We start from the raw sequence: 72,089 nt of genomic DNA on the forward strand, positions 1-72,089 counted from the left end.
GTCAACGCGGTTTTCTCTAAGGCGGAATAAGCTAGAGCCGATTTTTCAACGCTATCTTGTTCACACAATGCCTACAAGTCTAAATATGCATTTTCAGCCTTTCAGCTCTTTTCGTTAAGGAGTTATTGCAAGGCATTTGGAAAAAATGTCAACGCGGTTTTCTCTAAGGCGGAATAAGCTAGAGCCGATTTTTCAACGCTATCTTGTTCACACAATGCCTACAAGTCTAAATATACATTTTCAGCCTTCCAGCTCTTTTCGTTAAGGAGTTATTGCAAGGCATTTGGAAAAAATGTCAACGCGGTTTTCTCTAAGGCGGAATAAGCTAGAGCCGATTTTTCAACGCTATCTTGTTCACACAATGCCTACAAGTCTAAATATGCATTTTCAGCCTTCTAGCTCTTTTCGTTAAGGAGATATTGCAAGGCATTTGGAAAAAATGTCAACGCGGTTTTCTCTAAGGCGGAATAAGCTAGAGCCGATTTTTCAACGCTATCTTGTTCACACAATGCCTACAAGTCTAAATATGCATTTTCAGCCTTCTAGCTCTTTTCGTTAAGGAGATATTGCAAGGCATTTGGAAAAAATGTCAACGCGGTTTTCTCTAAGGCGGAATAAGCTGGAGCAGATTTTTCAACGCTATCTTGTTCACACAATGCCTACAAGTCTAAATATGCATTTTCAGCCTTCCAGCTCTTTTCGTTAAGGAGTTATTGCAAGGCATTTGGAAAAAATGTCAACGCGGTTTTCTCTAAGGCGGAATAAGCTAGAGCCGATTTTTCAACGCTATCTTGTTCACACAATGCCTACAAGTCTAAATATGCATTTTCAGCCTTCTAGCTCTTTTCGTTAAGGAGTTATTGCAAGGCATTTGGAAAAAATGTCAACGCGGTTTTCTCTAAGGCGGAATAAGCTAGAGCCGATTTTTCAACGCTATCTTGTTCACACAATGCCTACAAGTCTAAATATGCATTTTCAGCCTTCTAGCTCTTTTCGTTAAGGAGATATTGCAAGGCATTTGGAAAAAATGTCAACGCGGTTTTCTCTAAGGCGGAATAAGCTAGAGCCGATTTTTCAACGCTATCTTGTTCACACAATGCCTACAAGTCTAAATATGCATTTTCAGCCTTCCAGCTCTTTTCGTTAAGGAGTTATTGCAAGGCATTTGGAAAAAATGTCAACGCGGTTTTCTCTAAGGCGGAATAAGCTAGAGCCGATTTTTCAACGCTATCTTGTTCACACAATGCCTACAAGTCTAAATATGCATTTTCAGCCTTCTAGCTCTTTTCGTTAAGGAGATATTGCAAGGCATTTGGAAAAAATGTCAACGCGGTTTTCTCTAAGGCGAAATAAGCTGGAGCAGATTTTTCAACGCTATCTTGTTCACACAATGTCTACAAGTCTAAATATGCATTTTCAGCCTTCCAGCTCTTTTCGTTAAGGAGTTATTGCAAGGCATTTGGAAAAAATGTCAACGCGGTTTTCTCTAAGGCGGAATAAGCTAGAGCCGATTTTTTAACGCTATCTTGTTCACACAATGCATACAAGTCTAAATATGCATTTTCAGCCTTCTATCTCTTTTCGTTAAGGAGATATTGCAAGGCATTTGGAAAAAATGTCAACGCGGTTTTCTCTAAGGCGGAATAAGCTGGAGCAGATTTTTCAACGCTATCTTGTTCACACAATGCCTACAAGTCTAAATATGCATTTTCAGCCTTCCAGCTCTTTTCGTTAAGGAGTTATTGCAAGGCATTTGGAAAAAATGTCAACGCGGTTTTCTCTAAGGCGGAATAAGCTAGAGCCGATTTTTCAACGCTATCTTGTTCACACAATGCCTACAAGTCTAAATATGCATTTTCAGCCTTCCAGCTCTTTTCGTTAAGGAGTTATTGCAAGGCATTTGGAAAAAATGTCAACGCGGTTTTCTCTAAGGCGGAATAAGCTAGAGACGATTTTTCAACGCTATCTTGTTCACACAATGCCTACAAGTCTAAATATGCATTTTCAGCCTTCTAGCTCTTTTCGTTAAGGAGATATTGCAAGGCATTTGGAAAAAATGTCAACGCGGTTTTCTCTAAGGCGGAATAAGCTGGAGCAGATTTTTCAACGCTATCTTGTTCACACAATGCCTACAAGTCTAAATATGCATTTTCAGCCTTCCAGCTCTTTTCATTAAGGAGTTATTGCAAGGCATTTGGAAAAAATGTCAACGCGGTTTTCTCTAAGGCGGAATAAGCTAGAGCCGATTTTTCAACGCTATCTTGTTCACACAATGCCTACAAGTCTAAATATGCATTTTCAGCCTTCTAGCTCTTTTCGTTAAGGAGATATTGCAAGGCATTTGGAAAAAATGTCAACGCGGTTTTCTCTAAGGCGGAATAAGCTGGAGCAGATTTTTCAACGCTATCTTGTTCACACAATGCCTACAAGTCTAAATATGCATTTTCAGCCTTCTAGCTCTTTTCGTTAAGGAGATATTGCAAGGCATTTGGAAAAAATGTCAACGCGGTTTTCTCTAAGGCGGAATAAGCTGGAGCAGATTTTTCAACGCTATCTTGTTCACACAATGCCTACAAGTCTAAATATGCATTTTCAGCCTTCCAGCTCTTTTCGTTAAGGAGTTATTGCAAGGCATTTGGAAAAAATGTCAACGCGGTTTTCTCTAAGGCGGAATAAGCTAGAGCCGATTTTTCAACGCTATCTTGTTCACACAATGCCTACAAGTCTAAATATGCATTTTCAGCCTTCTAGCTCTTTTCGTTAAGGAGATATTGCAAGGCATTTGGAAAAAATGTCAACGCGGTTTTCTCTAAGGCGGAATAAGCTAGAGCCGATTTTTCAACGCTATCTTGTTCACACAATGCCTACAAGTCTAAATATGCATTTTCAGCCTTTCAGCTCTTTTCGTTAAGGAGTTATTGCAAGGCATTTGGAAAAAATGTCAACGCGGTTTTCTCTAAGGCGGAATAAGCTAGAGCCGATTTTTCAACGCTATCTTGTTCACACAATGCCTACAAGTCTAAATATGCATTTTCAGCCTTCCAGCTCTTTTCGTTAAGGAGTTATTGCAAGGCATTTGGAAAAAATGTCAACGCGGTTTTCTCTAAGGCGGAAAAAGCTAGAGACGATTTTTCAACGCTATCTTGTTCACACAATGCCTACAAGTCTAAATATGCATTTTCAGCCTTCTAGCTCTTTTCGTTAAGGAGATATTGCAAGGCATTTGGAAAAAATGTCAACGCGGTTTTCTCTAAGGCGGAATAAGCTGGAGCAGATTTTTCAACGCTATCTTGTTCACACAATGCCTACAAGTCTAAATATGCATTTTCAGCCTTCCAGCTCTTTTCGTTAAGGAGTTATTGCAAGGCATTTGGAAAAAATGTCAACGCGGTTTTCTCTAAGGCGGAATAAGCTAGAGCCGATTTTTCAACGCAAATCTTGTTCACACAATGCCTACAAGTCTAAATATGCATTTTCAGCCTTCTAGCTCTTTTCGTTAAGGAGATATTGCAAGGCATTTGGAAAAAATGTCAACGCGGTTTTCTCTAAGGCGGAATAAGCTGGAGCAGATCTTTCAACGCTATCTTGTTCACACAATGCCTACAAGTCTAAATATGCATTTTCAGCCTTCTAGCTCTTTTCGTTAAGGAGATATTGCAAGGCATTTGGAAAAAATGTCAACGCGGTTTTCTCTAAGGCGGAATAAGCTGGAGCAGATTTTTCAACGCTATCTTGTTCACACAATGCCTACAAGTCTAAATATGCATTTTCAGCCTTCCAGCTCTTTTCGTTAAGGAGTTATTGCAAGGCATTTGGAAAAAATGTCAACGCGGTTTTCTCTAAGGCGGAATAAGCTAGAGCCGATTTTTCAACGCTATCTTGTTCACACAATGCCTACAAGTCTAAATATGCATTTTCAGCCTTCTAGCTCTTTTCGTTAAGGAGATATTGCAAGGCATTTGGAAAAAATGTCAACGCGGTTTTCTCTAAGGCGGAATAAGCTAGAGCCGATTTTTCAACGCTATCTTGTTCACACAATGCCTACAAGTCTAAATATGCATTTTCAGCCTTTCAGCTCTTTTCGTTAAGGAGTTATTGCAAGGCATTTGGAAAAAATGTCAACGCGGTTTTCTCTAAGGCGGAATAAGCTAGAGCCGATTTTTCAACGCTATCTTGTTCACACAATGCCTACAAGTCTAAATATACATTTTCAGCCTTCCAGCTCTTTTCGTTAAGGAGTTATTGCAAGGCATTTGGAAAAAAATGTCAACGCGGTTTTCTCTAAGGCGGAATAAGCTAGAGCCGATTTTTCAACGCTATCTTGTTCACACAATGCCTACAAGTCTAAATATGCATTTTCAGCCTTCTAGCTCTTTTCGTTAAGGAGATATTGCAAGGCATTTGGAAAAAATGTCAACGCGGTTTTCTCTAAGGCGGAATAAGCTAGAGCCGATTTTTCAACGCTATCTTGTTCACACAATGCCTACAAGTCTAAATATGCATTTTCAGCCTTCCAGCTCTTTTCGTTAAGGAGTTATTGCAAGGCATTTGGAAAAAATGTCAACGCGGTTTTCTCTAAGGCGGAATAAGCTAGAGCCGATTTTTCAACGCTATCTTGTTCACACAATGCCTACAAGTCTAAATATGCATTTTCAGCCTTCCAGCTCTTTTCGTTAAGGAGTTATTGCAAGGCATTTGGAAAAAATGTCAACGCGGTTTTCTCTAAGGCGGAATAAGCTAGAGACGATTTTTCAACGCTATCTTGTTCACACAATGCCTACAAGTCTACATATGCATTTTCAGCCTTCTAGCTCTTTTCGTTAAGGAGATATTGCAAGGCATTTGGAAAAAATGTCAACGCGGTTTTCTCTAAGGCGGAATAAGCTGGAGCAGATTTTTCAACGCTATCTTGTTCACACAATGCCTACAAGTCTAAATATGCATTTTCAGCCTTCCAGCTCTTTTCGTTAAGGAGTTATTGCAAGGCATTTGGAAAAAATGTCAACGCGGTTTTCTCTAAGGCGGAATAAGCTAGAGCCGATTTTTCAACGCTATCTTGTTCACACAATGCCTACAAGTCTAAATATGCATTTTCAGCCTTCTAGCTCTTTTCGTTAAGGAGTTATTGCAAGGCATTTGGAAAAAATGTCAACGCGGTTTTCTCTAAGGCGGAATAAGCTAGAGCCGATTTTTCAACGCTATCTTGTTCACACAATGCCTACAAGTCTAAATATGCATTTTCAGCCTTCTAGCTCTTTTCGTTAAGGAGATATTGCAAGGCATTTGGAAAAAATGTCAACGCGGTTTTCTCTAAGGCGGAATAAGCTAGAGCCGATTTTTCAACGCTATCTTGTTCACACAATGCCTACAAGTCTAAATATGCATTTTCAGCCTTCCAGCTCTTTTCGTTAAGGAGTTATTGCAAGGCATTTGGAAAAAATGTCAACGCGGTTTTCTCTAAGGCGGAATAAGCTAGAGCCGATTTTTCAACGCTATCTTGTTCACACAATGCCTACAAGTCTAAATATGCATTTTCAGCCTTCCAGCTCTTTTCGTTAAGGAGTTATTGCAAGGCATTTGGAAAAAATGTCAACGCGGTTTTCTCTAAGGCGGAATAAGCTAGAGACGATTTTTCAACGCTATCTTGTTCACACAATGCCTACAAGTCTACATATGCATTTTCAGCCTTCTAGCTCTTTTCGTTAAGGAGATATTGCAAGGCATTTGGAAAAAATGTCAACGCGGTTTTCTCTAAGGCGGAATAAGCTGGAGCAGATTTTTCAACGCTATCTTGTTCACACAATGCCTACAAGTCTAAATATGCATTTTCAGCCTTCCAGCTCTTTTCGTTAAGGAGTTATTGCAAGGCATTTGGAAAAAATGTCAACGCGGTTTTCTCTAAGGCGGAATAAGCTAGAGCCGATTTTTCAACGCTATCTTGTTCACACAATGCCTACAAGTCTAAATATGCATTTTCAGCCTTCTAGCTCTTTTCGTTAAGGAGATATTGCAAGGCATTTGGAAAAAATGTCAACGCGGTTTTCTCTAAGGCGGAATAAGCTGGAGCAGATTTTTCAACGCTATCTTGTTCACACAATGCCTACAAGTCTAAATATGCATTTTCAGCCTTCTAGCTCTTTTCGTTAAGGAGATATTGCAAGGCATTTGGAAAAAATGTCAACGCGGTTTTCTCTAAGGCGGAATAAGCTGGAGCAGATTTTTCAACGCTATCTTGTTCACACTATGCCTACAAGTCTAAATATGCATTTTCAGCCTTCCAGCTCTTTTCGTTAAGGAGTTATTGCAAGGCATTTGGAAAAAATGTCAACGCGGTTTTCTCTAAGGCGGAATAAGCTAGAGCCGATTTTTCAACGCTATCTTGTTCACACAATGCCTACAAGTCTAAATATGCATTTTCAGCCTTCTAGCTCTTTTCGTTAAGGAGATATTGCAAGGCATTTGGAAAAAATGTCAACGCGGTTTTCTCTAAGGCGGAATAAGCTAGAGCCGATTTTTCAACGCTATCTTGTTCACACAATGCCTACAAGTCTAAATATGCATTTTCAGCCTTTCAGCTCTTTTCGTTAAGGAGATATTGCAAGGCATTTGGAAAAAATGTCAACGCGGTTTTCTCTAAGGCGGAATAAGCTAGAGCCGATTTTTCAACGCTATCTTGTTCACACAATGCCTACAAGTCTAAATATGCATTTTCAGCCTTCTAGCTCTTTTCGTTAAGGAGATATTGCAAGGCATTTGGAAAAAATGTCAACGCGGTTTTCTCTAAGGCGGAATAAGCTGGAGCAGATTTTTCAACGCTATCTTGTTCACACAATGCCTACAAGTCTAAATATGCATTTTCAGCCTTCCAGCTCTTTTCGTTAAGGAGTTATTGCAAGGCATTTGGAAAAAATGTCAACGCGGTTTTCTCTAAGGCGGAATAAGCTAGAGCCGATTTTTCAACGCTATCTTGTTCACACAATGCCTACAAGTCTAAATATGCATTTTCAGCCTTCTAGCTCTTTTCGTTAAGGAGATATTGCAAGGCATTTGGAAAAAATGTCAACGCGGTTTTCTCTAAGGCGGAATAAGCTGGAGCAGATTTTTCAACGCTATCTTGTTCACACTATGCCTACAAGTCTAAATATGCATTTTCAGCCTTCCAGTTTTTTTCGTTAAGGAGTTATTGCAAGGCATTTGGAAAAAATGTCAACGCGGTTTTCTCTAAGGCGGAATAAGCTAGAGCCGATTTTTCAACGCTATCTTGTTCACACAATGCCTACAAGTCTAAATATGCATTTTCAGCCTTCTAGCTATTTTCGTTAAGGAGATATTGCAAGGCATTTGGAAAAAATGTCAACGCGGTTTTCTCTAAGGCGGAATAAGCTAGAGCCGATTTTTCAACGCTATCTTGTTCACACAATGCCTACAAGTCTAAATATGCATTTTCAGCCTTTCAGCTCTTTTCGTTAAGGAGATATTGCAAGGCATTTGGAAAAAATGTCAACGCGGTTTTCTCTAAGGCGGAATAAGCTAGAGCCGATTTTTCAACGCTATCTTGTTCACACAATGCCTACAAGTCTAAATATGCATTTTCAGCCTTCTAGCTCTTTTCGTTAAGGAGATATTGCAAGGCATTTGGAAAAAATGTCAACGCGGTTTTCTCTAAGGCGGAATAAGCTGGAGCAGATTTTTCAACGCTATCTTGTTCACACAATGCCTACAAGTCTAAATATGCATTTTCAGCCTTCCAGCTCTTTTCGTTAAGGAGTTATTGCAAGGCATTTGGAAAAAATGTCAACGCGGTTTTCTCTAAGGCGGAATAAGCTAGAGCCGATTTTTCAACGCTATCTTGTTCACACAATGCCTACAAGTCTAAATATGCATTTTCAGCCTTCTAGCTCTTTTCGTTAAGGAGATATTGCAAGGCATTTGGAAAAAATGTCAACGCGGTTTTCTCTAAGGCGGAATAAGCTGGAGCAGATTTTTCAACGCTATCTTGTTCACACAATGCCTACAAGTCTAAATATGCATTTTCAGCCTTCTAGCTCTTTTCGTTAAGGAGATATTGCAAGGCATTTGGAAAAAATGTCAACGCGGTTTTCTCTAAGGCGGAATAAGCTGGAGCAGATTTTTCAACGCTATCTTGTTCACACTATGCCTACAAGTCTAAATATGCATTTTCAGCCTTCCAGCTCTTTTCGTTAAGGAGTTATTGCAAGGCATTTGGAAAAAATGTCAACGCGGTTTTCTCTAAGGCGGAATAAGCTAGAGCCGATTTTTCAACGCTATCTTGTTCACACAATGCCTACAAGTCTAAATATGCATTTTCAGCCTTCTAGCTCTTTTCGTTAAGGAGATATTGCAAGGCATTTGGAAAAAATGTCAACGCGGTTTTCTCTAAGGCGGAATAAGCTAGAGACGATTTTTCAACGCTATCTTGTTCACACAATGCCTACAAGTCTAAATATGCATTTTCAGCCTTTCAGCTCTTTTCGTTAAGGAGATATTGCAAGGCATTTGGAAAAAATGTCAACGCGGTTTTCTCTAAGGCGGAATAAGCTAGAGCCGATTTTTCAACGCTATCTTGTTCACACAATGCCTACAAGTCTAAATATGCATTTTCAGCCTTCTAGCTCTTTTCGTTAAGGAGATATTGCAAGGCATTTGGAAAAAATGTCAACGCGGTTTTCTCTAAGGCGGAATAAGCTGGAGCAGATTTTTCAACGCTATCTTGTTCACACAATGCCTACAAGTCTAAATATGCATTTTCAGCCTTCCAGCTCTTTTCGTTAAGGAGTTATTGCAAGGCATTTGGAAAAAATGTCAACGCGGTTTTCTCTAAGGCGGAATAAGCTAGAGCCGATTTTTCAACGCTATCTTGTTCACACAATGCCTACAAGTCTAAATATGCATTTTCAGCCTTCTAGCTCTTTTCGTTAAGGAGATATTGCAAGGCATTTGGAAAAAATGTCAACGCGGTTTTCTCTAAGGCGGAATAAGCTGGAGCAGATTTTTCAACGCTATCTTGTTCACACTATGCCTACAAGTCTAAATATGCATTTTCAGCCTTCCAGTTTTTTTCGTTAAGGAGTTATTGCAAGGCATTTGGAAAAAATGTCAACGCGGTTTTCTCTAAGGCGGAATAAGCTAGAGCCGATTTTTCAACGCTATCTTGTTCACACAATGCCTACAAGTCTAAATATGCATTTTCAGCCTTCTAGCTCTTTTCGTTAAGGAGATATTGCAAGGCATTTGGAAAAAATGTCAACGCGGTTTTCTCTAAGGCGGAATAAGCTGGAGCAGATTTTTCAACGCTATCTTGTTCACACTATGCCTACAAGTCTAAATATGCATTTTCAGCCTTCCAGCTCTTTTCGTTAAGGAGTTATTGCAAGGCATTTGGAAAAAATGTCAACGCGGTTTTCTCTAAGGCGGAATAAGCTAGAGCCGATTTTTCAACGCTATCTTGTTCACACAATGCCTACAAGTCTAAATATGCATTTTCAGCCTTCTAGCTCTTTTCGTTAAGGAGATATTGCAAGGCATTTGGAAAAAATGTCAACGCGGTTTTCTCTAAGGCGGAATAAGCTAGAGCCGATTTTTCAACGCTATCTTGTTCACACAATGCCTACAAGTCTAAATATGCATTTTCAGCCTTTCAGCTCTTTTCGTTAAGGAGTTATTGCAAGGCATTTGGAAAAAATGTCAACGCGGTTTTCTCTAAGGCGGAATAAGCTAGAGCCGATTTTTCAACGCTATCTTTTTCACACAATGCCTACAAGTCTAAATATACATTTTCAGCCTTCCAGCTCTTTTCGTTAAGGAGTTATTGCAAGGCATTTGGAAAAAATGTCAACGCGGTTTTCTCTAAGGCGGAATAAGCTGGAGCAGATTTTTCAACGCTATCTTGTTCACACAATGCCTACAAGTCTAAATATGCATTTTCAGCCTTCTAGCTCTTTTCGTTAAGGAGATATTGCAAGGCATTTGGAAAAAATGTCAACGCGGTTTTCTCTAAGGCGGAATAAGCTGGAGCAGATTTTTCAACGCTATCTTGTTCACACTATGCCTACAAGTCTAAATATGCATTTTCAGCCTTCCAGCTCTTTTCGTTAAGGAGTTATTGCAAGGCATTTGGAAAAAATGTCAACGCGGTTTTCTCTAAGGCGGAATAAGCTAGAGCCGATTTTTCAACGCTATCTTGTTCACACAATGCCTACAAGTCTAAATATGCATTTTCAGCCTTCTAGCTCTTTTCGTTAAGGAGATATTGCAAGGCATTTGGAAAAAATGTCAACGCGGTTTTCTCTAAGGCGGAATAAGCTAGAGCCGATTTTTCAACGCTATCTTGTTCACACAATGCCTACAAGTCTAAATATGCATTTTCAGCCTTCTAGCTCTTTTCGTTAAGGAGATATTGCAAGGCATTTGGAAAAAATGTCAACGCGGTTTTCTCTAAGGCGGAATAAGCTGGAGCAGATTTTTCAACGCTATCTTGTTCACACAATGCCTACAAGTCTAAATATGCATTTTCAGCCTTCTAGCTCTTTTCGTTAAGGAGATATTGCAAGGCATTTGGAAAAAATGTCAACGCGGTTTTCTCTAAGGCGGAATAAGCTAGAGCCGATTTTTCAACGCTATCTTGTTCACACAATGCCTACAAGTCTAAATATGCATTTTCAGCCTTTCAGCTCTTTTCGTTAAGGAGTTATTGCAAGGCATTTGGAAAAAATGTCAACGCGGTTTTCTCTAAGGCGGAATAAGCTAGAGCCGATTTTTCAACGCTATCTTGTTCACACAATGCCTACAAGTCTAAATATACATTTTCAGCCTTCCAGCTCTTTTCGTTAAGGAGTTATTGCAAGGCATTTGGAAAAAATGTCAACGCGGTTTTCTCTAAGGCGGAATAAGCTAGAGCCGATTTTTCAACGCTATCTTGTTCACACAATGCCTACAAGTCTAAATATGCATTTTCAGCCTTCTAGCTCTTTTCGTTAAGGAGATATTGCAAGGCATTTGGAAAAAATGTCAACGCGGTTTTCTCTAAGGCGGAATAAGCTAGAGCCGATTTTTCAACGCTATCTTGTTCACACAATGCCTACAAGTCTAAATATGCATTTTCAGCCTTCTAGCTCTTTTCGTTAAGGAGATATTGCAAGGCATTTGGAAAAAATGTCAACGCGGTTTTCTCTAAGGCGGAATAAGCTGGAGCAGATTTTTCAACGCTATCTTGTTCACACAATGCCTACAAGTCTAAATATGCATTTTCAGCCTTCCAGCTCTTTTCGTTAAGGAGTTATTGCAAGGCATTTGGAAAAAATGTCAACGCGGTTTTCTCTAAGGCGGAATAAGCTAGAGCCGATTTTTCAACGCTATCTTGTTCACACAATGCCTACAAGTCTAAATATGCATTTTCAGCCTTCTAGCTCTTTTCGTTAAGGAGATATTGCAAGGCATTTGGAAAAAATGTCAACGCGGTTTTCTCTAAGGCGGAATAAGCTGGAGCAGATTTTTCAACGCTATCTTGTTCACACTATGCCTACAAGTCTAAATATGCATTTTCAGCCTTCCAGTTTTTTTCGTTAAGGAGTTATTGCAAGGCATTTGGAAAAAATGTCAACGCGGTTTTCTCTAAGGCGGAATAAGCTAGAGCCGATTTTTCAACGCTATCTTGTTCACACAATGCCTACAAGTCTAAATATGCATTTTCAGCCTTCTAGCTCTTTTCGTTAAGGAGATATTGCAAGGCATTTGGAAAAAATGTCAACGCGGTTTTCTCTAAGGCGGAATAAGCTGGAGCAGATTTTTCAACGCTATCTTGTTCACACTATGCCTACAAGTCTAAATATGCATTTTCAGCCTTCCAGCTCTTTTCGTTAAGGAGTTATTGCAAGGCATTTGGAAAAAATGTCAACGCGGTTTTCTCTAAGGCGGAATAAGCTAGAGCCGATTTTTCAACGCTATCTTGTTCACACAATGCCTACAAGTCTAAATATGCATTTTCAGCCTTCTAGCTCTTTTCGTTAAGGAGATATTGCAAGGCATTTGGAAAAAATGTCAACGCGGTTTTCTCTAAGGCGGAATAAGCTAGAGCCGATTTTTCAACGCTATCTTGTTCACACAATGCCTACAAGTCTAAATATGCATTTTCAGCCTTTCAGCTCTTTTCGTTAAGGAGTTATTGCAAGGCATTTGGAAAAAATGTCAACGCGGTTTTCTCTAAGGCGGAATAAGCTAGAGCCGATTTTTCAACGCTATCTTTTTCACACAATGCCTACAAGTCTAAATATACATTTTCAGCCTTCCAGCTCTTTTCGTTAAGGAGTTATTGCAAGGCATTTGGAAAAAATGTCAACGCGGTTTTCTCTAAGGCGGAATAAGCTGGAGCAGATTTTTCAACGCTATCTTGTTCACACAATGCCTACAAGTCTAAATATGCATTTTCAGCCTTCTAGCTCTTTTCGTTAAGGAGATATTGCAAGGCATTTGGAAAAAATGTCAACGCGGTTTTCTCTAAGGCGGAATAAGCTGGAGCAGATTTTTCAACGCTATCTTGTTCACACTATGCCTACAAGTCTAAATATGCATTTTCAGCCTTCCAGCTCTTTTCGTTAAGGAGTTATTGCAAGGCATTTGGAAAAAATGTCAACGCGGTTTTCTCTAAGGCGGAATAAGCTAGAGCCGATTTTTCAACGCTATCTTGTTCACACAATGCCTACAAGTCTAAATATGCATTTTCAGCCTTCTAGCTCTTTTCGTTAAGGAGATATTGCAAGGCATTTGGAAAAAATGTCAACGCGGTTTTCTCTAAGGCGGAATAAGCTAGAGCCGATTTTTCAACGCTATCTTGTTCACACAATGCCTACAAGTCTAAATATGCATTTTCAGCCTTCTAGCTCTTTTCGTTAAGGAGATATTGCAAGGCATTTGGAAAAAATGTCAACGCGGTTTTCTCTAAGGCGGAATAAGCTGGAGCAGATTTTTCAACGCTATCTTGTTCACACAATGCCTACAAGTCTAAATATGCATTTTCAGCCTTCTAGCTCTTTTCGTTAAGGAGATATTGCAAGGCATTTGGAAAAAATGTCAACGCGGTTTTCTCTAAGGCGGAATAAGCTAGAGCCGATTTTTCAACGCTATCTTGTTCACACAATGCCTACAAGTCTAAATATGCATTTTCAGCCTTTCAGCTCTTTTCGTTAAGGAGTTATTGCAAGGCATTTGGAAAAAATGTCAACGCGGTTTTCTCTAAGGCGGAATAAGCTAGAGCCGATTTTTCAACGCTATCTTGTTCACACAATGCCTACAAGTCTAAATATACATTTTCAGCCTTCCAGCTCTTTTCGTTAAGGAGTTATTGCAAGGCATTTGGAAAAAATGTCAACGCGGTTTTCTCTAAGGCGGAATAAGCTAGAGCCGATTTTTCAACGCTATCTTGTTCACACAATGCCTACAAGTCTAAATATGCATTTTCAGCCTTCTAGCTCTTTTCGTTAAGGAGATATTGCAAGGCATTTGGAAAAAATGTCAACGCGGTTTTCTCTAAGGCGGAATAAGCTAGAGCCGATTTTTCAACGCTATCTTGTTCACACAATGCCTACAAGTCTAAATATGCATTTTCAGCCTTCTAGCTCTTTTCGTTAAGGAGATATTGCAAGGCATTTGGAAAAAATGTCAACGCGGTTTTCTCTAAGGCGGAATAAGCTGGAGCAGATTTTTCAACGCTATCTTGTTCACACAATGCCTACAAGTCTAAATATGCATTTTCAGCCTTCCAGCTCTTTTCGTTAAGGAGTTATTGCAAGGCATTTGGAAAAAATGTCAACGCGGTTTTCTCTAAGGCGGAATAAGCTAGAGCCGATTTTTCAACGCTATCTTGTTCACACAATGCCTACAAGTCTAAATATGCATTTTCAGCCTTCTAGCTCTTTTCGTTAAGGAGATATTGCAAGGCATTTGGAAAAAATGTCAACGCGGTTTTCTCTAAGGCGGAATAAGCTGGAGCAGATTTTTCAACGCTATCTTGTTCACACTATGCCTACAAGTCTAAATATGCATTTTCAGCCTTCCAGTTTTTTTCGTTAAGGAGTTATTGCAAGGCATTTGGAAAAAATGTCAACGCGGTTTTCTCTAAGGCGGAATAAGCTAGAGCCGATTTTTCAACGCTATCTTGTTCACACAATGCCTACAAGTCTAAATATGCATTTTCAGCCTTCTAGCTCTTTTCGTTAAGGAGATATTGCAAGGCATTTGGAAAAAATGTCAACGCGGTTTTCTCTAAGGCGGAATAAGCTAGAGCCGATTTTTCAACGCTATCTTGTTCACACAATGCCTACAAGTCTAAATATGCATTTTCAGCCTTTCAGCTCTTTTCGTTAAGGAGATATTGCAAGGCATTTGGAAAAAATGTCAACGCGGTTTTCTCTAAGGCGGAATAAGCTAGAGCCGATTTTTCAACGCTATCTTGTTCACACAATGCCTACAAGTCTAAATATGCATTTTCAGCCTTCTAGCTCTTTTCGTTAAGGAGATATTGCAAGGCATTTGGAAAAAATGTCAACGCGGTTTTCTCTAAGGCGGAATAAGCTGGAGCAGATTTTTCAACGCTATCTTGTTCACACAATGCCTACAAGTCTAAATATGCATTTTCAGCCTTCCAGCTCTTTTCGTTAAGGAGTTATTGCAAGGCATTTGGAAAAAATGTCAACGCGGTTTTCTCTAAGGCGGAATAAGCTAGAGCCGATTTTTCAACGCTATCTTGTTCACACAATGCCTACAAGTCTAAATATGCATTTTCAGCCTTCTAGCTCTTTTCGTTAAGGAGATATTGCAAGGCATTTGGAAAAAATGTCAACGCGGTTTTCTCTAAGGCGGAATAAGCTGGAGCAGATTTTTCAACGCTATCTTGTTCACACAATGCCTACAAGTCTAAATATGCATTTTCAGCCTTCTAGCTCTTTTCGTTAAGGAGATATTGCAAGGCATTTGGAAAAAATGTCAACGCGGTTTTCTCTAAGGCGGAATAAGCTGGAGCAGATTTTTCAACGCTATCTTGTTCACACAATGCCTACAAGTCTAAATATGCATTTTCAGCCTTCCAGCTCTTTTCGTTAAGGAGTTATTGCAAGGCATTTGGAAAAAATGTCAACGCGGTTTTCTCTAAGGCGGAATAAGCTAGAGCCGATTTTTCAACGCTATCTTGTTCACACAATGCCTACAAGTCTAAATATGCATTTTCAGCCTTCTAGCTCTTTTCGTTAAGGAGATATTGCAAGGCATTTGGAAAAAATGTCAACGCGGTTTTCTCTAAGGCGGAATAAGCTAGAGCCGATTTTTCAACGCTATCTTGTTCACACAATGCCTACAAGTCTAAATATGCATTTTCAGCCTTTCAGCTCTTTTCGTTAAGGAGTTTTTGCAAGGCATTTGGAAAAAATGTCAACGCGGTTTTCTCTAAGGCGGAATAAGCTGGAGCAGATTTTTCAACGCTATCTTGTTCACACAATGCCTACAAGTCTAAATATGCATTTTCAGCCTTCTAGCTCTTTTCGTTAAGGAGATATTGCAAGGCATTTGGAAAAAATGTCAACGCGGTTTTCTCTAAGGCGGAATAAGCTGGAGCAGATTTTTCAACGCTATCTTGTTCACACTATGCCTACAAGTCTAAATATGCATTTTCAGCCTTCCAGCTCTTTTCGTTAAGGAGTTATTGCAAGGCATTTGGAAAAAATGTCAACGCGGTTTTCTCTAAGGCGGAATAAGCTAGAGCCGATTTTTCAACGCTATCTTGTTCACACAATGCCTACAAGTCTAAATATGCATTTTCAGCCTTCTAGCTCTTTTCGTTAAGGAGATATTGCAAGGCATTTGGAAAAAATGTCAACGCGGTTTTCTCTAAGGCGGAATAAGCTAGAGCCGATTTTTCAACGCTATCTTGTTCACACAATGCCTACAAGTCTAAATATGCATTTTCAGCCTTTCAGCTCTTTTCGTTAAGGAGTTATTGCAAGGCATTTGGAAAAAATGTCAACGCGGTTTTCTCTAAGGCGGAATAAGCTAGAGCCGATTTTTCAACGCTATCTTTTTCACACAATGCCTACAAGTCTAAATATACATTTTCAGCCTTCCAGCTCTTTTCGTTAAGGAGTTATTGCAAGGCATTTGGAAAAAATGTCAACGCGGTTTTCTCTAAGGCGGAATAAGCTGGAGCAGATTTTTCAACGCTATCTTGTTCACACAATGCCTACAAGTCTAAATATGCATTTTCAGCCTTCTAGCTCTTTTCGTTAAGGAGATATTGCAAGGCATTTGGAAAAAATGTCAACGCGGTTTTCTCTAAGGCGGAATAAGCTGGAGCAGATTTTTCAACGCTATCTTGTTCACACTATGCCTACAAGTCTAAATATGCATTTTCAGCCTTCCAGCTCTTTTCGTTAAGGAGTTATTGCAAGGCATTTGGAAAAAATGTCAACGCGGTTTTCTCTAAGGCGGAATAAGCTAGAGCCGATTTTTCAACGCTATCTTGTTCACACAATGCCTACAAGTCTAAATATGCATTTTCAGCCTTCTAGCTCTTTTCGTTAAGGAGATATTGCAAGGCATTTGGAAAAAATGTCAACGCGGTTTTCTCTAAGGCGGAATAAGCTAGAGCCGATTTTTCAACGCTATCTTGTTCACACAATGCCTACAAGTCTAAATATGCATTTTCAGCCTTCTAGCTCTTTTCGTTAAGGAGATATTGCAAGGCATTTGGAAAAAATGTCAACGCGGTTTTCTCTAAGGCGGAATAAGCTGGAGCAGATTTTTCAACGCTATCTTGTTCACACAATGCCTACAAGTCTAAATATGCATTTTCAGCCTTCTAGCTCTTTTCGTTAAGGAGATATTGCAAGGCATTTGGAAAAAATGTCAACGCGGTTTTCTCTAAGGCGGAATAAGCTAGAGCCGATTTTTCAACGCTATCTTGTTCACACAATGCCTACAAGTCTAAATATGCATTTTCAGCCTTTCAGCTCTTTTCGTTAAGGAGTTATTGCAAGGCATTTGGAAAAAATGTCAACGCGGTTTTCTCTAAGGCGGAATAAGCTAGAGCCGATTTTTCAACGCTATCTTGTTCACACAATGCCTACAAGTCTAAATATACATTTTCAGCCTTCCAGCTCTTTTCGTTAAGGAGTTATTGCAAGGCATTTGGAAAAAATGTCAACGCGGTTTTCTCTAAGGCGGAATAAGCTAGAGCCGATTTTTCAACGCTATCTTGTTCACACAATGCCTACAAGTCTAAATATGCATTTTCAGCCTTCTAGCTCTTTTCGTTAAGGAGATATTGCAAGGCATTTGGAAAAAATGTCAACGCGGTTTTCTCTAAGGCGGAATAAGCTAGAGCCGATTTTTCAACGCTATCTTGTTCACACAATGCCTACAAGTCTAAATATGCATTTTCAGCCTTCTAGCTCTTTTCGTTAAGGAGATATTGCAAGGCATTTGGAAAAAATGTCAACGCGGTTTTCTCTAAGGCGGAATAAGCTGGAGCAGATTTTTCAACGCTATCTTGTTCACACAATGCCTACAAGTCTAAATATGCATTTTCAGCCTTCCAGCTCTTTTCGTTAAGGAGTTATTGCAAGGCATTTGGAAAAAATGTCAACGCGGTTTTCTCTAAGGCGGAATAAGCTAGAGCCGATTTTTCAACGCTATCTTGTTCACACAATGCCTACAAGTCTAAATATGCATTTTCAGCCTTCTAGCTCTTTTCGTTAAGGAGATATTGCAAGGCATTTGGAAAAAATGTCAACGCGGTTTTCTCTAAGGCGGAATAAGCTAGAGCCGATTTTTCAACGCTATCTTGTTCACACAATGCCTACAAGTCTAAATATGCATTTTCAGCCTTTCAGCTCTTTTCGTTAAGGAGTTATTGCAAGGCATTTGGAAAAAATGTCAACGCGGTTTTCTCTAAGGCGGAATAAGCTAGAGTCGATTTTTCAACGCTATCTTGTTCACACAATGCCTACAAGTCTAAATATACATTTTCAGCCTTCCAGCTCTTTTCGTTAAGGAGTTATTGCAAGGCATTTGGAAAAAATGTCAACGCGGTTTTCTCTAAGGCGGAATAAGCTAGAGCCGATTTTTCAACGCTATCTTGTTCACACAATGCCTACAAGTCTAAATATGCATTTTCAGCCTTCTAGCTCTTTTCGTTAAGGAGATATTGCAAGGCATTTGGAAAAAATGTCAACGCGGTTTTCTCTAAGGCGGAATAAGCTAGAGCCGATTTTTCAACGCTATCTTGTTCACACAATGCCTACAAGTCTAAATATGCATTTTCAGCCTTCCAGCTCTTTTCGTTAAGGAGTTATTGCAAGGCATTTGGAAAAAATGTCAACGCGGTTTTCTCTAAGGCGGAATAAGCTAGAGCCGATTTTTCAACGCTATCTTGTTCACACAATGCCTACAAGTCTAAATATGCATTTTCAGCCTTCTAGCTCTTTTCGTTAAGGAGATATTGCAAGGCATTTGGAAAAAATGTCAACGCGGTTTTCTCTAAGGCGGAATAAGCTGGAGCAGATTTTTCAACGCTATCTTGTTCACACAATGCCTACAAGTCTAAATATGCATTTTCAGCCTTCCAGCTCTTTTCGTTAAGGAGTTATTGCAAGGCATTTGGAAAAAATGTCAACGCGGTTTTCTCTAAGGCGGAATAAGCTAGAGCCGATTTTTTAACGCTATCTTGTTCACACAATGCATAAAAGTCTAAATATGCATTTTCAGCCTTCTAGCTCTTTTCGTTAAGGAGATATTGCAAGGCATTTGGAAAAAATGTCAACGCGGTTTTCTCTAAGGCGGAATAAGCTGGAGCAGATTTTTCAACGCTATCTTGTTCACACAATGCCTACAAGTCTAAATATGCATTTTCAGCCTTCCAGCTCTTTTCGTTAAGGAGTTATTGCAAGGCATTTGGAAAAAATGTCAACGCGGTTTTCTCTAAGGCGGAATAAGCTAGAGCCGATTTTTCAACGCTATCTTGTTCACACAATGCCTACAAGTCTAAATATGCATTTTCAGCCTTCCAGCTCTTTTCGTTAAGGAGTTATTGCAAGGCATTTGGAAAAAATGTCAACGCGGTTTTCTCTAAGGCGGAATAAGCTAGAGACGATTTTTCAACGCTATCTTGTTCACACAATGCCTACAAGTCTAAATATGCATTTTCAGCCTTCTAGCTCTTTTCGTTAAGGAGATATTGCAAGGCATTTGGAAAAAATGTCAACGCGGTTTTCTCTAAGGCGGAATAAGCTAGAGCCGATTTTTCAACGCTATCTTGTTCACACAATGCCTACAAGTCTAAATATGCATTTTCAGCCTTCCAGCTCTTTTCGTTAAGGAGTTATTGCAAGGCATTTGGAAAAAATGTCAACGCGGTTTTCTCTAAGGCGGAATAAGCTAGAGCCGATTTTTCAACGCTATCTTGTTCACACAATGCCTACAAGTCTAAATATGCATTTTCAGCCTTCTAGCTCTTTTCGTTAAGGAGATATTGCAAGGCATTTGGAAAAAATGTCAACGCGGTTTTCTCTAAGGCGGAATAAGCTGGAGCAGATTTTTCAACGCTATCTTGTTCACACAATGCCTACAAGTCTAAATATGCATTTTCAGCCTTCCAGCTCTTTTCGTTAAGGAGTTATTGCAAGGCATTTGGAAAAAATGTCAACGCGGTTTTCTCTAAGGCGGAATAAGCTAGAGCCGATTTTTTAACGCTATCTTGTTCACACAATGCATACAAGTCTAAATATGCATTTTCAGCCTTCTAGCTCTTTTCGTTAAGGAGATATTGCAAGGCATTTGGAAAAAATGTCAACGCGGTTTTCTCTAAGGCGGAATAAGCTGGAGCAGATTTTTCAACGCTATCTTGTTCACACAATGCCTACAAGTCTAAATATGCATTTTCAGCCTTCCAGCTCTTTTCGTTAAGGAGTTATTGCAAGGCATTTGGAAAAAATGTCAACGCGGTTTTCTCTAAGGCGGAATAAGCTAGAGCCGATTTTTCAACGCTATCTTGTTCACACAATGCCTACAAGTCTAAATATGCATTTTCAGCCTTCCAGCTCTTTTCGTTAAGGAGTTATTGCAAGGCATTTGGAAAAAATGTCAACGCGGTTTTCTCTAAGGCGGAATAAGCTAGAGACGATTTTTCAACGCTATCTTGTTCACACAATGCCTACAAGTCTAAATATGCATTTTCAGCCTTCCAGCTCTTTTCATTAAGGAGTTATTGCAAGGCATTTGGAAAAAATGTCAACGCGGTTTTCTCTAAGGCGGAATAAGCTAGAGCCGATTTTTCAACGCTATCTTGTTCACACAATGCCTACAAGTCTAAATATGCATTTTCAGCCTTCTAGCTCTTTTCGTTAAGGAGATATTGCAAGGCATTTGGAAAAAATGTCAACGCGGTTTTCTCTAAGGCGGAATAAGCTGGAGCAGATTTTTCAACGCTATCTTGTTCACACAATGCCTACAAGTCTAAATATGCATTTTCAGCCTTCTAGCTCTTTTCGTTAAGGAGATATTGCAAGGCATTTGGAAAAAATGTCAACGCGGTTTTCTCTAAGGCGGAATAAGCTGGAGCAGATTTTTCAACGCTATCTTGTTCACACAATGCCTACAAGTCTAAATATGCATTTTCAGCCTTCCAGCTCTTTTCGTTAAGGAGTTATTGCAAGGCATTTGGAAAAAATGTCAACGCGGTTTTCTCTAAGGCGGAATAAGCTAGAGCCGATTTTTCAACGCTATCTTGTTCACACAATGCCTACAAGTCTAAATATGCATTTTCAGCCTTCCAGCTCTTTTCGTTAAGGAGTTATTGCAAGGCATTTGGAAAAAATGTCAACGCGGTTTTCTCTAAGGCGGAATAAGCTAGAGACGATTTTTCAACGCTATCTTGTTCACACAATGCCTACAAGTCTAAATATGCATTTTCAGCCTTCCAGCTCTTTTCATTAAGGAGTTATTGCAAGGCATTTGGAAAAAATGTCAACGCGGTTTTCTCTAAGGCGGAATAAGCTAGAGCCGATTTTTCAACGCTATCTTGTTCACACAATGCCTACAAGTCTAAATATGCATTTTCAGCCTTCTAGCTCTTTTCGTTAAGGAGATATTGCAAGGCATTTGGAAAAAATGTCAACGCGGTTTTCTCTAAGGCGGAATAAGCTGGAGCAGATTTTTCAACGCTATCTTGTTCACACAATGCCTACAAGTCTAAATATGCATTTTCAGCCTTCTAGCTCTTTTCGTTAAGGAGATATTGCAAGGCATTTGGAAAAAATGTCAACGCGGTTTTCTCTAAGGCGGAATAAGCTGGAGCAGATTTTTCAACGCTATCTTGTTCACACAATGCCTACAAGTCTAAATATGCATTTTCAGCCTTCCAGCTCTTTTCGTTAAGGAGTTATTGCAAGGCATTTGGAAAAAATGTCAACGCGGTTTTCTCTAAGGCGGAATAAGCTAGAGCCGATTTTTCAACGCTATCTTGTTCACACAATGCATACAAGTCTAAATATGCATTTTCAGCCTTCTAGCTCTTTTCGTTAAGGAGATATTGCAAGGCATTTGGAAAAAATGTCAACGCGGTTTTCTCTAAGGCGGAATAAGCTAGAGCCGATTTTTCAACGCTATCTTGTTCACACAATGCCTACAAGTCTAAATATGCATTTTCAGCCTTTCAGCTCTTTTCGTTAAGGAGTTATTGCAAGGCATTTGGAAAAAATGTCAACGCGGTTTTCTCTAAGGCGGAATAAGCTAGAGCCGATTTTTCAACGCTATCTTGTTCACACAATGCCTACAATTCTAAATATGCATTTTCAGCCTTCCAGCTCTTTTCGTTAAGGAGTTATTGCAAGGCATTTGGAAAAAATGTCAACGCGGTTTTCTCTAAGGCGGAATAAGCTAGAGACGATTTTTCAACGCTATCTTGTTCACACAATGCCTACAAGTCTAAATATGCATTTTCAGCCTTCTAGCTCTTTTCGTTAAGGAGATATTGCAAGGCATTTGGAAAAAAATGTCAACGCGGTTTTCTCTAAGGCGGAATAAGCTGGAGCAGATTTTTCAACGCTATCTTGTTCACACAATGCCTACAAGTCTAAATATGCATTTTCAGCCTTCCAGCTTATTTCGTTAAGGAGTTATTGCAAGGCATTTGGAAAAAATGTCAACGCGGTTTTCTCTAAGGCGGAATAAGCTAGAGCCGATTTTTCAACGCTATCTTGTTCACACAATGCCTACAAGTCTAAATATGCATTTTCAGCCTTCTAGCTCTTTTCGTTAAGGAGATATTGCAAGGCATTTGGAAAAAATGTCAACGCGGTTTTCTCTAAGGCGGAATAAGCTAGAGCCGATTTTTCAACGCTATCTTGTTCACACAATGCCTACAAGTCTAAATATGCATTTTCAGCCTTTCAGCTCTTTTCGTTAAGGAGTTATTGCAAGGCATTTGGAAAAAATGTCAACGCGGTTTTCTCTAAGGCGGAATAAGCTAGAGCCGATTTTTCAACGCTATCTTGTTCACACAATGCCTACAAGTCTAAATATACATTTTCAGCCTTCCAGCTCTTTTCGTTAAGGAGTTATTGCAAGGCATTTGGAAAAAATGTCAACGCGGTTTTCTCTAAGGCGGAATAAGCTAGAGCCGATTTTTCAACGCTATCTTGTTCACACAATGCCTACAACTCTAAATATGCATTTTCAGCCTTCTAGCTCTTTTCGTTAAGGAGATATTGCAAGGCATTTGGAAAAAATGTCAACGCGGTTTTCTCTAAGGCGGAATAAGCTGGAGCAGATTTTTCAACGCTATCTTGTTCACACAATGCCTACAAGTCTAAATATGCATTTTCAGCCTTCTAGCTCTTTTCGTTAAGGAGATATTGCAAGGCATTTGGAAAAAATGTCAACGCGGTTTTCTCTAAGGCGGAATAAGCTGGAGCAGATTTTTCAACGCTATCTTGTTCACACAATGCCTACAAGTCTAAATATGCATTTTCAGCCTTCCAGCTCTTTTCGTTAAGGAGTTATTGCAAGGCATTTGGAAAAAATGTCAACGCGGTTTTCTCTAAGGCGGAATAAGCTAGAGCCGATTTTTCAACGCTATCTTGTTCACACAATGCCTACAAGTCTAAATATGCATTTTCAGCCTTCTAGCTCTTTTCGTTAAGGAGATATTGCAAGGCATTTGGAAAAAATGTCAACGCGGTTTTCTCTAAGGCGGAATAAGCTAGAGCCGATTTTTCAACGCTATCTTGTTCACACAATGCCTACAAGTCTAAATATGCATTTTCAGCCTTTCAGCTCTTTTCGTTAAGGAGTTATTGCAAGGCATTTGGAAAAAATGTCAACGCGGTTTTCTCTAAGGCGGAATAAGCTAGAGCCGATTTTTCAACGCTATCTTGTTCACACAATGCCTACAAGTCTAAATATACATTTTCAGCCTTCCAGCTCTTTTCGTTAAGGAGTTATTGCAAGGCATTTGGAAAAAATGTCAACGCGGTTTTCTCTAAGGCGGAATAAGCTAGAGCCGATTTTTCAACGCTATCTTGTTCACACAATGCCTACAAGTCTAAATATGCATTTTCAGCCTTCTAGCTCTTTTCGTTAAGGAGATATTGCAAGGCATTTGGAAAAAATGTCAACGCGGTTTTCTCTAAGGCGGAATAAGCTAGAGCCGATTTTTCAACGCTATCTTGTTCACACAATGCCTACAAGTCTAAATATGCATTTTCAGCCTTCTAGCTCTTTTCGTTAAGGAGATATTGCAAGGCATTTGGAAAAAATGTCAACGCGGTTTTCTCTAAGGCGGAATAAGCTAGAGCCGATTTTTCAACGCTATCTTGTTCACACAATGCCTACAAGTCTAAATATGCATTTTCAGCCTTTCAGCTCTTTTCGTTAAGGAGTTATTGCAAGGCATTTGGAAAAAATGTCAACGCGGTTTTCTCTAAGGCGGAATAAGCTAGAGCCGATTTTTCAACGCTATCTTGTTCACACAATGCCTACAAGTCTAAATATACATTTTCAGCCTTCCAGCTCTTTTCGTTAAGGAGTTATTGCAAGGCATTTGGAAAAAATGTCAACGCGGTTTTCTCTAAGGCGGAATAAGCTAGAGCCGATTTTTCAACGCTATCTTGTTCACACAATGCCTACAAGTCTAAATATGCATTTTCAGCCTTCTAGCTCTTTTCGTTAAGGAGATATTGCAAGGCATTTGGAAAAAATGTCAACGCGGTTTTCTCTAAGGCGGAATAAGCTAGAGCCGATTTTTCAACGCTATCTTGTTCACACAATGCCTACAAGTCTAAATATGCATTTTCAGCCTTCCAGCTCTTTTCGTTAAGGAGATATTGCAAGGCATTTGGAAAAAATGTCAACGCGGTTTTCTCTAAGGCGGAATAAGCTAGAGCCGATTTTTCAACGCTATCTTGTTCACACAATGCCTACAAGTCTAAATATGCATTTTCAGCCTTCTAGCTCTTTTCGTTAAGGAGATATTGCAAGGCATTTGGAAAAAATGTCAACGCGGTTTTCTCTAAGGCGGAATAAGCTGGAGCAGATTTTTCAACGCTATCTTGTTCACACAATGCCTACAAGTCTAAATATGCATTTTCAGCCTTCCAGCTCTTTTCGTTAAGGAGTTATTGCAAGGCATTTGGAAAAAATGTCAACGCGGTTTTCTCTAAGGCGGAATAAGCTAGAGCCGATTTTTCAACGCTATCTTGTTCACACAATGCATACAAGTCTAAATATGCATTTTCAGCCTTCTAGCTCTTTTCGTTAAGGAGATATTGCAAGGCATTTGGAAAAAATGTCAACGCGGTTTTCTCTAAGGCGGAATAAGCTGGAGCAGATTTTTCAACGCTATCTTGTTCACACAATGCCTACAAGTCTAAATATGCATTTTCAGCCTTCCAGCTCTTTTCGTTAAGGAGTTATTGCAAGGCATTTGGAAAAAATGTCAACGCGGTTTTCTCTAAGGCGGAATAAGCTAGAGACGATTTTTCAACGCTATCTTGTTCACACAATGCCTACAAGTCTAAATATGCATTTTCAGCCTTCCAGCTCTTTTCGTTAAGGAGTTATTGCAAGGCATTTGGAAAAAATGTCAACGCGGTTTTCTCTAAGGCGGAATAAGCTAGAGACGATTTTTCAACGCTATCTTGTTCACACAATGCCTACAAGTCTAAATATGCATTTTCAGCCTTCTAGCTCTTTTCGTTAAGGAGATATTGCAAGGCATTTGGAAAAAATGTCAACGCGGTTTTCTCTAAGGCGGAATAAGCTGGAGCAGATTTTTCAACGCTATCTTGTTCACACAATGCCTACAAGTCTAAATATGCATTTTCAGCCTTCCAGCTCTTTTCGTTAAGGAGTTATTGCAAGGCATTTGGAAAAAATGTCAACGCGGTTTTCTCTAAGGCGGAATAAGCTAGAGCCGATTTTTCAACGCTATCTTGTTCACACAATGCCTACAAGTCTAAATATGCATTTTCAGCCTTCTAGCTCTTTTCGTTAAGGAGATATTGCAAGGCATTTGGAAAAAATGTCAACGCGGTTTTCTCTAAGGCGGAATAAGCTGGAGCAGATTTTTCAACGCTATCTTGTTCACACAATGCCTACAAGTCTAAATATGCATTTTCAGCCTTCTAGCTCTTTTCGTTAAGGAGATATTGCAAGGCATTTGGAAAAAATGTCAACGCGGTTTTCTCTAAGGCGGAATAAGCTAGAGCCGATTTTTCAACGCTATCTTGTTCACACAATGCCTACAAGTCTAAATATGCATTTTCAGCCTTCCAGCTCTTTTCGTTAAGGAGTTATTGCAAGGCATTTGGAAAAAATGTCAACGCGGTTTTCTCTAAGGCGGAATAAGCTAGAGACGATTTTTCAACGCTATCTTGTTCACACAATGCCTACAAGTCTAAATATGCATTTTCAGCCTTCTAGCTCTTTTCGTTAAGGAGATATTGCAAGGCATTTGGAAAAAATGTCAACGCGGTTTTCTCTAAGGCGGAATAAGCTGGAGCAGATTTTTCAACGCTATCTTGTTCACACAATGCCTACAAGTCTAAATATGCATTTTCAGCCTTCCAGCTCTTTTCGTTAAGGAGTTATTGCAAGGCATTTGGAAAAAATGTCAACGCGGTTTTCTCTAAGGCGGAATAAGCTAGAGCCGATTTTTCAACGCTATCTTGTTCACACAATGCCTACAAGTCTAAATATGCATTTTCAGCCTTCTAGCTCTTTTCGTTAAGGAGATATTGCAAGGCATTTGGAAAAAATGTCAACGCGGTTTTCTCTAAGGCGGAATAAGCTGGAGCAGATTTTTCAACGCTATCTTGTTCACACTATGCCTACAAGTCTAAATATGCATTTTCAGCCTTCTAGCTCTTTTCGTTAAGGAGATATTGCAAGGCATTTGGAAAAAATGTCAACGCGGTTTTCTCTAAGGCGGAATAAGCTGGAGCAGATTTTTCAACGCTATCTTGTTCACACAATGCCTACAAGTCTAAATATGCATTTTCAGCCTTCCAGCTCTTTTCGTTAAGGAGTTATTGCAAGGCATTTGGAAAAAATGTCAACGCGGTTTTCTCTAAGGCGGAATAAGCTAGAGCCGATTTTTTAACGCTATCTTGTTCACACAATGCATACAAGTCTAAATATGCATTTTCAGCCTTCTAGCTCTTTTCGTTAAGGAGATATTGCAAGGCATTTGGAAAAAATGTCAACGCGGTTTTCTCTAAGGCGGAATAAGCTGGAGCAGATTTTTCAACGCTATCTTGTTCACACAATGCCTACAAGTCTAAATATGCATTTTCAGCCTTCCAGCTCTTTTCGTTAAGGAGTTATTGCAAGGCATTTGGAAAAAATGTCAACGCGGTTTTCTCTAAGGCGGAATAAGCTAGAGCCGATTTTTCAACGCTATCTTGTTCACACAATGCCTACAAGTCTAAATATGCATTTTCAGCCTTCCAGCTCTTTTCGTTAAGGAGTTATTGCAAGGCATTTGGAAAAAATGTCAACGCGGTTTTCTCTAAGGCGGAATAAGCTAGAGACGATTTTTCAACGCTATCTTGTTCACACAATGCCTACAAGTCTAAATATGCATTTTCAGCCTTCCAGCTCTTTTCATTAAGGAGTTATTGCAAGGCATTTGGAAAAAATGTCAACGCGGTTTTCTCTAAGGCGGAATAAGCTAGAGCCGATTTTTCAACGCTATCTTGTTCACACAATGCCTACAAGTCTAAATATGCATTTTCAGCCTTCTAGCTCTTTTCGTTAAGGAGATATTGCAAGGCATTTGGAAAAAATGTCAACGCGGTTTTCTCTAAGGCGGAATAAGCTGGAGCAGATTTTTCAACGCTATCTTGTTCACACAATGCCTACAAGTCTAAATATGCATTTTCAGCCTTCTAGCTCTTTTCGTTAAGGAGATATTGCAAGGCATTTGGAAAAAATGTCAACGCGGTTTTCTCTAAGGCGGAATAAGCTGGAGCAGATTTTTCAACGCTATCTTGTTCACACAATGCCTACAAGTCTAAATATGCATTTTCAGCCTTCCAGCTCTTTTCGTTAAGGAGTTATTGCAAGGCATTTGGAAAAAATGTCAACGCGGTTTTCTCTAAGGCGGAATAAGCTAGAGCCGATTTTTCAACGCTATCTTGTTCACACAATGCCTACAAGTCTAAATATGCATTTTCAGCCTTCCAGCTCTTTTCGTTAAGGAGTTATTGCAAGGCATTTGGAAAAAATGTCAACGCGGTTTTCTCTAAGGCGGAATAAGCTAGAGACGATTTTTCAACGCTATCTTGTTCACACAATGCCTACAAGTCTAAATATGCATTTTCAGCCTTCCAGCTCTTTTCATTAAGGAGTTATTGCAAGGCATTTGGAAAAAATGTCAACGCGGTTTTCTCTAAGGCGGAATAAGCTAGAGCCGATTTTTCAACGCTATCTTGTTCACACAATGCCTACAAGTCTAAATATGCATTTTCAGCCTTCTAGCTCTTTTCGTTAAGGAGATATTGCAAGGCATTTGGAAAAAATGTCAACGCGGTTTTCTCTAAGGCGGAATAAGCTGGAGCAGATTTTTCAACGCTATCTTGTTCACACAATGCCTACAAGTCTAAATATGCATTTTCAGCCTTCTAGCTCTTTTCGTTAAGGAGATATTGCAAGGCATTTGGAAAAAATGTCAACGCGGTTTTCTCTAAGGCGGAATAAGCTGGAGCAGATTTTTCAACGCTATCTTGTTCACACAATGCCTACAAGTCTAAATATGCATTTTCAGCCTTCCAGCTCTTTTCGTTAAGGAGTTATTGCAAGGCATTTGGAAAAAATGTCAACGCGGTTTTCTCTAAGGCGGAATAAGCTAGAGCCGATTTTTCAACGCTATCTTGTTCACACAATGCATACAAGTCTAAATATGCATTTTCAGCCTTCTAGCTCTTTTCGTTAAGGAGATATTGCAAGGCATTTGGAAAAAATGTCAACGCGGTTTTCTCTAAGGCGGAATAAGCTAGAGCCGATTTTTCAACGCTATCTTGTTCACACAATGCCTACAAGTCTAAATATGCATTTTCAGCCTTTCAGCTCTTTTCGTTAAGGAGTTATTGCAAGGCATTTGGAAAAAATGTCAACGCGGTTTTCTCTAAGGCGGAATAAGCTAGAGCCGATTTTTCAACGCTATCTTGTTCACACAATGCCTACAATTCTAAATATGCATTTTCAGCCTTCCAGCTCTTTTCGTTAAGGAGTTATTGCAAGGCATTTGGAAAAAATGTCAACGCGGTTTTCTCTAAGGCGGAATAAGCTAGAGACGATTTTTCAACGCTATCTTGTTCACACAATGCCTACAAGTCTAAATATGCATTTTCAGCCTTCTAGCTCTTTTCGTTAAGGAGATATTGCAAGGCATTTGGAAAAAAATGTCAACGCGGTTTTCTCTAAGGCGGAATAAGCTGGAGCAGATTTTTCAACGCTATCTTGTTCACACAATGCCTACAAGTCTAAATATGCATTTTCAGCCTTCCAGCTTATTTCGTTAAGGAGTTATTGCAAGGCATTTGGAAAAAATGTCAACGCGGTTTTCTCTAAGGCGGAATAAGCTAGAGCCGATTTTTCAACGCTATCTTGTTCACACAATGCCTACAAGTCTAAATATGCATTTTCAGCCTTCTAGCTCTTTTCGTTAAGGAGATATTGCAAGGCATTTGGAAAAAATGTCAACGCGGTTTTCTCTAAGGCGGAATAAGCTAGAGCCGATTTTTCAACGCTATCTTGTTCACACAATGCCTACAAGTCTAAATATGCATTTTCAGCCTTTCAGCTCTTTTCGTTAAGGAGTTATTGCAAGGCATTTGGAAAAAATGTCAACGCGGTTTTCTCTAAGGCGGAATAAGCTAGAGCCGATTTTTCAACGCTATCTTGTTCACACAATGCCTACAAGTCTAAATATACATTTTCAGCCTTCCAGCTCTTTTCGTTAAGGAGTTATTGCAAGGCATTTGGAAAAAATGTCAACGCGGTTTTCTCTAAGGCGGAATAAGCTAGAGCCGATTTTTCAACGCTATCTTGTTCACACAATGCCTACAACTCTAAATATGCATTTTCAGCCTTCTAGCTCTTTTCGTTAAGGAGATATTGCAAGGCATTTGGAAAAAATGTCAACGCGGTTTTCTCTAAGGCGGAATAAGCTGGAGCAGATTTTTCAACGCTATCTTGTTCACACAATGCCTACAAGTCTAAATATGCATTTTCAGCCTTCTAGCTCTTTTCGTTAAGGAGATATTGCAAGGCATTTGGAAAAAATGTCAACGCGGTTTTCTCTAAGGCGGAATAAGCTGGAGCAGATTTTTCAACGCTATCTTGTTCACACAATGCCTACAAGTCTAAATATGCATTTTCAGCCTTCCAGCTCTTTTCGTTAAGGAGTTATTGCAAGGCATTTGGAAAAAATGTCAACGCGGTTTTCTCTAAGGCGGAATAAGCTAGAGCCGATTTTTCAACGCTATCTTGTTCACACAATGCCTACAAGTCTAAATATGCATTTTCAGCCTTCTAGCTCTTTTCGTTAAGGAGATATTGCAAGGCATTTGGAAAAAATGTCAACGCGGTTTTCTCTAAGGCGGAATAAGCTAGAGCCGATTTTTCAACGCTATCTTGTTCACACAATGCCTACAAGTCTAAATATGCATTTTCAGCCTTTCAGCTCTTTTCGTTAAGGAGTTATTGCAAGGCATTTGGAAAAAATGTCAACGCGGTTTTCTCTAAGGCGGAATAAGCTAGAGCCGATTTTTCAACGCTATCTTGTTCACACAATGCCTACAAGTCTAAATATACATTTTCAGCCTTCCAGCTCTTTTCGTTAAGGAGTTATTGCAAGGCATTTGGAAAAAATGTCAACGCGGTTTTCTCTAAGGCGGAATAAGCTAGAGCCGATTTTTCAACGCTATCTTGTTCACACAATGCCTACAAGTCTAAATATGCATTTTCAGCCTTCTAGCTCTTTTCGTTAAGGAGATATTGCAAGGCATTTGGAAAAAATGTCAACGCGGTTTTCTCTAAGGCGGAATAAGCTAGAGCCGATTTTTCAACGCTATCTTGTTCACACAATGCCTACAAGTCTAAATATGCATTTTCAGCCTTCTAGCTCTTTTCGTTAAGGAGATATTGCAAGGCATTTGGAAAAAATGTCAACGCGGTTTTCTCTAAGGCGGAATAAGCTAGAGCCGATTTTTCAACGCTATCTTGTTCACACAATGCCTACAAGTCTAAATATGCATTTTCAGCCTTTCAGCTCTTTTCGTTAAGGAGTTATTGCAAGGCATTTGGAAAAAATGTCAACGCGGTTTTCTCTAAGGCGGAATAAGCTAGAGCCGATTTTTCAACGCTATCTTGTTCACACAATGCCTACAAGTCTAAATATACATTTTCAGCCTTCCAGCTCTTTTCGTTAAGGAGTTATTGCAAGGCATTTGGAAAAAATGTCAACGCGGTTTTCTCTAAGGCGGAATAAGCTAGAGCCGATTTTTCAACGCTATCTTGTTCACACAATGCCTACAAGTCTAAATATGCATTTTCAGCCTTCTAGCTCTTTTCGTTAAGGAGATATTGCAAGGCATTTGGAAAAAATGTCAACGCGGTTTTCTCTAAGGCGGAATAAGCTAGAGCCGATTTTTCAACGCTATCTTGTTCACACAATGCCTACAAGTCTAAATATGCATTTTCAGCCTTCCAGCTCTTTTCGTTAAGGAGATATTGCAAGGCATTTGGAAAAAATGTCAACGCGGTTTTCTCTAAGGCGGAATAAGCTAGAGCCGATTTTTCAACGCTATCTTGTTCACACAATGCCTACAAGTCTAAATATGCATTTTCAGCCTTCTAGCTCTTTTCGTTAAGGAGATATTGCAAGGCATTTGGAAAAAATGTCAACGCGGTTTTCTCTAAGGCGGAATAAGCTGGAGCAGATTTTTCAACGCTATCTTGTTCACACAATGCCTACAAGTCTAAATATGCATTTTCAGCCTTCCAGCTCTTTTCGTTAAGGAGTTATTGCAAGGCATTTGGAAAAAATGTCAACGCGGTTTTCTCTAAGGCGGAATAAGCTAGAGCCGATTTTTCAACGCTATCTTGTTCACACAATGCATACAAGTCTAAATATGCATTTTCAGCCTTCTAGCTCTTTTCGTTAAGGAGATATTGCAAGGCATTTGGAAAAAATGTCAACGCGGTTTTCTCTAAGGCGGAATAAGCTGGAGCAGATTTTTCAACGCTATCTTGTTCACACAATGCCTACAAGTCTAAATATGCATTTTCAGCCTTCCAGCTCTTTTCGTTAAGGAGTTATTGCAAGGCATTTGGAAAAAATGTCAACGCGGTTTTCTCTAAGGCGGAATAAGCTAGAGACGATTTTTCAACGCTATCTTGTTCACACAATGCCTACAAGTCTAAATATGCATTTTCAGCCTTCCAGCTCTTTTCGTTAAGGAGTTATTGCAAGGCATTTGGAAAAAATGTCAACGCGGTTTTCTCTAAGGCGGAATAAGCTAGAGACGATTTTTCAACGCTATCTTGTTCACACAATGCCTACAAGTCTAAATATGCATTTTCAGCCTTCTAGCTCTTTTCGTTAAGGAGATATTGCAAGGCATTTGGAAAAAATGTCAACGCGGTTTTCTCTAAGGCGGAATAAGCTGGAGCAGATTTTTCAACGCTATCTTGTTCACACAATGCCTACAAGTCTAAATATGCATTTTCAGCCTTCCAGCTCTTTTCGTTAAGGAGTTATTGCAAGGCATTTGGAAAAAATGTCAACGCGGTTTTCTCTAAGGCGGAATAAGCTAGAGCCGATTTTTCAACGCTATCTTGTTCACACAATGCCTACAAGTCTAAATATGCATTTTCAGCCTTCTAGCTCTTTTCGTTAAGGAGATATTGCAAGGCATTTGGAAAAAATGTCAACGCGGTTTTCTCTAAGGCGGAATAAGCTGGAGCAGATTTTTCAACGCTATCTTGTTCACACAATGCCTACAAGTCTAAATATGCATTTTCAGCCTTCTAGCTCTTTTCGTTAAGGAGATATTGCAAGGCATTTGGAAAAAATGTCAACGCGGTTTTCTCTAAGGCGGAATAAGCTAGAGCCGATTTTTCAACGCTATCTTGTTCACACAATGCCTACAAGTCTAAATATGCATTTTCAGCCTTCCAGCTCTTTTCGTTAAGGAGTTATTGCAAGGCATTTGGAAAAAATGTCAACGCGGTTTTCTCTAAGGCGGAATAAGCTAGAGACGATTTTTCAACGCTATCTTGTTCACACAATGCCTACAAGTCTAAATATGCATTTTCAGCCTTCCAGCTCTTTTCGTTAAGGAGTTATTGCAAGGCATTTGGAAAAAATGTCAACGCGGTTTTCTCTAAGGCGGAATAAGCTAGAGCCGATTTTTCAACGCTATCTTGTTCACACAATGCCTACAAGTCTAAATATGCATTTTCAGCCTTCTAGCTCTTTTCGTTAAGGAGATATTGCAAGGCATTTGGAAAAAATGTCAACGCGGTTTTCTCTAAGGCGGAATAAGCTGGAGCAGATTTTTCAACGCTATCTTGTTCACACTATGCCTACAAGTCTAAATATGCATTTTCAGCCTTCCAGCTCTTTTCGTTAAGGAGTTATTGCAAGGCATTTGGAAAAAATGTCAACGCGGTTTTCTCTAAGGCGGAATAAGCTAGAGCCGATTTTTCAACGCTATCTTGTTCACACAATGCCTACAAGTCTAAATATGCATTTTCAGCCTTCTAGCTCTTTTCGTTAAGGAGATATTGCAAGGCATTTGGAAAAAATGTCAACGCGGTTTTCTCTAAGGCGGAATAAGCTAGAGCCGATTTTTCAACGCTATCTTGTTCACACAATGCCTACAAGTCTAAATATGCATTTTCAGCCTTTCAGCTCTTTTCGTTAAGGAGTTATTGCAAGGCATTTGGAAAAAATGTCAACGCGGTTTTCTCTAAGGTGGAATAAGCTAGAGCCGATTTTTCAACGCTATCTTGTTCACACAATGCCTACAAGTCTAAATATACATTTTCAGCCTTCCAGCTCTTTTCGTTAAGGAGTTATTGCAAGGCATTTGGAAAAAATGTCAACGCGGTTTTCTCTAAGGCGGAATAAGCTAGAGCCGATTTTTCAACGCTATCTTGTTCACACAATGCCTACAAGTCTAAATATGCATTTTCAGCCTTCTAGCTCTTTTCGTTAAGGAGATATTGCAAGGCATTTGGAAAAAATGTCAACGCGGTTTTCTCTAAGGCGGAATAAGCTAGAGCCGATTTTTCAACGCTATCTTGTTCACACAATGCCTACAAGTCTAAATATGCATTTTCAGCCTTCCAGCTCTTTTCGTTAAGGAGATATTGCAAGGCATTTGGAAAAAATGTCAACGCGGTTTTCTCTAAGGCGGAATAAGCTAGAGCCGATTTTTCAACGCTATCTTGTTCACACAATGCCTACAAGTCTAAATATGCATTTTCAGCCTTCTAGCTCTTTTCGTTAAGGAGATATTGCAAGGCATTTGGAAAAAATGTCAACGCGGTTTTCTCTAAGGCGGAATAAGCTGGAGCAGATTTTTCAACGCTATCTTGTTCACACAATGCCTACAAGTCTAAATATGCATTTTCAGCCTTCCAGCTCTTTTCGTTAAGGAGTTATTGCAAGGCATTTGGAAAAAATGTCAACGCGGTTTTCTCTAAGGCGGAATAAGCTAGAGCCGATTTTTCAACGCTATCTTGTTCACACAATGCCTACAAGTCTAAATATGCATTTTCAGCCTTCTAGCTCTTTTCGTTAAGGAGATATTGCAAGGCATTTGGAAAAAATGTCAACGCGGTTTTCTCTAAGGCGGAATAAGCTGGAGCAGATTTTTCAACGCTATCTTGTTCACACAATGCCTACAAGTCTAAATATGCATTTTCAGCCTTCTAGCTCTTTTCGTTAAGGAGATATTGCAAGGCATTTGGAAAAAATGTCAACGCGGTTTTCTCTAAGGCGGAATAAGCTAGAGCCGATTTTTCAACGCTATCTTGTTCACACAATGCCTACAAGTCTAAATATGCATTTTCAGCCTTCCAGCTCTTTTCGTTAAGGAGTTATTGCAAGGCATTTGGAAAAAATGTCAACGCGGTTTTCTCTAAGGCGGAATAAGCTAGAGCCGATTTTTCAACGCTATCTTGTTCACACAATGCCTACAAGTCTAAATATGCATTTTCAGCCTTCTAGCTCTTTTCGTTAAGGAGATATTGCAAGGCATTTGGAAAAAATGTCAACGCGGTTTTCTCTAAGGCGGAATAAGCTAGAGCCGATTTTTCAACGCTATCTTGTTCACACAATGCCTACAAGTCTAAATATGCATTTTCAGCCTTTCAGCTCTTTTCGTTAAGGAGTTATTGCAAGGCATTTGGAAAAAATGTCAACGCGGTTTTCTCTAAGGCGGAATAAGCTAGAGCCGATTTTTCAACGCTATCTTGTTCACACAATGCCTACAAGTCTAAATATACATTTTCAGCCTTCCAGCTCTTTTCGTTAAGGAGTTATTGCAAGGCATTTGGAAAAAATGTCAACGCGGTTTTCTCTAAGGCGGAATAAGCTAGAGCCGATTTTTCAACGCTATCTTGTTCACACAATGCCTACAAGTCTAAATATGCATTTTCAGCCTTCTAGCTCTTTTCGTTAAGGAGATATTGCAAGGCATTTGGAAAAAATGTCAACGCGGTTTTCTCTAAGGCGGAATAAGCTAGAGCCGATTTTTCAACGCTATCTTGTTCACACAATGCCTACAAGTCTAAATATGCATTTTCAGCCTTCTAGCTCTTTTCGTTAAGGAGATATTGCAAGGCATTTGGAAAAAATGTCAACGCGGTTTTCTCTAAGGCGGAATAAGCTAGAGCCGATTTTTCAACGCTATCTTGTTCACACAATGCCTACAAGTCTAAATATGCATTTTCAGCCTTTCAGCTCTTTTCGTTAAGGAGTTATTGCAAGGCATTTGGAAAAAATGTCAACGCGGTTTTCTCTAAGGCGGAATAAGCTAGAGCCGATTTTTCAACGCTATCTTGTTCACACAATGCCTACAAGTCTAAATATACATTTTCAGCCTTCCAGCTCTTTTCGTTAAGGAGTTATTGCAAGGCATTTGGAAAAAATGTCAACGCGGTTTTCTCTAAGGCGGAATAAGCTAGAGCCGATTTTTCAACGCTATCTTGTTCACACAATGCCTACAAGTCTAAATATGCATTTTCAGCCTTCTAGCTCTTTTCGTTAAGGAGATATTGCAAGGCATTTGGAAAAAATGTCAACGCGGTTTTCTCTAAGGCGGAATAAGCTAGAGCCGATTTTTCAACGCTATCTTGTTCACACAATGCCTACAAGTCTAAATATGCATTTTCAGCCTTCCAGCTCTTTTCGTTAAGGAGATATTGCAAGGCATTTGGAAAAAATGTCAACGCGGTTTTCTCTAAGGCGGAATAAGCTAGAGCCGATTTTTCAACGCTATCTTGTTCACACAATGCCTACAAGTCTAAATATGCATTTTCAGCCTTCTAGCTCTTTTCGTTAAGGAGATATTGCAAGGCATTTGGAAAAAATGTCAACGCGGTTTTCTCTAAGGCGGAATAAGCTGGAGCAGATTTTTCAACGCTATCTTGTTCACACAATGCCTACAAGTCTAAATATGCATTTTCAGCCTTCCAGCTCTTTTCGTTAAGGAGTTATTGCAAGGCATTTGGAAAAAATGTCAACGCGGTTTTCTCTAAGGCGGAATAAGCTAGAGCCGATTTTTCAACGCTATCTTGTTCACACAATGCATACAAGTCTAAATATGCATTTTCAGCCTTCTAGCTCTTTTCGTTAAGGAGATATTGCAAGGCATTTGGAAAAAATGTCAACGCGGTTTTCTCTAAGGCGGAATAAGCTGGAGCAGATTTTTCAACGCTATCTTGTTCACACAATGCCTACAAGTCTAAATATGCATTTTCAGCCTTCCAGCTCTTTTCGTTAAGGAGTTATTGCAAGGCATTTGGAAAAAATGTCAACGCGGTTTTCTCTAAGGCGGAATAAGCTAGAGACGATTTTTCAACGCTATCTTGTTCACACAATGCCTACAAGTCTAAATATGCATTTTCAGCCTTCCAGCTCTTTTCGTTAAGGAGTTATTGCAAGGCATTTGGAAAAAATGTCAACGCGGTTTTCTCTAAGGCGGAATAAGCTAGAGACGATTTTTCAACGCTATCTTGTTCACACAATGCCTACAAGTCTAAATATGCATTTTCAGCCTTCTAGCTCTTTTCGTTAAGGAGATATTGCAAGGCATTTGGAAAAAATGTCAACGCGGTTTTCTCTAAGGCGGAATAAGCTGGAGCAGATTTTTCAACGCTATCTTGTTCACACAATGCCTACAAGTCTAAATATGCATTTTCAGCCTTCCAGCTCTTTTCGTTAAGGAGTTATTGCAAGGCATTTGGAAAAAATGTCAACGCGGTTTTCTCTAAGGCGGAATAAGCTAGAGCCGATTTTTCAACGCTATCTTGTTCACACAATGCCTACAAGTCTAAATATGCATTTTCAGCCTTCTAGCTCTTTTCGTTAAGGAGATATTGCAAGGCATTTGGAAAAAATGTCAACGCGGTTTTCTCTAAGGCGGAATAAGCTGGAGCAGATTTTTCAACGCTATCTTGTTCACACAATGCCTACAAGTCTAAATATGCATTTTCAGCCTTCTAGCTCTTTTCGTTAAGGAGATATTGCAAGGCATTTGGAAAAAATGTCAACGCGGTTTTCTCTAAGGCGGAATAAGCTAGAGCCGATTTTTCAACGCTATCTTGTTCACACAATGCCTACAAGTCTAAATATGCATTTTCAGCCTTCCAGCTCTTTTCGTTAAGGAGTTATTGCAAGGCATTTGGAAAAAATGTCAACGCGGTTTTCTCTAAGGCGGAATAAGCTAGAGACGATTTTTCAACGCTATCTTGTTCACACAATGCCTACAAGTCTAAATATGCATTTTCAGCCTTCCAGCTCTTTTCGTTAAGGAGTTATTGCAAGGCATTTGGAAAAAATGTCAACGCGGTTTTCTCTAAGGCGGAATAAGCTAGAGCCGATTTTTCAACGCTATCTTGTTCACACAATGCCTACAAGTCTAAATATGCATTTTCAGCCTTCTAGCTCTTTTCGTTAAGGAGATATTGCAAGGCATTTGGAAAAAATGTCAACGCGGTTTTCTCTAAGGCGGAATAAGCTGGAGCAGATTTTTCAACGCTATCTTGTTCACACTATGCCTACAAGTCTAAATATGCATTTTCAGCCTTCCAGCTCTTTTCGTTAAGGAGTTATTGCAAGGCATTTGGAAAAAATGTCAACGCGGTTTTCTCTAAGGCGGAATAAGCTAGAGCCGATTTTTCAACGCTATCTTGTTCACACAATGCCTACAAGTCTAAATATGCATTTTCAGCCTTCTAGCTCTTTTCGTTAAGGAGATATTGCAAGGCATTTGGAAAAAATGTCAACGCGGTTTTCTCTAAGGCGGAATAAGCTAGAGCCGATTTTTCAACGCTATCTTGTTCACACAATGCCTACAAGTCTAAATATGCATTTTCAGCCTTTCAGCTCTTTTCGTTAAGGAGTTATTGCAAGGCATTTGGAAAAAATGTCAACGCGGTTTTCTCTAAGGTGGAATAAGCTAGAGCCGATTTTTCAACGCTATCTTGTTCACACAATGCCTACAAGTCTAAATATACATTTTCAGCCTTCCAGCTCTTTTCGTTAAGGAGTTATTGCAAGGCATTTGGAAAAAATGTCAACGCGGTTTTCTCTAAGGCGGAATAAGCTAGAGCCGATTTTTCAACGCTATCTTGTTCACACAATGCCTACAAGTCTAAATATGCATTTTCAGCCTTCTAGCTCTTTTCGTTAAGGAGATATTGCAAGGCATTTGGAAAAAATGTCAACGCGGTTTTCTCTAAGGCGGAATAAGCTAGAGCCGATTTTTCAACGCTATCTTGTTCACACAATGCCTACAAGTCTAAATATGCATTTTCAGCCTTCCAGCTCTTTTCGTTAAGGAGATATTGCAAGGCATTTGGAAAAAATGTCAACGCGGTTTTCTCTAAGGCGGAATAAGCTAGAGCCGATTTTTCAACGCTATCTTGTTCACACAATGCCTACAAGTCTAAATATGCATTTTCAGCCTTCTAGCTCTTTTCGTTAAGGAGATATTGCAAGGCATTTGGAAAAAATGTCAACGCGGTTTTCTCTAAGGCGGAATAAGCTGGAGCAGATTTTTCAACGCTATCTTGTTCACACAATGCCTACAAGTCTAAATATGCATTTTCAGCCTTCCAGCTCTTTTCGTTAAGGAGTTATTGCAAGGCATTTGGAAAAAATGTCAACGCGGTTTTCTCTAAGGCGGAATAAGCTAGAGCCGATTTTTCAACGCTATCTTGTTCACACAATGCCTACAAGTCTAAATATGCATTTTCAGCCTTCTAGCTCTTTTCGTTAAGGAGATATTGCAAGGCATTTGGAAAAAATGTCAACGCGGTTTTCTCTAAGGCGGAATAAGCTGGAGCAGATTTTTCAACGCTATCTTGTTCACACAATGCCTACAAGTCTAAATATGCATTTTCAGCCTTCTAGCTCTTTTCGTTAAGGAGATATTGCAAGGCATTTGGAAAAAATGTCAACGCGGTTTTCTCTAAGGCGGAATAAGCTAGAGCCGATTTTTCAACGCTATCTTGTTCACACAATGCCTACAAGTCTAAATATGCATTTTCAGCCTTCCAGCTCTTTTCGTTAAGGAGTTATTGCAAGGCATTTGGAAAAAATGTCAACGCGGTTTTCTCTAAGGCGGAATAAGCTAGAGACGATTTTTCAACGCTATCTTGTTCACACAATGCCTACAAGTCTAAATATGCATTTTCAGCCTTCTAGCTCTTTTCGTTAAGGAGATATTGCAAGGCATTTGGAAAAAATGTCAACGCGGTTTTCTCTAAGGCGGAATAAGCTGGAGCAGATTTTTCAACGCTATCTTGTTCACACAATGCCTACAAGTCTAAATATGCATTTTCAGCCTTCCAGCTCTTTTCGTTAAGGAGTTATTGCAAGGCATTTGGAAAAAATGTCAACGCGGTTTTCTCTAAGGCGGAATAAGCTAGAGCCGATTTTTCAACGCTATCTTGTTCACACAATGCCTACAAGTCTAAATATGCATTTTCAGCCTTCTAGCTCTTTTCGTTAAGGAGATATTGCAAGGCATTTGGAAAAAATGTCAACGCGGTTTTCTCTAAGGCGGAATAAGCTGGAGCAGATTTTTCAACGCTATCTTGTTCACACTATGCCTACAAGTCTAAATATGCATTTTCAGCCTTCCAGCTCTTTTCGTTAAGGAGTTATTGCAAGGCATTTGGAAAAAATGTCAACGCGGTTTTCTCTAAGGCGGAATAAGCTAGAGCCGATTTTTCAACGCTATCTTGTTCACACAATGCCTACAAGTCTAAATATGCATTTTCAGCCTTCTAGCTCTTTTCGTTAAGGAGATATTGCAAGGCATTTGGAAAAAATGTCAACGCGGTTTTCTCTAAGGCGGAATAAGCTAGAGCCGATTTTTCAACGCTATCTTGTTCACACAATGCCTACAAGTCTAAATATGCATTTTCAGCCTTTCAGCTCTTTTCGTTAAGGAGTTATTGCAAGGCATTTGGAAAAAATGTCAACGCGGTTTTCTCTAAGGTGGAATAAGCTAGAGCCGATTTTTCAACGCTATCTTGTTCACACAATGCCTACAAGTCTAAATATACATTTTCAGCCTTCCAGCTCTTTTCGTTAAGGAGTTATTGCAAGGCATTTGGAAAAAATGTCAACGCGGTTTTCTCTAAGGCGGAATAAGCTAGAGCCGATTTTTCAACGCTATCTTGTTCACACAATGCCTACAAGTCTAAATATGCATTTTCAGCCTTCTAGCTCTTTTCGTTAAGGAGATATTGCAAGGCATTTGGAAAAAATGTCAACGCGGTTTTCTCTAAGGCGGAATAAGCTAGAGCCGATTTTTCAACGCTATCTTGTTCACACAATGCCTACAAGTCTAAATATGCATTTTCAGCCTTCCAGCTCTTTTCGTTAAGGAGATATTGCAAGGCATTTGGAAAAAATGTCAACGCGGTTTTCTCTAAGGCGGAATAAGCTAGAGCCGATTTTTCAACGCTATCTTGTTCACACAATGCCTACAAGTCTAAATATGCATTTTCAGCCTTCTAGCTCTTTTCGTTAAGGAGATATTGCAAGGCATTTGGAAAAAATGTCAACGCGGTTTTCTCTAAGGCGGAATAAGCTGGAGCAGATTTTTCAACGCTATCTTGTTCACACAATGCCTACAAGTCTAAATATGCATTTTCAGCCTTCCAGCTCTTTTCGTTAAGGAGTTATTGCAAGGCATTTGGAAAAAATGTCAACGCGGTTTTCTCTAAGGCGGAATAAGCTAGAGCCGATTTTTCAACGCTATCTTGTTCACACAATGCATACAAGTCTAAATATGCATTTTCAGCCTTCTAGCTCTTTTCGTTAAGGAGATATTGCAAGGCATTTGGAAAAAATGTCAACGCGGTTTTCTCTAAGGCGGAATAAGCTGGAGCAGATTTTTCAACGCTATCTTGTTCACACAATGCCTACAAGTCTAAATATGCATTTTCAGCCTTCCAGCTCTTTTCGTTAAGGAGTTATTGCAAGGCATTTGGAAAAAATGTCAACGCGGTTTTCTCTAAGGCGGAATAAGCTAGAGACGATTTTTCAACGCTATCTTGTTCACACAATGCCTACAAGTCTAAATATGCATTTTCAGCCTTCCAGCTCTTTTCGTTAAGGAGTTATTGCAAGGCATTTGGAAAAAATGTCAACGCGGTTTTCTCTAAGGCGGAATAAGCTAGAGACGATTTTTCAACGCTATCTTGTTCACACAATGCCTACAAGTCTAAATATGCATTTTCAGCCTTCTAGCTCTTTTCGTTAAGGAGATATTGCAAGGCATTTGGAAAAAATGTCAACGCGGTTTTCTCTAAGGCGGAATAAGCTGGAGCAGATTTTTCAACGCTATCTTGTTCACACAATGCCTACAAGTCTAAATATGCATTTTCAGCCTTCCAGCTCTTTTCGTTAAGGAGTTATTGCAAGGCATTTGGAAAAAATGTCAACGCGGTTTTCTCTAAGGCGGAATAAGCTAGAGCCGATTTTTCAACGCTATTTTGTTCACACAATGCCTACAAGTCTAAATATGCATTTTCAGCCTTCTAGCTCTTTTCGTTAAGGAGATATTGCAAGGCATTTGGAAAAAATGTCAACGCGGTTTTCTCTAAGGCGGAATAAGCTGGAGCAGATTTTTCAACGCTATCTTGTTCACACAATGCCTACAAGTCTAAATATGCATTTTCAGCCTTCTAGCTCTTTTCGTTAAGGAGTTATTGCAAGGCATTTGGAAAAAATGTCAACGCGGTTTTCTCTAAGGCGGAATAAGCTAGAGCCGATTTTTCAACGCTATCTTGTTCACACAATGCCTACAAGTCTAAATATACATTTTCAGCCTTCCAGCTCTTTTCGTTAAGGAGTTATTGCAAGGCATTTGGAAAAAATGTCAACGCGGTTTTCTCTAAGGCGGAATAAGCTAGAGCCGATTTTTCAACGCTATCTTGTTCACACAATGCCTACAAGTCTAAATATGCATTTTCAGCCTTCTAGCTCTTTTCGTTAAGGAGATATTGCAAGGCATTTGGAAAAAATGTCAACGCGGTTTTCTCTAAGGCGGAATAAGCTAGAGCCGATTTTTCAACGCTATCTTGTTCACACAATGCCTACAAGTCTAAATATGCATTTTCAGCCTTCCAGCTCTTTTCGTTAAGGAGTTATTGCAAGGCATTTGGAAAAAATGTCAACGCGGTTTTCTCTAAGGCGGAATAAGCTAGAGCCGATTTTTCAACGCTATCTTGTTCACACAATGCCTACAAGTCTAAATATGCATTTTCAGCCTTCTAGCTCTTTTCGTTAAGGAGATATTGCAAGGCATTTGGAAAAAATGTCAACGCGGTTTTCTCTAAGGCGGAATAAGCTGGAGCAGATTTTTCAACGCTATCTTGTTCACACAATGCCTACAAGTCTAAATATGCATTTTCAGCCTTCCAGCTCTTTTCGTTAAGGAGTTATTGCAAGGCATTTGGAAAAAATGTCAACGCGGTTTTCTCTAAGGCGGAATAAGCTAGAGCCGATTTTTCAACGCTATCTTGTTCACACAATGCATACAAGTCTAAATATGCATTTTCAGCCTTCTAGCTCTTTTCGTTAAGGAGATATTGCAAGGCATTTGGAAAAAATGTCAACGCGGTTTTCTCTAAGGCGGAATAAGCTGGAGCAGATTTTTCAACGCTATCTTGTTCATACAATGCCTACAAGTCTAAATATGCATTTTCAGCCTTCCAGCTCTTTTCGTTAAGGAGTTATTGCAAGGCATTTGGAAAAAATGTCAACGCGGTTTTCTCTAAGGCGGAATAAGCTAGAGACGATTTTTCAACGCTATCTTGTTCACACAATGCCTACAAGTCTAAATATGCATTTTCAGCCTTCCAGCTCTTTTCGTTAAGGAGTTATTGCAAGGCATTTGGAAAAAATGTCAACGCGGTTTTCTCTAAGGCGGAATAAGCTAGAGACGATTTTTCAACGCTATCTTGTTCACACAATGCCTACAAGTCTAAATATGCATTTTCAGCCTTCTAGCTCTTTTCGTTAAGGAGATATTGCAAGGCATTTGGAAAAAATGTCAACGCGGTTTTCTCTAAGGCGGAATAAGCTGGAGCAGATTTTTCAACGCTATCTTGTTCACACAATGCCTACAAGTCTAAATATGCATTTTCAGCCTTCCAGCTCTTTTCGTTAAGGAGTTATTGCAAGGCATTTGGAAAAAATGTCAACGCGGTTTTCTCTAAGGCGGAATAAGCTAGAGCCGATTTTTCAACGCTATCTTGTTCACACAATGCCTACAAGTCTAAATATGCATTTTCAGCCTTCTAGCTCTTTTCGTTAAGGAGATATTGCAAGGCATTTGGAAAAAATGTCAACGCGGTTTTCTCTAAGGCGGAATAAGCTGGAGCAGATTTTTCAACGCTATCTTGTTCACACAATGCCTACAAGTCTAAATATGCATTTTCAGCCTTCTAGCTCTTTTCGTTAAGGAGATATTGCAAGGCATTTGGAAAAAATGTCAACGCGGTTTTCTCTAAGGCGGAATAAGCTGGAGCAGATTTTTCAACGCTATCTTGTTCATACAATGCCTACAAGTCTAAATATGCATTTTCAGCCTTCCAGCTCTTTTCGTTAAGGAGTTATTGCAAGGCATTTGGAAAAAATGTCAACGCGGTTTTCTCTAAGGCGGAATAAGCTAGAGCCGATTTTTCAACGCTATCTTGTTCACACAATGCCTACAAGTCTAAATATGCATTTTCAGCCTTCTAGCTCTTTTCGTTAAGGAGATATTGCAAGGCACTTGGAAAAAATGTCAACGCGGTTTTCTCTAAGGCGGAATAAGCTAGAGCCGATTTTTCAACGCTATCTTGTTCACACAATGCCTACAAGTCTAAATATGCATTTTCAGCCTTTCAGCTCTTTTCGTTAAGGAGTTATTGCAAGGCATTTGGAAAAAATGTCAACGCGGTTTTCTCTAAGGCGGAATAAGCTAGAGCCGATTTTTCAACGCTATCTTGTTCACACAATGCCTACAAGTCTAAATATACATTTTCAGCCTTCCAGCTCTTTTCGTTAAGGAGTTATTGCAAGGCATTTGGAAAAAATGTCAACGCGGTTTTCTCTAAGGCGGAATAAGCTAGAGCCGATTTTTCAACGCTATCTTGTTCACACAATGCCTACAAGTCTAAATATGCATTTTCAGCCTTCTAGCTCTTTTCGTTAAGGAGATATTGCAAGGCATTTGGAAAAAATGTCAACGCGGTTTTCTCTAAGGCGGAATAAGCTAGAGCCGATTTTTCAACGCTATCTTGTTCACACAATGCCTACAAGTCTAAATATGCATTTTCAGCCTTCCAGCTCTTTTCGTTAAGGAGTTATTGCAAGGCATTTGGAAAAAATGTCAACGCGGTTTTCTCTAAGGCGGAATAAGCTAGAGCCGATTTTTCAACGCTATCTTGTTCACACAATGCCTACAAGTCTAAATATGCATTTTCAGCCTTCCAGCTCTTTTCGTTAAGGAGTTATTGCAAGGCATTTGGAAAAAATGTCAACGCGGTTTTCTCTAAGGCGGAATAAGCTAGAGCCAATTTTTCAACGCTATCTTGTTCACACAATGCCTACAAGTCTAAATATGCATTTTCAGCCTTCTAGCTCTTTTCGTTAAGGAGATATTGCAAGGCATTTGGAAAAAATGTCAACGCGGTTTTCTCTAAGGCGGAATAAGCTGGAGCAGATTTTTCAACGCTATCTTGTTCACACAATGCCTACAAGTCTAAATATGCATTTTCAGCCTTCCAGCTCTTTTCGTTAAGGAGATATTGCAAGGCATTTGGAAAAAATGTCAACGCGGTTTTCTCTAAGGCGGAATAAGCTAGAGCCGATTTTTCAACGCTATCTTGTTCACACAATGCCTACAAGTCTAAATATGCATTTTCAGCCTTCTAGCTCTTTTCGTTAAGGAGATATTGCAAGGCATTTGGAAAAAATGTCAACGCGGTTTTCTCTAAGGCGGAATAAGCTGGAGCAGATTTTTCAACGCTATCTTGTTCACACAATGCCTACAAGTCTAAATATGCATTTTCAGCCTTCCAGCTCTTTTCGTTAAGGAGATATTGCAAGGCATTTGGAAAAAATGTCAACGCGGTTTTCTCTAAGGCGGAATAAGCTAGAGCCGATTTTTCAACGCTATCTTGTTCACACAATGCCTACAAGTCTAAATATGCATTTTCAGCCTTCCAGCTCTTTTCGTTAAGGAGTTATTGCAAGGCATTTGGAAAAAATGTCAACGCGGTTTTCTCTAAGGCGGAATAAGCTAGAGCCGATTTTTCAACGCTATCTTGTTCACACAATGCCTACAAGTCTAAATATGCATTTTCAGCCTTCTAGCTCTTTTCGTTAAGGAGATATTGCAAGGCATTTGGAAAAAATGTCAACGCGGTTTTCTCTAAGGCGGAATAAGCTGGAGCAGATTTTTCAACGCTATCTTGTTCACACAATGCCTACAAGTCTAAATATGCATTTTCAGCCTTCCAGCTCTTTTCGTTAAGGAGTTATTGCAAGGCATTTGGAAAACATGTCAACGCGGTTTTCTCTAAGGCGGAATAAGCTAGAGCCGATTTTTCAACGCTATCTTGTTCACACAATGCATACAAGTCTAAATATGCATTTTCAGCCTTCTAGCTCTTTTCGTTAAGGAGATATTGCAAGGCATTTGGAAAAAATGTCAACGCGGTTTTCTCTAAGGCGGAATAAGCTGGAGCAGATTTTTCAACGCTATCTTGTTCACACAATGCCTACAAGTCTAAATATGCATTTTCAGCCTTCCAGCTCTTTTCGTTAAGGAGTTATTGCAAGGCATTTGGAAAAAATGTCAACGCGGTTTTCTCTAAGGCGGAATAAGCTAGAGACGATTTTTCAACGCTATCTTGTTCACACAATGCCTACAAGTCTAAATATGCATTTTCAGCCTTCCAGCTCTTTTCGTTAAGGAGTTATTGCAAGGCATTTGGAAAAAATGTCAACGCGGTTTTCTCTAAGGCGGAATAAGCTAGAGACGATTTTTCAACGCTATCTTGTTCACACAATGCCTACAAGTCTAAATATGCATTTTCAGCCTTCCAGCTCTTTTCGTTAAGGAGTTATTGCAAGGCATTTGGAAAAAATGTCAACGCGGTTTTCTCTAAGGCGGAATAAGCTAGAGACGATTTTTCAACGCTATCTTGTTCACACAATGCCTACAAGTCTAAATATGCATTTTCAGCCTTCTAGCTCTTTTCGTTAAGGAGATATTGCAAGGCATTTGGAAAAAATGTCAACGCGGTTTTCTCTAAGGCGGAATAAGCTGGAGCAGATTTTTCAACGCTATCTTGTTCACACAATGCCTACAAGTCTAAATATGCATTTTCAGCCTTCCAGCTCTTTTCGTTAAGGAGTTATTGCAAGGCATTTGGAAAAAATGTCAACGCGGTTTTCTCTAAGGCGGAATAAGCTAGAGCCGATTTTTCAACGCTATCTTGTTCACACAATGCCTACAAGTCTAAATATGCATTTTCAGCCTTCTAGCTCTTTTCGTTAAGGAGATATTGCAAGGCATTTGGAAAAAATGTCAACGCGGTTTTCTCTAAGGCGGAATAAGCTGGAGCAGATTTTTCAACGCTATCTTGTTCACACAATGCCTACAAGTCTAAATATGCATTTTCAGCCTTCTAGCTCTTTTCGTTAAGGAGATATTGCAAGGCATTTGGAAAAAATGTCAACGCGGTTTTCTCTAAGGCGGAATAAGCTGGAGCAGATTTTTCAACGCTATCTTGTTCACACAATGCCAACAAGTCTAAATATGCATTTTCAGCCTTCCAGCTCTTTTCGTTAAGGAGTTATTGCAAGGCATTTGGAAAAAATGTCAACGCGGTTTTCTCTAAGGCGGAATAAGCTAGAGCCGATTTTTCAACGCTATCTTGTTCACACAATGCCTACAAGTCTAAATATGCATTTTCAGCCTTCTAGCTCTTTTCGTTAAGGAGATATTGCAAGGCATTTGGAAAAAATGTCAACGCGGTTTTCTCTAAGGCGGAATAAGCTGGAGCAGATTTTTCAACGCTATCTTGTTCACACAATGCCTACAAGTCTAAATATGCATTTTCAGCCTTCCAGCTCTTTTCGTTAAGGAGTTATTGCAAGGCATTTGGAAAAAATGTCAACGCGGTTTTCTCTAAGGCGGAATAAGCTAGAGCCGATTTTTCAACGCTATCTTGTTCACACAATGCATACAAGTCTAAATATGCATTTTCAGCCTTCTAGCTCTTTTCGTTAAGGAGATATTGCAAGGCATTTGGAAAAAATGTCAACGCGGTTTTCTCTAAGGCGGAATAAGCTGGAGCAGATTTTTCAACGCTATCTTGTTCACACAATGCCTACAAGTCTAAATATGCATTTTCAGCCTTCCAGCTCTTTTCGTTAAGGAGTTATTGCAAGGCATTTGGAAAAAATGTCAACACGGTTTTCTCTAAGGCGGAATAAGCTAGAAACGATTTTTGAACGCTATCTTGTTCACACAATGCCTACAAGTCTAAATATGCATTTTCAGCCTTCCAGCTCTTTTCGTTAAGGAGTTATTGCAAGGCATTTGGAAAAAATGTCAACGCGGTTTTCTCTAAGGCGGAATAAGCTAGAGACGATTTTTCAACGCTATCTTGTTCACACAATGCCTACAAGTCTAAATATGCATTTTCAGCCTTCTAGCTCTTTTCGTTAAGGAGATATTGCAAGGCATTTGGAAAAAATGTCAACGCGGTTTTCTCTAAGGCGGAATAAGCTGGAGCAGATTTTTCAACGCTATCTTGTTCACACAATGCCTACAAGTCTAAATATGCATTTTCAGCCTTCCAGCTCTTTTCGTTAAGGAGTTATTGCAAGGCATTTGGAAAAAATGTCAACGCGGTTTTCTCTAAGGCGGAATAAGCTAGAGCCGATTTTTCAACGCTATCTTGTTCACACAATGCCTACAAGTCTAAATATGCATTTTCAGCCTTCTAGCTCTTTTCGTTAAGGAGATATTGCAAGGCATTTGGAAAAAATGTCAACGCGGTTTTCTCTAAGGCGGAATAAGCTGGAGCAGATTTTTCAACGCTATCTTGTTCACACAATGCCTACAAGTCTAAATATGCATTTTCAGCCTTCCAGCTCTTTTCGTTAAGGAGATATTGCAAGGCATTTGGAAAAAATGTCAACGCGGTTTTCTCTAAGGCGGAATAAGCTAGAGCCGATTTTTCAACGCTATCTTGTTCACACAATGCCTACAAGTCTAAATATGCATTTTCAGCCTTCCAGCTCTTTTCGTTAAGGAGTTATTGCAAGGCATTTGGAAAAAATGTCAACGCGGTTTTCTCTAAGGCGGAATAAGCTAGAGCCGATTTTTCAACGCTATCTTGTTCACACAATGCCTACAAGTCTAAATATGCATTTTCAGCCTTCTAGCTCTTTTCGTTAAGGAGATATTGCAAGGCATTTGGAAAAAATGTCAACGCGGTTTTCTCTAAGGCGGAATAAGCTGGAGCAGATTTTTCAACGCTATCTTGTTCACACAATGCCTACAAGTCTAAATATGCATTTTCAGCCTTCCAGCTCTTTTCGTTAAGGAGTTATTGCAAGGCATTTGGAAAACATGTCAACGCGGTTTTCTCTAAGGCGGAATAAGCTAGAGCCGATTTTTCAACGCTATCTTGTTCACACAATGCATACAAGTCTAAATATGCATTTTCAGCCTTCTAGCTCTTTTCGTTAAGGAGATATTGCAAGGCATTTGGAAAAAATGTCAACGCGGTTTTCTCTAAGGCGGAATAAGCTGGAGCAGATTTTTCAACGCTATCTTGTTCACACAATGCCTACAAGTCTAAATATGCATTTTCAGCCTTCCAGCTCTTTTCGTTAAGGAGTTATTGCAAGGCATTTGGAAAAAATGTCAACGCGGTTTTCTCTAAGGCGGAATAAGCTAGAGACGATTTTTCAACGCTATCTTGTTCACACAATGCCTACAAGTCTAAATATGCATTTTCAGCCTTCCAGCTCTTTTCGTTAAGGAGTTATTGCAAGGCATTTGGAAAAAATGTCAACGCGGTTTTCTCTAAGGCGGAATAAGCTAGAGACGATTTTTCAACGCTATCTTGTTCACACAATGCCTACAAGTCTAAATATGCATTTTCAGCCTTCCAGCTCTTTTCGTTAAGGAGTTATTGCAAGGCATTTGGAAAAAATGTCAACGCGGTTTTCTCTAAGGCGGAATAAGCTAGAGACGATTTTTCAACGCTATCTTGTTCACACAATGCCTACAAGTCTAAATATGCATTTTCAGCCTTCTAGCTCTTTTCGTTAAGGAGATATTGCAAGGCATTTGGAAAAAATGTCAACGCGGTTTTCTCTAAGGCGGAATAAGCTGGAGCAGATTTTTCAACGCTATCTTGTTCACACAATGCCTACAAGTCTAAATATGCATTTTCAGCCTTCCAGCTCTTTTCGTTAAGGAGTTATTGCAAGGCATTTGGAAAAAATGTCAACGCGGTTTTCTCTAAGGCGGAATAAGCTAGAGCCGATTTTTCAACGCTATCTTGTTCACACAATGCCTACAAGTCTAAATATGCATTTTCAGCCTTCTAGCTCTTTTCGTTAAGGAGATATTGCAAGGCATTTGGAAAAAATGTCAACGCGGTTTTCTCTAAGGCGGAATAAGCTGGAGCAGATTTTTCAACGCTATCTTGTTCACACAATGCCTACAAGTCTAAATATGCATTTTCAGCCTTCCAGCTCTTTTCGTTAAGGAGTTATTGCAAGGCATTTGGAAAAAATGTCAACGCGGTTTTCTCTAAGGCGGAATAAGCTAGAGCCGATTTTTCAACGCTATCTTGTTCACACAATGCCTACAAGTCTAAATATGCATTTTCAGCCTTCTAGCTCTTTTCGTTAAGGAGATATTGCAAGGCATTTGGAAAAAATGTCAACGCGGTTTTCTCTAAGGCGGAATAAGCTGGAGCAGATTTTTCAACGCTATCTTGTTCACACAATGCCTACAAGTCTAAATATGCATTTTCAGCCTTCCAGCTCTTTTCGTTAAGGAGTTATTGCAAGGCATTTGGAAAACATGTCAACGCGGTTTTCTCTAAGGCGGAATAAGCTAGAGCCGATTTTTCAACGCTATCTTGTTCACACAATGCATACAAGTCTAAATATGCATTTTCAGCCTTCTAGCTCTTTTCGTTAAGGAGATATTGCAAGGCATTTGGAAAAAATGTCAACGCGGTTTTCTCTAAGGCGGAATAAGCTGGAGCAGATTTTTCAACGCTATCTTGTTCACACAATGCCTACAAGTCTAAATATGCATTTTCAGCCTTCCAGCTCTTTTCGTTAAGGAGTTATTGCAAGGCATTTGGAAAAAATGTCAACGCGGTTTTCTCTAAGGCGGAATAAGCTAGAGACGATTTTTCAACGCTATCTTGTTCACACAATGCCTACAAGTCTAAATATGCATTTTCAGCCTTCCAGCTCTTTTCGTTAAGGAGTTATTGCAAGGCATTTGGAAAAAATGTCAACGCGGTTTTCTCTAAGGCGGAATAAGCTAGAGACGATTTTTCAACGCTATCTTGTTCACACAATGCCTACAAGTCTAAATATGCATTTTCAGCCTTCCAGCTCTTTTCGTTAAGGAGTTATTGCAAGGCATTTGGAAAAAATGTCAACGCGGTTTTCTCTAAGGCGGAATAAGCTAGAGACGATTTTTCAACGCTATCTTGTTCACACAATGCCTACAAGTCTAAATATGCATTTTCAGCCTTCTAGCTCTTTTCGTTAAGGAGATATTGCAAGGCATTTGGAAAAAATGTCAACGCGGTTTTCTCTAAGGCGGAATAAGCTGGAGCAGATTTTTCAACGCTATCTTGTTCACACAATGCCTACAAGTCTAAATATGCATTTTCAGCCTTCCAGCTCTTTTCGTTAAGGAGTTATTGCAAGGCATTTGGAAAAAATGTCAACGCGGTTTTCTCTAAGGCGGAATAAGCTAGAGCCGATTTTTCAACGCTATCTTGTTCACACAATGCCTACAAGTCTAAATATGCATTTTCAGCCTTCTAGCTCTTTTCGTTAAGGAGATATTGCAAGGCATTTGGAAAAAATGTCAACGCGGTTTTCTCTAAGGCGGAATAAGCTGGAGCAGATTTTTCAACGCTATCTTGTTCACACAATGCCTACAAGTCTAAATATGCATTTTCAGCCTTCTAGCTCTTTTCGTTAAGGAGATATTGCAAGGCATTTGGAAAAAATGTCAACGCGGTTTTCTCTAAGGCGGAATAAGCTGGAGCAGATTTTTCAACGCTATCTTGTTCACACAATGCCAACAAGTCTAAATATGCATTTTCAGCCTTCCAGCTCTTTTCGTTAAGGAGTTATTGCAAGGCATTTGGAAAAAATGTCAACGCGGTTTTCTCTAAGGCGGAATAAGCTAGAGCCGATTTTTCAACGCTATCTTGTTCACACAATGCCTACAAGTCTAAATATGCATTTTCAGCCTTCTAGCTCTTTTCGTTAAGGAGATATTGCAAGGCATTTGGAAAAAATGTCAACGCGGTTTTCTCTAAGGCGGAATAAGCTGGAGCAGATTTTTCAACGCTATCTTGTTCACACAATGCCTACAAGTCTAAATATGCATTTTCAGCCTTCCAGCTCTTTTCGTTAAGGAGTTATTGCAAGGCATTTGGAAAAAATGTCAACGCGGTTTTCTCTAAGGCGGAATAAGCTAGAGCCGATTTTTCAACGCTATCTTGTTCACACAATGCATACAAGTCTAAATATGCATTTTCAGCCTTCTAGCTCTTTTCGTTAAGGAGATATTGCAAGGCATTTGGAAAAAATGTCAACGCGGTTTTCTCTAAGGCGGAATAAGCTGGAGCAGATTTTTCAACGCTATCTTGTTCACACAATGCCTACAAGTCTAAATATGCATTTTCAGCCTTCCAGCTCTTTTCGTTAAGGAGTTATTGCAAGGCATTTGGAAAAAATGTCAACACGGTTTTCTCTAAGGCGGAATAAGCTAGAAACGATTTTTGAACGCTATCTTGTTCACACAATGCCTACAAGTCTAAATATGCATTTTCAGCCTTCCAGCTCTTTTCGTTAAGGAGTTATTGCAAGGCATTTGGAAAAAATGTCAACGCGGTTTTCTCTAAGGCGGAATAAGCTAGAGACGATTTTTCAACGCTATCTTGTTCACACAATGCCTACAAGTCTAAATATGCATTTTCAGCCTTCTAGCTCTTTTCGTTAAGGAGATATTGCAAGGCATTTGGAAAAAATGTCAACGCGGTTTTCTCTAAGGCGGAATAAGCTGGAGCAGATTTTTCAACGCTATCTTGTTCACACAATGCCTACAAGTCTAAATATGCATTTTCAGCCTTCCAGCTCTTTTCGTTAAGGAGTTATTGCAAGGCATTTGGAAAAAATGTCAACGCGGTTTTCTCTAAGGCGGAATAAGCTAGAGCCGATTTTTCAACGCTATCTTGTTCACACAATGCCTACAAGTCTAAATATGCATTTTCAGCCTTCTAGCTCTTTTCGTTAAGGAGATATTGCAAGGCATTTGGAAAAAATGTCAACGCGGTTTTCTCTAAGGCGGAATAAGCTGGAGCAGATTTTTCAACGCTATCTTGTTCACACAATGCCTACAAGTCTAAATATGCATTTTCAGCCTTCCAGCTCTTTTCGTTAAGGAGATATTGCAAGGCATTTGGAAAAAATGTCAACGCGGTTTTCTCTAAGGCGGAATAAGCTAGAGCCGATTTTTCAACGCTATCTTGTTCACACAATGCCTACAAGTCTAAATATGCATTTTCAGCCTTCCAGCTCTTTTCGTTAAGGAGTTATTGCAAGGCATTTGGAAAAAATGTCAACGCGGTTTTCTCTAAGGCGGAATAAGCTAGAGCCGATTTTTCAACGCTATCTTGTTCACACAATGCCTACAAGTCTAAATATGCATTTTCAGCCTTCTAGCTCTTTTCGTTAAGGAGATATTGCAAGGCATTTGGAAAAAATGTCAACGCGGTTTTCTCTAAGGCGGAATAAGCTGGAGCAGATTTTTCAACGCTATCTTGTTCACACAATGCCTACAAGTCTAAATATGCATTTTCAGCCTTCCAGCTCTTTTCGTTAAGGAGTTATTGCAAGGCATTTGGAAAACATGTCAACGCGGTTTTCTCTAAGGCGGAATAAGCTAGAGCCGATTTTTCAACGCTATCTTGTTCACACAATGCATACAAGTCTAAATATGCATTTTCAGCCTTCTAGCTCTTTTCGTTAAGGAGATATTGCAAGGCATTTGGAAAAAATGTCAACGCGGTTTTCTCTAAGGCGGAATAAGCTGGAGCAGATTTTTCAACGCTATCTTGTTCACACAATGCCTACAAGTCTAAATATGCATTTTCAGCCTTCCAGCTCTTTTCGTTAAGGAGTTATTGCAAGGCATTTGGAAAAAATGTCAACGCGGTTTTCTCTAAGGCGGAATAAGCTAGAGACGATTTTTCAACGCTATCTTGTTCACACAATGCCTACAAGTCTAAATATGCATTTTCAGCCTTCCAGCTCTTTTCGTTAAGGAGTTATTGCAAGGCATTTGGAAAAAATGTCAACGCGGTTTTCTCTAAGGCGGAATAAGCTAGAGACGATTTTTCAACGCTATCTTGTTCACACAATGCCTACAAGTCTAAATATGCATTTTCAGCCTTCCAGCTCTTTTCGTTAAGGAGTTATTGCAAGGCATTTGGAAAAAATGTCAACGCGGTTTTCTCTAAGGCGGAATAAGCTAGAGACGATTTTTCAACGCTATCTTGTTCACACAATGCCTACAAGTCTAAATATGCATTTTCAGCCTTCTAGCTCTTTTCGTTAAGGAGATATTGCAAGGCATTTGGAAAAAATGTCAACGCGGTTTTCTCTAAGGCGGAATAAGCTGGAGCAGATTTTTCAACGCTATCTTGTTCACACAATGCCTACAAGTCTAAATATGCATTTTCAGCCTTCCAGCTCTTTTCGTTAAGGAGTTATTGCAAGGCATTTGGAAAAAATGTCAACGCGGTTTTCTCTAAGGCGGAATAAGCTAGAGCCGATTTTTCAACGCTATCTTGTTCACACAATGCCTACAAGTCTAAATATGCATTTTCAGCCTTCTAGCTCTTTTCGTTAAGGAGATATTGCAAGGCATTTGGAAAAAATGTCAACGCGGTTTTCTCTAAGGCGGAATAAGCTGGAGCAGATTTTTCAACGCTATCTTGTTCACACAATGCCTACAAGTCTAAATATGCATTTTCAGCCTTCTAGCTCTTTTCGTTAAGGAGATATTGCAAGGCATTTGGAAAAAATGTCAACGCGGTTTTCTCTAAGGCGGAATAAGCTGGAGCAGATTTTTCAACGCTATCTTGTTCACACAATGCCAACAAGTCTAAATATGCATTTTCAGCCTTCCAGCTCTTTTCGTTAAGGAGTTATTGCAAGGCATTTGGAAAAAATGTCAACGCGGTTTTCTCTAAGGCGGAATAAGCTAGAGCCGATTTTTCAACGCTATCTTGTTCACACAATGCCTACAAGTCTAAATATGCATTTTCAGCCTTCTAGCTCTTTTCGTTAAGGAGATATTGCAAGGCATTTGGAAAAAATGTCAACGCGGTTTTCTCTAAGGCGGAATAAGCTGGAGCAGATTTTTCAACGCTATCTTGTTCACACAATGCCTACAAGTCTAAATATGCATTTTCAGCCTTCCAGCTCTTTTCGTTAAGGAGTTATTGCAAGGCATTTGGAAAAAATGTCAACGCGGTTTTCTCTAAGGCGGAATAAGCTAGAGCCGATTTTTCAACGCTATCTTGTTCACACAATGCATACAAGTCTAAATATGCATTTTCAGCCTTCTAGCTCTTTTCGTTAAGGAGATATTGCAAGGCATTTGGAAAAAATGTCAACGCGGTTTTCTCTAAGGCGGAATAAGCTGGAGCAGATTTTTCAACGCTATCTTGTTCACACAATGCCTACAAGTCTAAATATGCATTTTCAGCCTTCCAGCTCTTTTCGTTAAGGAGTTATTGCAAGGCATTTGGAAAAAATGTCAACACGGTTTTCTCTAAGGCGGAATAAGCTAGAAACGATTTTTGAACGCTATCTTGTTCACACAATGCCTACAAGTCTAAATATGCATTTTCAGCCTTCCAGCTCTTTTCGTTAAGGAGTTATTGCAAGGCATTTGGAAAAAATGTCAACGCGGTTTTCTCTAAGGCGGAATAAGCTAGAGACGATTTTTCAACGCTATCTTGTTCACACAATGCCTACAAGTCTAAATATGCATTTTCAGCCTTCTAGCTCTTTTCGTTAAGGAGATATTGCAAGGCATTTGGAAAAAATGTCAACGCGGTTTTCTCTAAGGCGGAATAAGCTGGAGCAGATTTTTCAACGCTATCTTGTTCACACAATGCCTACAAGTCTAAATATGCATTTTCAGCCTTCCAGCTCTTTTCGTTAAGGAGTTATTGCAAGGCATTTGGAAAAAATGTCAACGCGGTTTTCTCTAAGGCGGAATAAGCTAGAGCCGATTTTTCAACGCTATCTTGTTCACACAATGCCTACAAGTCTAAATATGCATTTTGAGCCTTCTAGCTCTTTTCGTTAAGGAAATATTGCAAGGCATTTGGAAAAAATGTCAACGCGGTTTTCTCTAAGGCGGAATAAGCTGGAGCAGATTTTTCAACGCTATCTTGTTCACACAATGCCTACAAGTCTAAATATGCATTTTCAGCCTTCTAGCTCTTTTCGTTAAGGAGATATTGCAAGGAATTTGGAAAAAATGTCAACGCGGTTTTCTCTAAGGCGGAATAAGCTGGAGCAGATTTTTCAACGCTATCTTGTTCACACAATGCCTACAAGTCTAAATATGCATTTTCAGCCTTCCAGCTCTTTTCGTTAAGGAGTTATTGCAAGGCATTTGGAAAAAATGTCAACGCGGTTTTCTCTAAGGCGGAATAAGCTAGAGCCGATTTTTCAACGCTATCTTGTTCACACAATGCCTACAAGTCTAAATATGCATTTTCAGCCTTCTAGCTCTTTTCGTTAAGGAGATATTGCAAGGCATTTGGAAAAAATGTCAACGCGGTTTTCTCTAAGGCGGAATAAGCTAGAGCCGATTTTTCAACGCTATCTTGTTCACACAATGCCTACAAGTCTAAATATGCATTTTCAGCCTTTCAGCTCTTTTCGTTAAGGAGTTATTGCAAGGCATTTGGAAAAAATGTCAACGCGGTTTTCTCTAAGGCGGAATAAGCTAGAGCCGATTTTTCAACGCTATCTTGTTCACACAATGCCTACAAGTCTAAATATACATTTTCAGCCTTCCAGCTCTTTTCGTTAAGGAGTTATTGCAAGGCATTTGGAAAAAATGTCAACGCGGTTTTCTCTAAGGCGGAATAAGCTAGAGCCGATTTTTCAACGCTATCTTGTTCACACAATGCCTACAAGTCTAAATATGCATTTTCAGCCTTCTAGCTCTTTTCGTTAAGGAGATATTGCAAGGCATTTGGAAAAAATGTCAACGCGGTTTTCTCTAAGGCGGAATAAGCTAGAGCCGATTTTTCAACGCTATCTTGTTCACACAATGCCTACAAGTCTAAATATGCATTTTCAGCCTTCCAGCTCTTTTCGTTAAGGAGTTATTGCAAGGCATTTGGAAAAAATGTCAACGCGGTTTTCTCTAAGGCGGAATAAGCTAGAGCCGATTTTTCAACGCTATCTTGTTCACACAATGCCTACAAGTCTAAATATGCATTTTCAGCCTTCCAGCTCTTTTCGTTAAGGAGTTATTGCAAGGCATTTGGAAAAAATGTCAACGCGGTTTTCTCTAAGGCGGAATAAGCTAGAGCCGATTTTTCAACGCTATCTTGTTCACACAATGCCTACAAGTCTAAATATGCATTTTCAGCCTTCTAGCTCTTTTCGTTAAGGAGATATTGCAAGGCATTTGGAAAAAATGTCAACGCGGTTTTCTCTAAGGCGGAATAAGCTGGAGCAGATTTTTCAACGCTATCTTGTTCACACAATGCCTACAAGTCTAAATATGCATTTTCAGCCTTCCAGCTCTTTTCGTTAAGGAGTTATTGCAAGGCATTTGGAAAAAATGTCAACGCGGTTTTCTCTAAGGCGGAATAAGCTAGAGCCGATTTTTCAACGCTATCTTGTTCACACAATGCCTACAAGTCTAAATATGCATTTTCAGCCTTCTAGCTCTTTTCGTTAAGGAGATATTGCAAGGCATTTGGAAAAAATGTCAACGCGGTTTTCTCTAAGGCGGAATAAGCTGGAGCAGATTTTTCAACGCTATCTTGTTCACACAATGCCTACAAGTCTAAATATGCATTTTCAGCCTTCCAGCTCTTTTCGTTAAGGAGTTATTGCAAGGCATTTGGAAAAAATGTCAACGCGGTTTTCTCTAAGGCGGAATAAGCTAGAGCCGATTTTTCAACGCTATCTTGTTCACACAATGCATACAAGTCTAAATATGCATTTTCAGCCTTCTAGCTCTTTTCGTTAAGGAGATATTGCAAGGCATTTGGAAAAAATGTCAACGCGGTTTTCTCTAAGGCGGAATAAGCTGGAGCAGATTTTTCAACGCTATCTTGTTCACACAATGCCTACAAGTCTAAATATGCATTTTCAGCCTTCCAGCTCTTTTCGTTAAGGAGTTATTGCAAGGCATTTGGAAAAAATGTCAACACGGTTTTCTCTAAGGCGGAATAAGCTAGAAACGATTTTTGAACGCTATCTTGTTCACACAATGCCTACAAGTCTAAATATGCATTTTCAGCCTTCCAGCTCTTTTCGTTAAGGAGTTATTGCAAGGCATTTGGAAAAAATGTCAACGCGGTTTTCTCTAAGGCGGAATAAGCTAGAGACGATTTTTCAACGCTATCTTGTTCACACAATGCCTACAAGTCTAAATATGCATTTTCAGCCTTCTAGCTCTTTTCGTTAAGGAGATATTGCAAGGCATTTGGAAAAAATGTCAACGCGGTTTTCTCTAAGGCGGAATAAGCTGGAGCAGATTTTTCAACGCTATCTTGTTCACACAATGCCTACAAGTCTAAATATGCATTTTCAGCCTTCCAGCTCTTTTCGTTAAGGAGTTATTGCAAGGCATTTGGAAAAAATGTCAACGCGGTTTTCTCTAAGGCGGAATAAGCTAGAGCCGATTTTTCAACGCTATCTTGTTCACACAATGCCTACAAGTCTAAATATGCATTTTCAGCCTTCTAGCTCTTTTCGTTAAGGAAATATTGCAAGGCATTTGGAAAAAATGTCAACGCGGTTTTCTCTAAGGCGGAATAAGCTGGAGCAGATTTTTCAACGCTATCTTGTTCACACAATGCCTACAAGTCTAAATATGCATTTTCAGCCTTCTAGCTCTTTTCGTTAAGGAGATATTGCAAGGAATTTGGAAAAAATGTCAACGCGGTTTTCTCTAAGGCGGAATAAGCTGGAGCAGATTTTTCAACGCTATCTTGTTCACACAATGCCTACAAGTCTAAATATGCATTTTCAGCCTTCCAGCTCTTTTCGTTAAGGAGTTATTGCAAGGCATTTGGAAAAAATGTCAACGCGGTTTTCTCTAAGGCGGAATAAGCTAGAGCCGATTTTTCAACGCTATCTTGTTCACACAATGCCTACAAGTCTAAATATGCATTTTCAGCCTTCTAGCTCTTTTCGTTAAGGAGATATTGCAAGGCATTTGGAAAAAATGTCAACGCGGTTTTCTCTAAGGCGGAATAAGCTAGAGCCGATTTTTCAACGCTATCTTGTTCACACAATGCCTACAAGTCTAAATATGCATTTTCAGCCTTTCAGCTCTTTTCGTTAAGGAGTTATTGCAAGGCATTTGGAAAAAATGTCAACGCGGTTTTCTCTAAGGCGGAATAAGCTAGAGCCGATTTTTCAACGCTATCTTGTTCACACAATGCCTACAAGTCTAAATATACATTTTCAGCCTTCCAGCTCTTTTCGTTAAGGAGTTATTGCAAGGCATTTGGAAAAAATGTCAACGCGGTTTTCTCTAAGGCGGAATAAGCTAGAGCCGATTTTTCAACGCTATCTTGTTCACACAATGCCTACAAGTCTAAATATGCATTTTCAGCCTTCTAGCTCTTTTCGTTAAGGAGATATTGCAAGGCATTTGGAAAAAATGTCAACGCGGTTTTCTCTAAGGCGGAATAAGCTAGAGCCGATTTTTCAACGCTATCTTGTTCACACAATGCCTACAAGTCTAAATATGCATTTTCAGCCTTCCAGCTCTTTTCGTTAAGGAGTTATTGCAAGGCATTTGGAAAAAATGTCAACGCGGTTTTCTCTAAGGCGGAATAAGCTAGAGCCGATTTTTCAACGCTATCTTGTTCACACAATGCCTACAAGTCTAAATATGCATTTTCAGCCTTCCAGCTCTTTTCGTTAAGGAGTTATTGCAAGGCATTTGGAAAAAATGTCAACGCGGTTTTCTCTAAGGCGGAATAAGCTAGAGCCGATTTTTCAACGCTATCTTGTTCACACAATGCCTACAAGTCTAAATATGCATTTTCAGCCTTCTAGCTCTTTTCGTTAAGGAGATATTGCAAGGCATTTGGAAAAAATGTCAACGCGGTTTTCTCTAAGGCGGAATAAGCTGGAGCAGATTTTTCAACGCTATCTTGTTCACACAATGCCTACAAGTCTAAATATGCATTTTCAGCCTTCCAGCTCTTTTCGTTAAGGAGTTATTGCAAGGCATTTGGAAAAAATGTCAACGCGGTTTTCTCTAAGGCGGAATAAGCTAGAGCCGATTTTTCAACGCTATCTTGTTCACACAATGCCTACAAGTCTAAATATGCATTTTCAGCCTTCTAGCTCTTTTCGTTAAGGAGATATTGCAAGGCATTTGGAAAAAATGTCAACGCGGTTTTCTCTAAGGCGGAATAAGCTGGAGCAGATTTTTCAACGCTATCTTGTTCACACAATGCCTACAAGTCTAAATATGCATTTTCAGCCTTCTAGCTCTTTTCGTTAAGGAGATATTGCAAGGCATTTGGAAAAAATGTCAACGCGGTTTTCTCTAAGGCGGAATAAGCTGGAGCAGATTTTTCAACGCTATCTTGTTCACACAATGCCAACAAGTCTAAATATGCATTTTCAGCCTTCCAGCTCTTTTCGTTAAGGAGTTATTGCAAGGCATTTGGAAAAAATGTCAACGCGGTTTTCTCTAAGGCGGAATAAGCTAGAGCCGATTTTTCAACGCTATCTTGTTCACACAATGCCTACAAGTCTAAATATGCATTTTCAGCCTTCTAGCTCTTTTCGTTAAGGAGATATTGCAAGGCATTTGGAAAAAATGTCAACGCGGTTTTCTCTAAGGCGGAATAAGCTGGAGCAGATTTTTCAACGCTATCTTGTTCACACAATGCCTACAAGTCTAAATATGCATTTTCAGCCTTCTAGCTCTTTTCGTTAAGGAGATATTGCAAGGCATTTGGAAAAAATGTCAACGCGGTTTTCTCTAAGGCGGAATAAGCTGGAGCAGATTTTTCAACGCTATCTTGTTCACACAATGCCAACAAGTCTAAATATGCATTTTCAGCCTTCCAGCTCTTTTCGTTAAGGAGTTATTGCAAGGCATTTGGAAAAAATGTCAACGCGGTTTTCTCTAAGGCGGAATAAGCTAGAGCCGATTTTTCAACGCTATCTTGTTCACACAATGCCTACAAGTCTAAATATGCATTTTCAGCCTTCTAGCTCTTTTCGTTAAGGAGATATTGCAAGGCATTTGGAAAAAATGTCAACGCGGTTTTCTCTAAGGCGGAATAAGCTGGAGCAGATTTTTCAACGCTATCTTGTTCACACAATGCCTACAAGTCTAAATATGCATTTTCAGCCTTCCAGCTCTTTTCGTTAAGGAGTTATTGCAAGGCATTTGGAAAAAATGTCAACGCGGTTTTCTCTAAGGCGGAATAAGCTAGAGCCGATTTTTCAACGCTATCTTGTTCACACAATGCATACAAGTCTAAATATGCATTTTCAGCCTTCTAGCTCTTTTCGTTAAGGAGATATTGCAAGGCATTTGGAAAAAATGTCAACGCGGTTTTCTCTAAGGCGGAATAAGCTGGAGCAGATTTTTCAACGCTATCTTGTTCACACAATGCCTACAAGTCTAAATATGCATTTTCAGCCTTCCAGCTCTTTTCGTTAAGGAGTTATTGCAAGGCATTTGGAAAAAATGTCAACACGGTTTTCTCTAAGGCGGAATAAGCTAGAAACGATTTTTCAACGCTATCTTGTTCACACAATGCCTACAAGTCTAAATATGCATTTTCAGCCTTCCAGCTCTTTTCGTTAAGGAGTTATTGCAAGGCATTTGGAAAAAATGTCAACGCGGTTTTCTCTAAGGCGGAATAAGCTAGAGACGATTTTTCAACGCTATCTTGTTCACACAATGCCTACAAGTCTAAATATGCATTTTCAGCCTTCTAGCTCTTTTCGTTAAGGAGATATTGCAAGGCATTTGGAAAAAATGTCAACGCGGTTTTCTCTAAGGCGGAATAAGCTGGAGCAGATTTTTCAACGCTATCTTGTTCACACAATGCCTACAAGTCTAAATATGCATTTTCAGCCTTCCAGCTCTTTTCGTTAAGGAGATATTGCAAGGCATTTGGAAAAAATGTCAACGCGGTTTTCTCTAAGGCGGAATAAGCTAGAGCCGATTTTTCAACGCTATCTTGTTCACACAATGCCTACAAGTCTAAATATGCATTTTCAGCCTTCCAGCTCTTTTCGTTAAGGAGTTATTGCAAGGCATTTGGAAAAAATGTCAACGCGGTTTTCTCTAAGGCGGAATAAGCTAGAGCCGATTTTTCAACGCTATCTTGTTCACACAATGCCTACAAGTCTAAATATGCATTTTCAGCCTTCCAGCTCTTTTCGTTAAGGAGTTATTGCAAGGCATTTGGAAAAAATGTCAACGCGGTTTTCTCTAAGGCGGAATAAGCTAGAGCCGATTTTTCAACGCTATCTTGTTCACACAATGCCTACAAGTCTAAATTTGCATTTTCAGCCTTCTAGCTCTTTTCGTTAAGGAGATATTGCAAGGCATTTGGAAAAAATGTCAACGCGGTTTTCTCTAAGGCGGAATAAGCTAGAGCCGATTTTTCAACGCTATCTTGTTCACACAATGCCTACAAGTCTAAATATGCATTTTCAGCCTTCTAGCTCTTTTCGTTAAGGAGATATTGCAAGGCATTTGGAAAAAATGTCAACGCGGTTTTCTCTAAGGCGGAATAAGCTAGAGCCGATTTTTCAACGCTATCTTGTTCACACAATGCCTACAAGTCTAAATATGCATTTTCAGCCTTCCAGCTCTTTTCTTTAAGGAGTTATTGCAAGGCATTTGGAAAAAATGTCAACGCGGTTTTCTCTAAGGCGGAATAAGCTAGAGCCGATTTTTCAACGCTATCTTGTTCACACAATGCCTACAAGTCTAAATATGCATTTTCAGCCTTCTAGCTCTTTTCGTTAAGGAGATATTGCAAGGCATTTGGAAAAAATGTCAACGCGGTTTTCTCTAAGGCGGAATAAGCTGGAGCAGATTTTTCAACGCTATCTTGTTCACACAATGCCTACAAGTCTAAATATGCATTTTCAGCCTTCCAGCTCTTTTCGTTAAGGAGTTATTGCAAGGCATTTGGAAAAAATGTCAACGCGGTTTTCTCTAAGGCGGAATAAGCTAGAGCCGATTTTTCAACGCTATCTTGTTCACACAATGCCTACAAGTCTAAATATGCATTTTCAGCCTTCTAGCTCTTTTCGTTAAGGAGATATTGCAAGGCATTTGGAAAAAATGTCAACGCGGTTTTCTCTAAGGCGGAATAAGCTGGAGCAGATTTTTCAACGCTATCTTGTTCACACAATGCCTACAAGTCTAAATATGCATTTTCAGCCTTCTAGCTCTTTTCGTTAAGGAGATATTGCAAGGCATTTGGAAAAAATGTCAATGCGGTTTTCTCTAAGGCGGAATAAGCTGGAGCAGATTTTTCAACGCTATCTTGTTCACACAATGCCTACAAGTCTAAATATGCATTTTCAGCCTTCTAGCTCTTTTCGTTAAGGAGATATTGCAAGGCATTTGGAAAAAATGTCAACGCGGTTTTCTCTAAGGCGGAATAAGCTGGAGCAGATTTTTCAACGCTGTCTTGTTCACACAATGCCTACAAGTCTAAATATGCATTTTCAGCCTTCCAGCTCTTTTCGTTAAGGAGTTATTGCAAGGCATTTGGAAAAAATGTCAACGCGGTTTTCTCTAAGGCGGAATAAGCTAGAGCCGATTTTTCAACGCTATCTTGTTCACACAATGCCTACAAGTCTAAATATGCATTTTCAGCCTTCTAGCTCTTTTCGTTAAGGAGATATTGCAAGGCATTTGGAAAAAATGTCAACGCGGTTTTCTCTAAGGCGGAATAAGCTGGAGCAGATTTTTCAACGCTATCTTGTTCACACAATGCCTACAAGTCTAAATATGCATTTTCAGCCTTCCAGCTCTTTTCGTTAAGGAGTTATTGCAAGGCATTTGGAAAAAATGTCAACGCGGTTTTCTCTAAGGCGGAATAAGCTAGAGCCGATTTTTCAACGCTATCTTGTTCACACAATGCCTACAAGTCTAAATATGCATTTTCAGCCTTCTAGCTCTTTTCGTTAAGGAGATATTGCAAGGCATTTGGAAAAAATGTCAACGCGGTTTTCTCTAAGGCGGAATAAGCTGGAGCAGATTTTTCAACGCTATCTTGTTCACACAATGCCTACAAGTCTAAATATGCATTTTCAGCCTTCTAGCTCTTTTCGTTAAGGAGATATTGCAAGGCATTTGGAAAAAATGTCAACGCGGTTTTCTCTAAGGCGGAATAAGCTGGAGCAGATTTTTCAACGCTATCTTGTTCACACAATGCCAACAAGTCTAAATATGCATTTTCAGCCTTCCAGCTCTTTTCGTTAAGGAGTTATTGCAAGGCATTTGGAAAAAATGTCAACGCGGTTTTCTCTAAGGCGGAATAAGCTAGAGCCGATTTTTCAACGCTATCTTGTTCACACAATGCCTACAAGTCTAAATATGCATTTTCAGCCTTCTAGCTCTTTTCGTTAAGGAGATATTGCAAGGCATTTGGAAAAAATGTCAACGCGGTTTTCTCTAAGGCGGAATAAGCTGGAGCAGATTTTTCAACGCTATCTTGTTCACACAATGCCTACAAGTCTAAATATGCATTTTCAGCCTTCTAGCTCTTTTCGTTAAGGAGATATTGCAAGGCATTTGGAAAAAATGTCAACGCGGTTTTCTCTAAGGCGGAATAAGCTGGAGCAGATTTTTCAACGCTATCTTGTTCACACAATGCCAACAAGTCTAAATATGCATTTTCAGCCTTCCAGCTCTTTTCGTTAAGGAGTTATTGCAAGGCATTTGGAAAAAATGTCAACGCGGTTTTCTCTAAGGCGGAATAAGCTAGAGCCGATTTTTCAACGCTATCTTGTTCACACAATGCCTACAAGTCTAAATATGCATTTTCAGCCTTCTAGCTCTTTTCGTTAAGGAGATATTGCAAGGCATTTGGAAAAAATGTCAACGCGGTTTTCTCTAAGGCGGAATAAGCTGGAGCAGATTTTTCAACGCTATCTTGTTCACACAATGCCTACAAGTCTAAATATGCATTTTCAGCCTTCCAGCTCTTTTCGTTAAGGAGTTATTGCAAGGCATTTGGAAAAAATGTCAACGCGGTTTTCTCTAAGGCGGAATAAGCTAGAGCCGATTTTTCAACGCTATCTTGTTCACACAATGCATACAAGTCTAAATATGCATTTTCAGCCTTCTAGCTCTTTTCGTTAAGGAGATATTGCAAGGCATTTGGAAAAAATGTCAACGCGGTTTTCTCTAAGGCGGAATAAGCTGGAGCAGATTTTTCAACGCTATCTTGTTCACACAATGCCTACAAGTCTAAATATGCATTTTCAGCCTTCCAGCTCTTTTCGTTAAGGAGTTATTGCAAGGCATTTGGAAAAAATGTCAACACGGTTTTCTCTAAGGCGGAATAAGCTAGAAACGATTTTTCAACGCTATCTTGTTCACACAATGCCTACAAGTCTAAATATGCATTTTCAGCCTTCCAGCTCTTTTCGTTAAGGAGTTATTGCAAGGCATTTGGAAAAAATGTCAACGCGGTTTTCTCTAAGGCGGAATAAGCTAGAGACGATTTTTCAACGCTATCTTGTTCACACAATGCCTACAAGTCTAAATATGCATTTTCAGCCTTCTAGCTCTTTTCGTTAAGGAGATATTGCAAGGCATTTGGAAAAAATGTCAACGCGGTTTTCTCTAAGGCGGAATAAGCTGGAGCAGATTTTTCAACGCTATCTTGTTCACACAATGCCTACAAGTCTAAATATGCATTTTCAGCCTTCTAGCTCTTTTCGTTAAGGAGATATTGCAAGGCATTTGGAAAAAATGTCAACGCGGTTTTCTCTAAGGCGGAATAAGCTAGAGCCGATTTTTCAACGCTATCTTGTTCACACAATGCCTACAAGTCTAAATATGCATTTTCAGCCTTCCAGCTCTTTTCGTTAAGGAGTTATTGCAAGGCATTTGGAAAAAATGTCAACGCGGTTTTCTCTAAGGCGGAATAAGCTAGAGCCGATTTTTCAACGCTATCTTGTTCACACAATGCCTACAAGTCTAAATATGCATTTTCAGCCTTCCAGCTCTTTTCGTTAAGGAGTTATTGCAAGGCATTTGGAAAAAATGTCAACGCGGTTTTCTCTAAGGCGGAATAAGCTAGAGCCGATTTTTCAACGCTATCTTGTTCACACAATGCCTACAAGTCTAAATTTGCATTTTCAGCCTTCTAGCTCTTTTCGTTAAGGAGATATTGCAAGGCATTTGGAAAAAATGTCAACGCGGTTTTCTCTAAGGCGGAATAAGCTAGAGCCGATTTTTCAACGCTATCTTGTTCACACAATGCCTACAAGTCTAAATATGCATTTTCAGCCTTCTAGCTCTTTTCGTTAAGGAGATATTGCAAGGCATTTGGAAAAAATGTCAACGCGGTTTTCTCTAAGGCGGAATAAGCTAGAGCCGATTTTTCAACGCTATCTTGTTCACACAATGCCTACAAGTCTAAATATGCATTTTCAGCCTTCCAGCTCTTTTCTTTAAGGAGTTATTGCAAGGCATTTGGAAAAAATGTCAACGCGGTTTTCTCTAAGGCGGAATAAGCTAGAGCCGATTTTTCAACGCTATCTTGTTCACACAATGCCTACAAGTCTAAATATGCATTTTCAGCCTTCTAGCTCTTTTCGTTAAGGAGATATTGCAAGGCATTTGGAAAAAATGTCAACGCGGTTTTCTCTAAGGCGGAATAAGCTGGAGCAGATTTTTCAACGCTATCTTGTTCACACAATGCCTACAAGTCTAAATATGCATTTTCAGCCTTCCAGCTCTTTTCGTTAAGGAGTTATTGCAAGGCATTTGGAAAAAATGTCAACGCGGTTTTCTCTAAGGCGGAATAAGCTAGAGCCGATTTTTCAACGCTATCTTGTTCACACAATGCCTACAAGTCTAAATATGCATTTTCAGCCTTCTAGCTCTTTTCGTTAAGGAGATATTGCAAGGCATTTGGAAAAAATGTCAACGCAGTTTTCTCTAAGGGAAAGGGTTGACATCTGCAAAACCTACTTGATACCAATCTTTTTGTATGTCAGCTATGTCTGTTTTTTGCCTCAGTCAATGTGGTCCAAGTTATGTTCCCTGTTCTTCCAGATGCTCTGGGGGAACAGGATGAACATTGTCAAGAGAGGTATCACGTACAGATCGAGGGCTGAAGGGGGCCAGGACATGGTCAATCCCGTAGTCTTTTTTATAACAGCTTTTTTAAAGCTAAACATTGGCAGCCTCTTTTTAGGGGAGCCCCCTCGATGGGTACATGGATTCTTGGAATGGTGGAATCCTTTTTCTAGAGCATGGATAGATGGTGGTCGATTGAAGAAACCTTGGACTAGGCGAGGTTACCTCCCGATCTACGTGATCTTGTCCATCAGGATGATATCCAAGTGGAGCTTGACAACTGGTGATGTGAGAGATCTCTCGAGAAAGGAGTTGGGAAAGAGGGTCTTACAGATCTACTTCCTGGCTCCACTGGCTCTGAGGGACTGCCCAGGGACTGTCTGTTCAGCAGGTCTGAAGTTGCTCAATGAGCGACGCATTCCTCTGAAGTTTAGAGACATTGCCTGGCTCTCGTTTCTAGGGAAGCTTTATGTTAAAGGGAACCTTAAGTTTTTAAGTACCAATGACCGTGGTTGCCCACGTGAGGAATGTCTAGGGGAGGAGGAGACGATAGACCACTTCATCCTTAAGTGTCCCTTTAATGTAAGTGTTTACAAATCAGTATCAATCTCTCTAGGTATCCCTTGTCTTTCGGGGCTCAGTTACCCGGAATGGGCCTACGGAGCTTTCAAAGGATACGGGAATTTTGATTTGTGCACAATTTATATAGTTAGTTTAGTGGTTAGGTACCACACGTGGAATGCACGGTGTCATATTGGAATCAGGCAGAAAATCCTTCCTCTTAGGACGGTGGTGGGCCTTATTCTGCACGATGTGAAGGTGGTGATGGATATGGAAAAGGAAAAGCTGGATGCCATCAGCTGGTCTCGCCTATGGGGTCAGCTGAAGCCTCCTTGAGTAGGTGGCATTCAGTGATTCCTGGAACATTCTGGGATCCTTTCCTTTTCTTACACTTATCTAGTAAAATCAGTTATGGGAAAAAAATGGTTTACATACGTCTTACATGCACATAATAATTTGTTTACTTATATTAATGTTGGATGATTGTATGAAGGTGGGGAGTGTTTGAAAATGAGTGAAGTCCTGTGGGTATTGGAAATGAATGATCATATGTTTAAAGGTGATGGGTAATAGATTGGTGATGGTTTGGTTTTTTAAGGTGGGATGTGTGATAAATTTGCATGGTGTGTGAGTGAATGGTGGATGGAAGAATGGATAAAGTACACATGGTGTTGTCTTTCTTGTGGTATGAATGAAGAATGCTTGGGGAGTATGTGTACAAATGAGTATGAAAGGGTATGAGTGGAAATAAAAGATCTTTTCCTTATTAAAGGAAGCGTATGGGCCTAGCAAATTGGCTCATAGGTAGGCCATAAAAGGCTTGTGGGAATAGTTATATATGTGTTTATGCAAAACATACAGTCATCTAAAGACTTTGGACTCTATATGGTATGTTGATGAAATTCTTGAAAAAAGGAAAAAAAGTGTTATGATATGTAATAACATCCAGAATATATGGGAATTTATGTTTATGTTCAAATTTTTGTTTTTTTTTGTTTTTTAATACTTTTGTATATTTGTATATTGGTTTTTATGATATATTTTTGTAAAAAAAAAAAGAGTGTTGTTGCAATTCATAAATAAAATGAAGCATGACAATGCCTACAAGTCTAAATATGCATTTTCAGCCTTCCAGCTCTTTTCGTTAAGGAGTTATTGCAAGGCATTTGGAAAAAATGTCAACGCGGTTTTCTCTAAGGCGGAATAAGCTAGAGACGATTTTTCAACGCTATCTTGTTCACACAATGCCTACAAGTCTAAATATGCATTTTCAGCCTTCTAGCTCTTTTCGTTAAGGAGATATTGCAAGGCATTTGGAAAAAATGTCAACGCGGTTTTCTCTAAGGCGGAATAAGCTAGAGCCGATTTATCAACGCTATCTTGTTCACACAATGCCTACAAGTCTAAATATGCATTTTCAGCCTTCCAGCTCTTTTCGTTAAGGAGTTATTGCAAGGCATTTGGAAAAAATGTCAACGCGGTTTTCTCTAAGGCGGAATAAGCTAGAGCCGATTTTTCAACGCTATCTTGTTCACACAATGCCTACAAGTCTAAATATGCATTTTCAGCCTTCCAGCTCTTTTCGTTAAGGAGTTATTGCAAGGCATTTGGAAAAAATGTCAACGCGGTTTTCTCTAAGGCGGAATAAGCTAGAGCCGATTTTTCAACGCTATCTTGTTCACACAATGCATACAAGTCTAAATATGCATTTTCAGCCTTCTAGCTCTTTTCGTTAAGGAGATATTGCAAGGCATTTGGAAAAAATGTCAACGCGGTTTTCTCTAAGGCGGAATAAGCTGGAGCAGATTTTTCAACGCTATCTTGTTCACACAATGCCTACAAGTCTAAATATGCATTTTCAGCCTTCCAGCTCTTTTCGTTAAGGAGTTATTGCAAGGCATTTGGAAAAAATGTCAACGCGGTTTTCTCTAAGGCGGAATAAGCTAGAGCCGATTTTTCAACGCTATCTTGTTCACACGATGCCTACAAGTCTAAATATGCATTTTCAGCCTTCTAGCTCTTTTCGTTAAGGAGATATTGCAAGGCATTTGGAAAAAATGTCAACGCGGTTTTCTCTAAGGCGGAATAAGCTAGAGCCGATTTTTCAACGCTATCTTGTTCACACAATGCCTACAAGTCTAAATATGCATTTTCAGCCTTCTAGCTCTTTTCGTTAAGGAGATATTGCAAGGCATTTGGAAAAAATGTCAACGCGGTTTTCTCTAAGGCGGAATAAGCTAGAGCCGATTTTTCAACGCTATCTTGTTCACACAATGCCTACAAGTCTAAATATGCATTTTCAGCCTTCCAGCTCTTTTCGTTAAGGAGTTATTGCAAGGCATTTGGAAAAAATGTCAACGCGGTTTTCTCTAAGGCGGAATAAGCTAGAGCCGATTTTTCAACGCTATCTTGTTCACACAATGCCTACAAGTCTAAATATGCATTTTCAGCCTTCTAGCTCTTTTCGTTAAGGAGATATTGCAAGGCATTTGGAAAAAATGTCAACGCGGTTTTCTCTAAGGCGGAATAAGCTGGAGCAGATTTTTCAACGCTATCTTGTTCACACAATGCCTACAAGTCTAAATATGCATTTTCAGCCTTCCAGCTCTTTTCGTTAAGGAGATATTGCAAGGCATTTGGAAATAATGTCAACGCGGTTTTCTCTAAGGCGGAATAAGCTAGAGCCGATTTTTCAACGCTATCTTGTTCACACAATGCCTACAAGTCTAAATATGCATTTTCAGCCTTCCAGCTCTTTTCGTTAAGGAGTTATTGCAAGGCATTTGGAAAAAATGTCAACGCGGTTTTCTCTAAGGCGGAATAAGCTAGAGCCGATTTTTCAACGCTATCTTGTTCAAACAATGCCTACAAGTCTAAATATGCATTTTCAGCCTTCTAGCTCTTTTCGTTAAGGAGATATTGCAAGGCATTTGGAAAAAATGTCAACGCGGTTTTCTCTAAGGCGGAATAAGCTGGAGCAGATTTTTCAACGCTATCTTGTTCACACAATGCCTACAAGTCTAAATATGCATTTTCAGCCTTCCAGCTCTTTTCGTTAAGGAGTTATTGCAAGGCATTTGGAAAAAATGTCAACGCGGTTTTCTCTAAGGCGGAATAAGCTGGAGCCGATTTTTCAACGCTATCTTGTTCACACAATGCCTACAAGTCTAAATATGCATTTTCAGCCTTCTAGCTCTTTTCGTTAAGGAGATATTGCAAGGCATTTGGAAAAAATGTCAACGCGGTTTTCTCTAAGGCGGAATAAGCTGGAGCAGATTTTTCAACGCTATCTTGTTCACACAATGCCTACAAGTCTAAATATGCATTTTCAGCCTTCCAGCTCTTTTCGTTAAGGAGTTATTGCAAGGCATTTGGAAAAAATGTCAACGCGGTTTTCTCTAAGGCGGAATAAGCTAGAGCCGATTTTTCAACGCTATCTTGTTCACACAATGCATACAAGTCTAAATATGCATTTTCAGCCTTCTAGCTCTTTTCGTTAAGGAGATATTGCAAGGCATTTGGAAAAAATGTCAACGCGGTTTTCTCTAAGGCGGAATAAGCTGGAGCAGATTTTTCAACGCTATCTTGTTCACACAATGCCTACAAGTCTAAATATGCATTTTCAGCCTTCCAGCTCTTTTCGTTAAGGAGTTATTGCAAGGCATTTGGAAAAAATGTCAACGCGGTTTTCTCTAAGGCGGAATAAGCTAGAGACGATTTTTCAACGCTATCTTGTTCACACAATGCCTACAAGTCTAAATATGCATTTTCAGCCTTCCAGCTCTTTTCGTTAAGGAGTTATTGCAAGGCATTTGGAAAAAATGTCAACGCGGTTTTCTCTAAGGCGGAATAAGCTGGAGCAGATTTTTCAACGCTATCTTGTTCACACAATGCCTACAAGTCTAAATATGCATTTTCAGCCTTCCAGCTCTTTTCGTTAAGGAGTTATTGCAAGGCATTTGGAAAAAATGTCAACGCGGTTTTCTCTAAGGCGGAATAAGCTAGAGACGATTTTTCAACGCTATCTTGTTCACACAATGCCTACAAGTCTAAATATGCATTTTCAGCCTTCCAGCTCTTTTCGTTAAGGAGTTATTGCAAGGCATTTGGAAAAAATGTCAACGCGGTTTTCTCTAAGGCGGAATAAGCTAGAGACGATTTTTCAACGCTATCTTGTTCACACAATGCCTACAAGTCTAAATATGCATTTCCAGCCTTCTAGCTCTTTTCGTTAAGGAGATATTGCAAGGCATTTGGAAAAAATGTCAACGCGGTTTTCTCTAAGGCGGAATAAGCTAGAGCCGATTTTTCAACGCTATCTTGTTCACACAATGC

Source organism: Crinia signifera, chromosome 8 (assembly GCF_055691185.1).
Source record: "Crinia signifera chromosome 8, ASM5569118v1, whole genome shotgun sequence".
In the NCBI taxonomy this organism is placed as follows: Eukaryota; Metazoa; Chordata; class Amphibia; order Anura; family Myobatrachidae; genus Crinia; species Crinia signifera.